The sequence below is a fragment of the Ursus maritimus genome, unplaced genomic scaffold (genome assembly GCF_017311325.1).
Source record: "Ursus maritimus isolate PB19 unplaced genomic scaffold, ASM1731132v1 scaffold_1, whole genome shotgun sequence".
NCBI lineage: Eukaryota > Metazoa > Chordata > Mammalia > Carnivora > Ursidae > Ursus > Ursus maritimus.
Window position 1 is genome coordinate 38,078,940 of NW_024423343.1, and position 72,089 is coordinate 38,151,028.

At 37.9% G+C, this 72,089-nt stretch overlaps 1 protein-coding gene and 1 long non-coding RNA gene across 4 annotated transcripts; one reads left to right on the forward strand and one right to left on the reverse strand.

Moving 5' to 3' along the window:
• Positions 1-13,388: 13,388 nt before the first annotated feature.
• On the reverse strand, positions 13,389-14,581 carry LOC103659694. The gene is made up of 3 exons (XR_567589.2): positions 14,567-14,581; positions 13,991-14,145; positions 13,389-13,690 (listed from the first exon to the last, which is right to left on the reverse strand). It is a non-coding gene; the product is annotated as an uncharacterized LOC103659694 (long non-coding RNA).
• On the forward strand, positions 14,153-46,564 carry STK17B (serine/threonine kinase 17b). 3 transcript variants are annotated; one of them, XM_040642593.1, is made up of 9 exons: positions 14,706-14,844; positions 15,643-16,025; positions 23,938-24,103; positions 29,936-30,148; positions 35,949-36,093; positions 37,981-38,107; positions 39,774-39,822; positions 40,993-41,172; positions 43,154-46,564. In XM_040642593.1, exons 3-9 carry the CDS (start codon positions 23,982-23,984, stop codon positions 43,434-43,436), a joined length of 1,119 nt encoding a protein of 372 aa, XP_040498527.1. In that variant the 5' UTR covers positions 14,706-14,844; positions 15,643-16,025; positions 23,938-23,981; the 3' UTR covers positions 43,437-46,564. The 3 variants fall into 3 exon arrangements, with proteins under 3 accessions (XP_040498520.1, XP_040498527.1, XP_008685509.1); XM_008687287.2 differs by lacking the exon at positions 15,643-16,025; XM_040642586.1 differs by lacking the exons at positions 15,643-16,025; positions 23,938-24,103 and having other exon boundaries at positions 14,153-14,844.
• Positions 46,565-72,089: the final 25,525 nt, after the last annotated feature.

The following is a 72,089-nucleotide window of genomic DNA, read 5'->3' on the forward strand; positions in this document are numbered from 1 at the left end:
TAATGCCTTTCTCATGCAGTGCTTTTATGTTAAATGAGATAATGTGAATCTAACACACTGCTTTGCATTTGGTAAGTTCTCAGTATATTTATTTCCTTTCCCCTTCTGTTCTGGTAGACTGGCCTCACCATTCCTGTGTATTGCCTTTAGGAAGCCACCAAATCTCAGGCCTATTTTAGGGAAAGGTGATTGACCTACCCTAACCCAAAAAGTAACCCAGCCTCTCCTAGGTCAGATTATCAAATCACCTATTTCCTTCAGATTCCTTTGGGAACTCTTCTGGGAAAGATTGACTCATCTGTCCATCCATCCATCCATCCATCCATCCAATCAACACTTATTGAGTTGCTACTTTGTGCTAGGCACCATGACAGGTGCTGGGGAAATACTGATGAAAAAGCAGACACAGTTCCTGTCCTTGGAAATTTACAATCTCGTGGGGAAGACAAGCAGTAAACAAATAAATCCATCATTATTAATTATGATAAAAAGGGCTATAAAGAGCAGGGCAGCAGTGGACAGGGAAAGCCTTTCAGATGATGTAACATCTAAAGTGAGAACCGAAGGTAGAAAAGCAGCCAGTCATTGGAAGATCAGAGGGAAAACTCCTGCACTATCCTATCATTGAAGTCTTGTAACATCCAAAATAATTACATAGTATACATAAAAGACATACTCAACGCCAATGAGAATCTCCTCACATGTGAACGCCTGCTGTGAACGCCTGCTTCTCAGAAGAGTTTTTTTTGCATCCTTCCTGTTTCTTAAAAGTTAGACTACCAGATAAGTAGCTTTCCACTACAGCAATACAAACTCATTTGTATAGTGAGTTATGGAGCTAGGACATTTGGGAAATAAGAAATGAGAACAAGTAACCTACTACTTAGGGTGTAGGGCAGTACACTGAAAAGACCATGGGATTTGTCGTCTGAGCTCAAATTCTGTCTCCACTTCTAACTGTATGACCTCAAGCAAGTCACTTAAGTTCTCTGAATCTGAGTTTCCTCACCTGAGAAACAGGAATAATAAAGACTATCTCAAGGTAATGTTTCAAGAATTAAACAAAATGACATATACATAGCATCTTGCATGACAAAGTATGATCATGCTTTATTTAAAACATTCCTGTCATTTCACTACGAAAACTTTAATCCTTTCTGCTTATGTAATCTCACTACAGAAATGTCAGCTTTTAAAAACAGGTACACTCCTTTCTTTTAAATATCTTCTGTGAACCTTGGCTATTGATTTAGAATTCTTAGTTCTTTGTTAAATCTTCTTACTTTGGGAGGTAAGTCATTCTTGATTTTCCTAATTCCCCGCCCCAAACTGCCCAGGCAATCCAGAGCCGCAGTGGGGAGCGAGCATGGGTCAGCCAGGTGGCAACACAGGAACACGAAGTTTTGGGGTGATACCAGTGCTGTATGTGGATGCAGACAAGACAGCCACGGGGCTCAGCCCGGCTTGCCATCTGGACTTTGGGCCCTCCTGACAAATTACAGCCTCCTTTCCTTTCTTGTCCAAGGTTGCTCTATGGTAGGGCCTCATATAATGTCTCAGAGAAAGGGTGGGGGTGGCAGAGGAGAGAAAGCAGGTCAGATCATTTTGCTCGTTGGGATTTCCTCTCTCTTAGGGGTAGCCCCGGAGGGTTGACAGTCTTCACGTCTAGACAAGAGCCCAGACCTCAGTTGGAAAAGTCACTCTCAGAATCTTTTTTTCTCATTTGTAAAGTGGGATGACGCAAGCCTTCTCACAGTAACCTCAGCGAAAGCTCCACGTTAACTAAAATGCTATCCAGACTTCAGGTGCTATTAATACTAGTAAATTCTGTGCCACATTCAGCATACATGACTGACCTAGAAGCCTTTTCGACCTGCTTGGGACTGAGCTACTAGACGGGGATTTTTCTAGGTCAATGAGTAATGGACAGTGTCTCAAAGGTATTGCCTATTTTTACTTTGAAAGAGCAACCTTCTCAGAGATAAGCTTCATAGTGAGAAGAACTTAAGGCCCGTAAGATTAAAAGATAATTAAAAACTATACAAAACTAGCCTATTCTGATAAATTGTATAACTTATTTGGGCAAATCTAAATGTGCCATTGACCTAGGTTAAACTGAGCAAGACTCACTGAAGAAATGGGAACTGATTAAATCTTTATTTCGGCAATTTCCTGTTCTTAGCAAGTAGAGAGAAAGACGAATACCCTGGGTGAGAGACAGGAAGACACAAAGACAAATGATTTTATGCCCAGGCAGCTTCTCTCAAGTACACCAAGATAATCATCTGCAAAGTGTTTAAAAAACCCCTCATTTTAAAAGATGCACCCCCAATTTAGGCTTGTGAAAAACAGGTTATCATTGGTTATCACATGTGCCTGCTTTTTTATTTCTCAACCTGTTTCCAAGGTGAGGTGTGCTGATTTATGCTCTTCTGTTGACTTCTCCTATAAACAGAACTTTCCTCTGAGAAGTTAACTGCGGAGATATCACAATCCAGATCCAAGAACCCTAACCAAACTGAAACCTGGACACAGAGCATGAAAGCGGAAAAAAGGACAGGCTGCTTTCCTTGTATGTTTTTCCTGGATTATTTCGAGGCACTACTTCAAAGGATCCTTAATTGGAGGTAGTATTTCAATTGTAGGAGAAGATACTTTGTCTAGTCGAAATTAATTTAAGTCCCTTATAATCTGAGTTATCGTGAAATGAGAAGATCTGAAGGGCCGAACTGGCCCACATACTTTTCACCTTTGAAGTCTAGCAAGAAAATGACCAGAATAAAATATTTTAAAATTTGCTTGCAAAACTGTAGACGGCAGAACCATTCCAGGCCCTAGGAGCTCAAATAGAAAAGCATTATATTTTATATTTCACATAAAATAATAATGAAAAGTAACCTCACAGGAACCAGTCCCCAAATCCTTTCTGGATAATTTGGTACGTTTGAAAGCTTGTGTGCCTTTTTAAAGCACTCTGTAAAACAAGATACTCTCCAATGTGTTAGAACATTTCTGTTTTGATTGGCTCAGAAGTGCTGGAGGTTCTTGCAATGATTTATAATGAACTAAGCACATGGCATGGCGTCATCACTCATTCTCTCAGAGCCTCTTGCCCGTTTTATAGAAATTGCATAACTGGGAAGTAACACAATGAAAATCTTACACTCTGCTGGTTAAAAGTTGGATCACAATTCCAAAATCTAGGTACAAGTTTGCAGCCAGAGTAGAAGGCCAATGCTTTTTTTTCATCTTTCGAAATGCCAAGCATTTAATTCATTTATGTAGTTACTTGTTTTCTATAGCAGAAAAGGAAAAGGTAAGTTTATTTCACTTTTTCTTTCCTTTAGTTAACCGTGGTTTGTTTGTGGAATTCCAGAAAGGCTGATGTTAAAATAAGTCAAGATCTATAACTACAGAAGTTAACTCAGAAGCCAGTTTTTGGTATGATCCGTCAGAGTTATTAACTGCAAGCAACTAAGCATCCCTGGATAATTGAAGCTACAAAGGAACGTATTTAAAGGATATCATGTAGCTCATGGAAGAGAGATCTGGGCTGGAGAACCAGGGTCAGGCAAGATAACCAGGAACAATACCCCAAATCGTGACAGTGGATTTTTCAGGTGAAGACACCACTCCTGCTGCCAGATGGGATTCTAGGCCTCAGTTTGTGCTGAGACACCACCAACAGTGGATAAAGGAGAGGCCACGAGAAGTACCGCTTCCGGGACCTGATTTCCCTGACACTTCTTCTCTCACAGAGTTGCTCCTGGCTCTAGCCTCACTTGCTCCAGATCGAGGCTCAGGTGTATACAGGTGGTTGATAGAACCTGGGGTAACTGCTCCTGCCCGAGCTGCAGGTGAGGCTGGGAGCATGAGTATTTGGCACTTTCACTTCCGCAGACTCAAAAGGTGAGAAATTCTCATAACCCTGGAGGGAACAAGATGTGATGTGTCCATGGAATGACATATGTCCCAAAGCTCAAAGAGCAAACTGGTCCCTGTGATTAGACCAATAGTTCTCAATCTTTCTAGTTTTCAAAATTATGAAGAAACTTAAGGAATTTTTTTTTAAAGATTTTATTTATTCATTCGACAGAGATAGAGACAGCCAGAGAGAGAGGGAACACAAGCATGGGGAGTGGGAGAGGAAGAAGCAGGTTCATAGCAGAGGAGCCTGATGTGGGGCTCGATCCCATAACGCCGGGATCACACCCTGAGCCGAAGGCAGACGCTCAATCGCTGTGCCACCCAGGCGCCCCGAAACTTAAGGAATTTTTATTTATGTGGGTTGTATCTGTCCATTTTCACCATATTAGAAATGAAAGGAGAAATTTTAAAAGTATTTATTAATTCATTTAAGATAACAATTATACGTTAACATAAATGACATGGTTTATGAAAAATCGCTGTATTAAACAAAAGAAAATGATGATACAGGTGGCGTTGTTTTACATTTTTGCAATATGTTAAAGAAGTCGGATATGGGCAGATATGAGAACATATCTGCTTCCACTTTAATTAATTTGTTGTTATATCACACATTCTGTAGTCTCGGGAAACCGGAATCATACACTTGTGAGAGAATGAAAGTGAAAAGGGTAAATATCATCTTAGTATTGTTATGAAAATAATTTTGACTTTGGGGACTCCCTAAAAAGGTGTAGGGTCTCCCTACCACAGTTTGAGATCTGCTAGATGAAAGATTCACTTTGTGATGGAAATTAGATGGTATATATTATATTGACACACACAATTCTTTGGATCCCTTTATTTTTTTTTTTAAGATTTTATTTATTTGAGAGAGAGAGAGAGATAGCATGAGCAGGGTGAGGGGCAGAGGGAGAAGAAGACTCCCAGCTGAGCAGGGAGCCTGACACGAGGCTCAATTCCAAGACTCTGGGCTCATGACCTGAGCCGAAGGCAGACACTTAACTGACTGAGCCACTCAGGCGCCCCTCTTTAGATCCCTTTCTGCATTCCTGTCACATATGTTTTTATCAAAGATTTGGAAATTTTGCTCAGAGGTTGACAGGATTGGGCCTGCAACAAATTGCTAATATGACAGTATGCTGCATAAACCTGCAAAAACAATGGCAGGACTGTATTTGGATTTTTTTAAAGATTTTATTTATTTGAGAGAGAGAGGGGGGCAGAGGGAGAGAAAGAGAGAGATAAAATCTCAAGCAGACTGCCTGATAAGCGCAGAGCCCAACACCAGCCTAGATCTCAGGACCCTGAGATCATGACCTGAGCCGAAATCAAGAGTGGGACGCTGAACCGACTGAGCCACCCAGACACAACTGTATTTTGGTAACTTTATGGGTTTACCCTCTCCTTGGATCTCAAAGATGATTTCTGGCTTTAATTTCTGATTCTATAACTCTAAATATGGATATGTTAAGCAATGACAGAGTCATTCATTCTTTTAAACAACCGTTTTATTTTAGAACAGTTTAGATTTACAGAATTATCGCAAAGATAATTCAGAGACTACACCACAGCCAGTTTCCCCTAGCAGTATCTTACATTAGTAGGGCACATTTGTCATCATTAATGAACTGATATTAATTAGCTGATATTAATTCATATTGTTAACTAAAGTTCATACTTTATTCAGTTATTGTTCAATGTCACTTTTCTGTTCCAAGCTCTCATCCAGGATACCACTATTAGTCATCATGGTGCCTTAGATATCTCTCGACTTGACTGTTTCTCAGACTTCCTTTGCTTTTGATGACTTTGACAGTTTTAAGGAGACCAGGCCAGGTATTTGGTAGGATGTCCCTCGATTGGGATTTGTCTGATGTTTTTCTCATGGGTAAATGGGGGTTATGGGTTTTGAGGAGGAAGATGACAGAGGCCAAGTATCATTCTCTTTATATCATATTAAGGGTAGGTGTTGTTAAAGTGACTCGTGATTATTTGTCATCCTTGACGCCTGACTTGAAGTAGGTGATTGTCACCTGGCTGTCAGAAGTTTTTCACTGTAAAGTTACTTTTTACCCCACCTTTCCACACTGTCCTTTTTGGAAGACTGTCACTATGCATAGGCCACACCTCAGAAGCAGGGAGTTCACTCCACCAACCTGAAAAGTACCTATATAAATTACTCAGAATTCTTCTGTATGTAGGGAAGATTTATTTTTCTTTATTTATTCAATCATTTTTTATATTATTATGTACTCGTGCACATCTATGTTACTCTTTGGTTTATAATCCGATACTACTTTATTTATTTAACACAGTTGCTCAAATTGTCCCGGCTTTGGTTGTTGGGAGCTCTTTCAGTTGGCTCCTGGGTCCCTTTGATATACCCCCATCAGTGTATGGTGGTTTTGTTTGTTGGAATTTCCTTCTTTCTGGCATTACACAATGTTCCAGACCCATCTGTATGTTTCCTTCCCCATTCCCAGAAACATCAGTTTCTCCAAGGAGCCCTGGTTCCTTTTATTAGAGAACGGTATTGGAAAGCAAGGCCTGAGTGGTAGGTGTGCTTACTGTTACTGTCATTGCTTCTACATGCTCTGACACATATCTATACATATCTATAAATATTTCTATATGTAAACATTTGCTTCTATATTAAGTTCAGCATTGCTCATACCAATGTCTCTAACTTGAATCCATTGGCACGTGGATCATTCTAGCCCCTTCCTCTTGCATTTGTTATATATTTGTAAAGTTATTTTAAAATGAAAAAATTTTGGAATGGGAGTTGTGAGAGGAAACAAAAAGATGAGAAGATCAGGGACTCCAGGAGCTAAAGTGAATTAAACACCCAAGAACCCTCTACTCTATTGTTGATAGACACAGTTATTAGACACCCACAGTGAAAGGCCAGCTAGTAGAGGCTGAACTTGAACCCGGGCTCTCCTAGTTACTGCTACATTAGTGACTCAGATTATATAAATTCCCTGCCCCTTAGTTTTCTTTCTTTGAGGGAGGAAAACTTGGCACTTTGCTTATAGGAGTGTGAGGATTAAATGAGTAAACACAAATAGCACATTTAGAACAATGCCAGGCTCATTACTTATAAGCTATTGTTAGTCTTACCCTGTGGGGGTGTATTATCATTTCCATTTTACAGATGAAAAGAAACAGGCATGGAAATATTATAACCTGCTCAAGGTCTCACCTAGTAATATGTGCCTTTTAAAGGGTTTCTAAACAGCTCTATACTTACATCTCTTTTTGTGAAAATGAAGCTATGAAACGTGTTCTCTATATCTAGAGGTAAGGTTAACTATAGCAAAAACTCAAGGATGCTTTGAATATCCTCTGTGTTAGCGGTGTTGTGATAATCATTAATACTACCATTTCCCAAATTGCCAACACTTCTGTGCCATGAAAGTACTCAGCTAGTGGAGTAGATCGGCCTCTCAAGGCTCATGCTGTCACCTTAAGCCAGTTGAGGCAAGGACCATTCCCAACAAGGGAGCTGGTAGAGGTTAAAAGTCGGCTCTGCCTTATCTATACCTATTGCTGCCTGTTGTAAGAAAACTGACTCAGTGAAGTGTTCCTGGAAACTTTACTATTTCTTACTGCTGTGTGCTCTGGGGAATGGGACAGCAGGTCACGATTCATGGAATATACCATGGGTAGAGGAGGTTTCCTAGGAGAATAAAAAGAAAGGAGATTTTGCGGGGAGAACTAGTAGACATTTATCTACTCAAATCAAGTAAGTGACAATTTTACACCCTACATTTATTTCTTTGTTCAACTCAATAATCTACTTCCTTTTAAACACTAGTGACTCTAATTTCTCTATCGCACACAGCCCTGCACGTCAACATTTGTTGACCCTGCAGCTTCATTTTGAACCTGGGTGCCTCCACCAGGTGGATGCTGAGGGCGGAAGCAGCCACCTCCCTCTCCTCTTTCCTTAGCAGTGACGTAGCCATATTTTCCCCCCAACCATTTCTCTTAGCATCAATCCTAAGAGGTGAGGGAAACTGTAAGTATCTTAAAAAGTCATTAGGCATTCATTTAGGACCTACTACGTCTCAAGCATTTTTCTAGTCCCGGGTGCAGTAGTGAGCCAGATATACGTAGCCCTCCTCTTCGGAGAGCCTGCAGACCCCCAGAAAATAACTGCTCAGGAACTGAGGGCGTTCCCTTGTCCAGCAATGGGCTCCGTGTGCACTACCGTATTTAAATCTCACAGAAGTAGCTATTGTTATTATCCTCATTGTACAGATGAGGAAACTGAGGGTTGCCCTAAGTCACACAACTGGAACCGGGCAGAACTGAGACATGAATGCAGGTCTGCCTGATGCCACAAATTTAACCACACCTACATCCTCTCTCTCGCAGCTGCCAGGAGGCAGGGCCCCAGGGCTCTGTTCACGGCAGGACGGTAGCAGCTCTTCTCCAATTTTGCTGCAGTTTCTACTGAACACTTTGATTTGCAAATATACAGGATTCTCTGAAGCACAACGTTAACCAAATTGTGGTAGACAGCTGGCAGAGGACAGCTGCAGACCAGAAAATGTGGCCGGACGCTCTGGGGGAGGGCAAGACGGATGTGCAGTGAGGCAGCTCCAAGGGGCAACAGGCCGAGGTAAGAGGACGGACAGATTAAATCACCTAGACCCCAGACCGAGTGGAAGGAGCCCTTAGACATTCTAGAACACACTGTCTTTATCAGGTTAGCAAGTACGACTAGGATACAAGTACGCTTTTCTTTTCCCACATCATTCAAGTGATTATTCAAATAAATGTAAAAATCTGGGGTTTTTTCAACCCTTGAAGTATGGCTGAGGTAATGACATTGAAAGACCTCAGGGCTAAGGATCAGGAGACCTAAACTCTTGTCCAGATACGCTCCAACTAGTTCACTTGTGTGCTCTTCTGTCAGCACCTTAACTTCTCTCATTCTGGGTTTCTCTCCCGTCTAGAACAAGGGAATTGGGCTACTGAGCCTTACAGATTTTTGACGTTTCCGGCGCCCTTGATGCTATGATCAATTGAGCAGCTCCCTGTGCCTGGTACTGCATTCAATAATTTGAGGTTTAGGGGCGCCTGGGTGGCACAGTGGTTAAGCGTCTGCCTTCGGCTCAGGGTGTGATCCCGGCGTTATGGGATCGAGTCCCACATCAGGCTCCTCCGCTGGGAGCCTGCTTCTTCCTCTCCCACTCCCCCTGCCTGTGTTCCCTCTCTCGCTGGCTGTCTCTATCTCTGTCGAATAAGTAAATAAAATCTTTAAAAAAATAATAATAATTTGAGGTTTAGAAGCGATTGGAAGGCCCATGTCTAGCCCCTGGCCCTGAGCTGTCCGACACAGTAGCACCGAGCACGTGCGGTTTTGGAACACTTGGAATGTGGCTGCTGTGACTGCATCACAATTTTCTTCCATTTTGATTAAATTTGAATTACGAAACTGATACGGCATTCAGTCACTGAAAACTGTTGTGTTTGAAACCACATAGGGATGTGATTTTTCTTTTTTCAACAGTACATTTTGTGCAATCTACATACAGTGTTTCCAGTGAAAATTCAGTATCAGAATTGGAATGTGTGGTGTAAAATACACCAGATTTAAGACAATATAAAAAAAGATTGTAAAATATCTCATTAATAATTTCATATTGAGGAGCATCTGGGTGGCTCAGTCGGCTAAGCATCTGCCTTCAGCTCAGGTCATGATCTCAGGGTCCTGGCATGCAGCCCCACATCGGTCTCTCTGCTCAGTGGGGAGCCTACTTCTCTCTCTCCCTCTGCCTCTCCCCCTGCTTGTGTGCTCTCTCTCTCTCTCTGTCAAATAAATAAATAAAATCTTTTTAAAAAATAATTTCATATTGATTACATGTTGACATGACAATATTTTGGACATACTGGGTTAAGTGAAATATATTATTAAAATTAATTTCACCTGTTTTTCTTTCTTTTTAGGTGTAACTACTAGAACATTTAAAACAACATTTCTTTTTGATGGGTTTCAAAGTTTATACTTTATCAGCTGTGGTGTGGTGGCTGGTTTGATTGGCAACCTAGATCATCAGCCATGGGTGCTTTGGAGAAAAGACTACTATCTCCCTTTGAGGAAAAGAATAGTATCACCCTGTACCAGTCTGACTCATTATTCTCATCAGGAAAGACTTGCCCCCAATTACCTTTGCTAACAGGGTTTGTCTTAGGAGAGCCAGGAGACGTGAGGACTCTGTGGTCCCCAGTGCTTCCCAAACTGGGATGGGCTGTAGGCACCATGGATAAAGTACTGTGACTTATCCATCTGAGTACACCTGGCACTCCTCCCTCTGTGTGGATGGGCCTGAGTCCATGCAGCCTGAGTACCCCTGTTGGGTGGAAGTTTGAGCCAAGCCCCTTCAGGGTCTGTTGCCCCCCACTTGCATCTGGCTGCGTTTAGCCTGGACACGACTTTCTGGTTTATTCAGTTGGAGACAGGTAGCTGTGTCTGTTTGGTTCTTGCCACATGGATTAAACTGTAGGATCTTGACACAAAAATAACTGGTAAGGCTTTCTTCAGAAGGAGCATATGTCAATGGCAGGAGTTTGGAATTTGGGCCTTCTTCACTGTGTAAACTAACACCCTTCTCTGCATCTGTAGGGAATAAATGTGCTACCAGGGAGGATATGTCCAGATATCCCTGATCAGTGTATGTTCAGCTTGTGGTGACAGACCTGGTGTGATTGGGGAGGGTCACTTTCCCTGGGCACAGTGTGGTGAATATTGTGGCATGCATAGAAAGAATGCCCACCCCTGGTTACAGACGGTGATTCATTTTCAGCGACTGGGAAGGACCACTGCATTAGTCTGGTAGAGCTGCCGTAACAAATACCTCAGAATGGATGGCCTAAACAACAGAAGTTTATTTTCTCACAGTTCTGCAGGCTAGAAGTCCAAGATTAAGGTGTCAGCAGGTTTAGCTTCTTCTGAGGTCTCTCTCCTTGGTTTGTAGATGACTGCTTTCTCCCTACGTCCTCACATGGTCATCCCTCAGGCTGTGTTGTAATCTCTTTTTAAAATTATTTTTTAAATTGAGACATAATTGACAGGTAATACGATATTAGTTTCAGGTATACAACATAATGATTTGATATTTTATACATTGCAAAAGGTCACCACAGTAAGTCTAGTTAACATCCGTCACCTTATATAGTACAAATACACTTTCTTCCTAGTGATGAGAACTTGTAAGATCTATTTCCTTAGCACCTTTCAAATATGCAATACAGTATTATTAACTATAGTCATCATGCTGTGCATTATGTCTCCATGACTTAATTATTTTATAACTGGAAGCTTCTACTTTTTGACCCCCTTCACCCATTTCTTCCGCCTCTCTCACCCCTCATCTCTGGAAACCACCAATCTGTTATCTATGAGCTTGGTTTTTTGTTTTGTTTTGCTTTTAATTCCACATATAAGTGAGGTCCTACAGAACTTGTTTTTCTCTGTCTTTTATTCCACCTTGAGCTCCAGCTACATTGTTACAAATGGCACACTTTCGTTCCTTGTTATGGCTGAATAGTATTACGTTGTGTATGTATCACAATTTCTTTATCCATTCAGCCATTGATGGACACTTAGGTTGTTTCCATATCTTGGCTACCGTAAATAATGCTGCAATGAACATGGGAGTGAAGATATCTTTCTGAATTGATGTTTTTGTTTTCTTTGGATAAATACTCAGAAGTGGAATTACTGGATCATATAGTAGTTATATTTTAATCTTTTGAGGAACTTCCATACTTTTCTGTAGTGGCTGTGCCAATTTACATAGTGCACACAGGTTCCCCTGTCCCCAAAGCCTCACCAACACTTGTTATTTTTTTGTCTTTTTGATAATCACCATTCTGACAGGTATGAGGTAACATCTCATTGTGGTTTCAATTTATATTTCCCTGATTTGTGATGTTGAGTATCTTTTCATATACCTGTTGGCCACCTGTATGACTTCTTTGGGAAAATGTCTATTCAGATCTACTGCCCATTTTAAAACCAGATTGTTTGTTTTTTGGCTATGAGGTTGTGTGGGCTCTTTATATATTTTGAATGTTAATACTTTGCCAGATACATGATTTGCAAATATTTCCTCCCCTTTCAGTAGGTTGCCTTTTCATTTTGTTGATGGTGTAATCTCTTCATCCTGGATTACCACTCACCTATATAATCTCATTTTACCTTAATTATCTTTTTAAGGGCCTGATCTCCAAATACAGTCACATTCTGAGGTACCAGCGGGCAGGACTTCAACGGATGAATTTGGCAGGTACACAGCCCATAGTAACCAGCATCCTTGGTCAAATGTGGGATAGGAGGAGCAACTTAATGAACTGCGTGGTCAGATGCAATGCCCACAAAATGACCATTAGGTCACATGAAGATTGCCTACTCAAGGGAATGAGAACAAGATATGTGCCTTTGACAAGGCTATGAATAACTTTTGGTAAATGTGATTGGATGGAGAGACATAACTGACCCCTGAATTTTATTGCAAGGCCACAGATGGTACAGCCTGCTTCTCAGCACCAGGTATTCCTCGTTACTTGAACCACAGTGCCTGAGGCCAAGCAAGTGTAGTTGAGTGTCCTTGGGATAATGTGTTAAATCCTGGCTGGCAAACCTGACATCAGGCACAAGGGTTAAGAATCTATTTAAGGGCATAAGCGAAACACATGGAACAAGTCTAATGCGAGCCCTACACTGAGCAATGTAAGGCAGAGAGGTGATCAGGCTGAGTGTGGAAAGGAGAAATCAGCAAAATTTCTGATTTCTGGAGAGGGTAGCCTTCTAATAGTTGGAAATTGGTGAACAGGTGCTGATGAGGAGGATGGTGAAATTCTGGAGCCAAGGCAGGGGCAGAAAATGCAAGATATGAAAAGATCCTCTAGAAGCTGATGGTTTGAGCCCAGGGCTTGTGAGCAAGGAGGGTCGGTTTAAAGTAGTAATGGAGAAAGGTCTGCCTCTAGGTGTGAAGTGATATGGGACTGGGTTAATGACAGAGGAGAAGGCAGACTGAGTGTGTGGAGATTTTGAGCTGGCAGTTGATCAAATGTTGTAACTGAGGAGGTCTAGCATTACACATACACACACACACACACACACGCACTCACTGTGATGATATCTGCGATTCCCAGAGATTACTGGTTCCAGTGCTTGTACAGAGACCTCTAGGATGCCACCTCAGTGTTCATTAAAAAAAGACGGGAACAGTCTTATTGGTTTGTGAACTCTTAGATGATGATAGTTGAAAAGTCCATTTCAGCATGTGGCTTTTGTTTGTTTGTTTCTATGCTAACCATAGACTTCTCTCATCAGTTCAAGTGTTAGCAACAAGAAACTAGATAGATGTAAGCAGTATTCTCCAAGTGACACATTAAACTGGGATGAGTCAGTTAAGTAACTACAAGCAGACTTCATTAAATGATTATAAGGCATTTTATGCATTTATCTTAAGAAAAATACAGTATGTAAGAGTCAACAGATGGCTTCACGGGAATTTGCTTGGCTTACTGGGATAGAACAAGAAAACCTCTTTAAATGTTGACCAAGGCTCCTGGGCGGCTCAGTTGATTAAGCGGCTGACTCTTGATTCCGGCTCAGGTCATGATCTCAAGGTCCTTGGATGAGTCCCATGTCAGGTTCAGTGCTCAGCGGGGAATCTGCTTGAGAATTCTCTTTCCCTCTCCAGCTCTGCCGCTTCTCACGTTCACACGCTTTCTCTCTCTAGAATAAATAAGTCTTAAATAAGTAAATTTTGGCTGAATGTTACAGCCTTTTGAAAGAGAACTATTTCTCTCCCAATATATTTTCCTAGTCATCTTCTACAATTACTGTAAATATACTCTGCAACCAATCCTAGGTTATATATATTCTTAAAAATTCAATTGTGTCTTGCACAGAACTTTCAACTTTTTCATTGTCTTCAAGGGATGACAGATCCCGAGGAGCTGCTGTGGGCTTTCATCTCTTCCCTTAGCACCTATATGCAAAATCAGCAATTCACCCTATTCGGACTTTCCTTACACTGCCTTCAGCCAGGCCTCAGGACTCAGTTTCCTCAAGCGAACTTCAGTAGTGGGGCTCAGGCTCCATAAATTCCCCAGTGATGTTGATGCTTGCCACGTTGAAGCAAACTGGGTCTCTGCTTGCAGGGTGGTTTCGAGTCATAGGGAAGATGACTAGGAAGTTAGAAAGCAAGTCTTTGGTAGGCACAGAAGTTTGGGAATGAGTGAGCATCTGGGACTAAATTTATTTCTTCCTCTTTCCAGTTTGCACATATTCACGCCTCGCGGACTGACCACTCTGAAGGCAGGGAATGGTGCACTCAGTCGAATTTTCAGCCCTGCGCTCAGTCCTGGCAGGCAGCGCGTCTCACCCCTCACTCGCCGCAATTACCCCAGAGCCCCCACCTGCTCCGCCGCTCCGCCCAGACTCCGGCCGCACGGGCCACACCCTCTCAGGGCTCCGGCCGCCCCCCGCCAGCTCCGCCCTTCAGCATGCGCCACGGCCGGCGCCCCGCCCCGCCCGTCACGTGACTGCCCCGCCCTCAATGCGCTCTCGGATTGGCTCTCCCGGCCGAGGGGGTGGGTTCTCGCTTACAGCCCTGCCCCGCAACGCGGCTGCAGTTTTCAAACCTCAACTGTAAGCTCGGGTCACCGTCTTCGCTGCCGTCGCCGGGAGCCACCTCACAGGGGAACAGGTCACAACTGTTGGCCGTTGTCCAGAAGAGTAAAAGTGGGTCCTACCACGCTCGGAGCTACCTCGCGCATCACTGGGCTAGAGCTGGAGAACAAGTCGTGTGGTGGCCACCGGCGTGGGGCAGGACGGGAGCCCCCTTGGAGGGGGCAGCCCCGAGAGAACCTGCTGCGGCCAGAGCGGTCAGTGTCTTTCGCTTCGCGCGACCGCGGTCCTGCCGCGACTGGTGGGTGGGCTCCGGGCTGCGACTCTGAACCCCTGAACCCGCCCCCTTTATTCTGGGTATGGAGACTCCCCCTCCTAACGTGGGAGGGAGGGGTCACGAGGAGGGATGCAGACAGTGTGGGCAGATTCGGGTCTCTTCAGAACGCGGACCCCCGGCCTGGTGGAGGTGGACTAGGACTTTGCCACCCCTGAGGTGGCCCGACTGCCCCGGGCCTCTCTCCGCTCTCGGGCTGGAGTCTTGCCTCGCTGGTTCCCTCACATTCGGGACTGGGGCGTCCGGTGGTCCTCCCAACCCCCTCCTCAGTCGGGGCGCCTGTGTGTGCGTGTGCGCGCCGTCCCCTGGCCTGCCCGGGCTCTCCCCGGGTCGCGTCCCGCGGGGGCTCCCTTCCCGACTTCCTCGCTCGCGCCCCTTTCCACGTCGCGTCGATGTGGTCCTTCCTGTCCCTTCCGCGTTCACAGCTGTGGTGTGGGCACAGGACGTGTTCACATCTGGTGGACGCGTCCTGCTCACAGCTGCCTTTCGTCTCGAGAAAGTTTGTGCTCATCCCGTGCGGCGTTTTCAGTTACTGCTTGTGAACAGTTTTGTAAAGCCATTGAAGAGAAAAGACGAATTCAGTTGTTTCGGTGATTTCCAGCGATCTGATTTTATTTTGGCGCCGCGTAAATCACTTAAGCGTACACGAGCCATCCTGAAACTATACAACTATGTGATGACTACGCTACTGAAATTTATGCAGCTCTCTGTTTTATTGTAGGGAAAAGCGCTTCGTTTGAATTCCCTTGGAGGGATAAGTAGAGACAAAGTTGGAGGAGACTTTGTGGCAGCTGGTAGCTGGTAGTAGTTCTTCCTCCTTCTGTGATGGGACAAGAGACACTCGGACATAAACTTGCAAATTAAAATTAAGAAGGAAAAATACACTTTAAAAATCCAACCACATGCTGGTCAGATTTCAGTAATATTAGGTCTGTGTATCACAGTCACTGTTTTGCCAACGTAATGTTTACCTCGGCTACCAGTGAAATGCTGAACCTTGCAGAGATGTTTGATATGGCGCGGCCCCTTTAAGTTCCCATCTTTGAGAACGCGTGCGCTGAGACAGCATGGTCTACGGAGATGACTGGGCAAGCGGTGGCGAATGTATGTAACCTGGCAATATGAGCCCACGAGCACGATTTTATTAAAAAAAAAAGATAATAAACTTATTTTCTCATTGATACACTGTTTTATTGTTTTATAGTGAACTGTCTAGAATTAGTTTTTAACTACTTCTAAGTGTTTGTTTTATAAGTATTAAACCACATAACCATAGAACTTTGTATTTTTGAAAAAGTTGGTCCATAGAAACAGTGCCCTAATTTAAGACTTCTCTTCTTCCCCATTCATCCTTCTGTGAGATGTTTCATTTTTTTTTTTAATTTTCTAATATTTTAATAAGTGGAGTTACTAATAGCTGCTTTATTTTTGAGATACATAACATGCATTTTAGATCATTTTCTAAATTATGGATCTAAAATTGAAGTGAAATATATTTACATGGCAATATATTTAAGTTTTAAAAGTTAAACTTGTGTAATTTAAAGTATTTGTGTGCGTGTGTGGACAGAATGGTTGTAGTTGCCTTTGGACTCTATTGAATTACGGTTTGGTTAAGATAGGATCAGTTTTTAGGAAAGTCAAACCTGACTAATTGATCACTGTGTCAGCACATTAATAACAAATCTGAAGAAGATAGAGGCATTTTATGGCATGTTTCTAATCAAACAATTTTATTTTTAAGCTTGCATTGGCAGTGCTTTACTGGTATTAAGTAAATATTTTAATGTATTTTTAAAACTTTGTTTTGAAGCTGTTATGAGAGAATATCCTTATCAAAAATTTCTTGTTGTACTCGAGACCTAATTTAAAACCCATGAATCAAGGAAATCCAATTGCTAACTTTCACTAAATCCTAAAGTTGTCTCAAAATTGCATGTATATTATATTGTAGTGCATATTTCCTGTATATAAAATTGGCAGCTAAGAACAGTACTCCTAGATTTACTGCTTTAAAAGATTTTGATTGATTCTTGTTTTGTTTTGTTTTGTTTTAAGAATTCTTTTGCATTCTGTGGGTATTGGTTGTGTCCGAAACATTAACAGTCATTTATGTACTTCCTTTCCCTTTGGGAAAACTTTAAATATTTTAGTTGCTTTAGTTTTCCACCATATTGATGACAGAATTCTATAATTTAATTTTTAAGTAGTTTATTTTAAGTAATTTATATTTTACAATAGGTTATTTTCAAAGGATATTTCTTTGAATATTTCAATTAACAAATTTACTTATAGATTAAGTTACAATTATTTTTATATAAATATGTTGTGGTGTTGCTATTTTCAAGACATATTTAAATTTTTTAAAATTTCTTTTATTTATCCTTTTTTCCAGTAACGTTTAACCTTGAACCTCAATGCCACTTTAAACATCTAAATTAATCAGTTTCTTTTAATATTTATGTGTATATTTTGGTGCAACCCTGACCCTTTGCAAATTCTTCACCAAAAGAGGGCTTGGTTATGCATTAAGCATTTAAAAATTTTGATATTAACAGTGACATGGTAGTTTCATCTTTAAATCCTTAAAGGATTGTATCCCATTTTACATTGTAATGGTTACTGGACAAACAGTACTTCAGCAGCGCAGTCAGTGAACAGTACTTTATTTTACAACAGAAACTTAATTTTCCATCTGATGAACGAAAGTACTGTGTGTTTGTTGATCCACTATATTTCTGTTTTTCAACATCTTCCTATCCTGGTTCACAATTACAGGGTTTAATTTTCCTTCTGAAGGAAGGCATAGAATCAGGCCTGGGGTTGTTACCTAGAACTTCAGCCCTTGGGTTGTATATACTAGATTGGTTGGACTAGAGTTAGCGGGCTTCCTTTTGTGATTTTAAAAGGAAAATTTTATATTTTAAATTCTTGACTTATACTTCCTATTCAATATTTAGAAACAAACAACAAACAAAACCTGTTATTAGAGTACAGTTAGTAGAAGGAATATAGTCTCTTTCTTGAAATTGAAAATCATCTTCATCCTTATCCCTACACCAATACCTTTATTTCTAATCAATGACTAAAAATGGGTTCTTCTGCTACACTAGCAGAAAGTGCTTTCTTCATTTTGATGGATACCAGGTAAATAAATCTCCAGTTCCTCTGTTTCCTAGGAAAAACTTTATAGCTATAAAATGCTGATATAGAAAGAAGGAGTTGTTTCCCTGTAATCTCGTGCCTTTCTTTGTTTGCCATTGCTTTTTGAATTTACTTCATGATGATGTAGATTTGTCAGTCCTTACCAGGACAAATATCTGAATTTCCTGAATGAGGTAGCTTTTAAAATATAGATATTCTTAGCTGAAGTAGGTATTCACATAAAAACAGGTGGTCATCTAGTCTGGAAAGACAGGTAAATAAAAAACAAATGGTCTGTTGGTATTACATTACAATATATGATAAAATAATTTTATCCATGTTTCTAGGCTTTATGGCTATCCTTTTTAGAACTGAAATTCTCTAATAGTTTAGAATATTTATTTTATTTAGCCAAATATTAAGCAGAGACTAAGCTGCTTGAAGCTCCAATATTATAATTTCAAGATGGACCTCAAGTTTTGCTAAACCCTTGAAGATATGAGATTCACCTAAAAATTCTTGTTGCTGTATTTGATAATTCTTATAATTCAGTTTATGAAACATTAGAAAAAATTCCAATTGGGTGCCTGACATCATGGCAGGAGTTTAGACACAAAAGCAAATGTTGTTGCACTTTAGACACTAAAGATAATTGTAGTCTAATATGTTACATGTTGAGGTAAAGAGGTATGTCAAGGGTCCTCCTGTTCCTCCTGTTTGAAAGGTAAATGAGAGGCATTTAAACCAATCTGTGGGTTTTAGGCAAACCTTCCTGGGTTAGGTGACCTTCTATGTTGAGATGTGAAGGGTGTATGAGAAGACTTATTATCCTTTTAAGGAAAAGTAGAAAGAACATTTCAGGCAGAAAAGTAGAACAGAGATGTAGAGGCAAAAAAAAGTGTGGCAGGAAGTGAAACTGGTGTGTACCTGGCCCTCAAAGGCTTTTGTGTGTCATGCAGTAGGGCTTTAGCTTATAGGTACTGGGTGGCTAATGAAGGGATCAAAGCAGACAATTTAATTCTCCAGATGTTTTCATATGTTGTATGTGATATGTCCTATTTCTGTAAGACATTTTTATTGATAACTTTGAAATGAATATTGTGATGAATATTTTTTAAATAGAGCTATTTAACGGTTTTATAGGGACTCTTACTTGTCTTACTTTTGATCACATCACATTGCTGTCTCCCTTCAAGTAAGTTAAGGCCCACATCAAACCTGACATTTCCTCTGGTACTTCCTTCACTGATCCATATCAGAATTCTTATTGTAATTATTGTGATGGGAGTTAACAAGAGAAAAATCTTCGAGAATAAGTTTGAGGTACTGTATACTTGGAAGCTTAATTTTATCTTGCCTTCTATTACCCTCTGTTTCTAGTGCCTGATTGTGTCTTTAATTGTATACCTCTGTACACACACACATACACATTTACCTGCTAAGTCCCTTAGGATTTTTTTTTATTAGTATAGCCTAATAAAGTGTTATGAAATGAATTTCAAATAGATCTAGACATATTGGCAATTTAGAATCAATTATGTGAGTTGTGGTAGAAAACAAAGAAATGGTATGGAATTGTTGGAGTTAAAGAAAAATTGTTGGGAAATTTAGGAAGATACACAGAGACACAGAGGGTTGACTGATAACTTTCATGTACCCAAGGATTAAATCTTATGTGACAGGCAACCAGATGTTTGTGAAGGGTTTTGACAACGGGTAACATTTATGCTCCACTATAAGTAAAATTGGCCAAAAGAGAAGAAATGGAAAAATATCTAGGCTGTGGCAGCTGGTTCAAGTGCAGTAAATAGAAGGAAAATACACTTACAGGATGCTATATGGACGCCTTAAGCAGTCTGTAATATAGGTATTTTAACAATAAGTAGGTAAGTGTAAGGTTCTGTTTTCAGAAATGTGCTTGCTCTTTTTTCTGAGACATAGCTTGTATTCCAGCATATTCAGAGCTAGAGTAAAATGTATCACGATTCAAAAAATGATTTTTGTATTAACATGTATTTAAAAGAACTGCTGATTGCCCAGTGCTGTTTTCAGCTACATTTAGAGTCTTAAAAATGCCTGTGGGTACATTCAGCATTATGATGATGAACAGTACATGTGAGGGGGGGAAAATTTGCTAGGGTAAAAAATTAAACACAAGGCAATGTCCAGTATTAGGAAATACTGTCAAGTAGCTTGATTTAATAAGGCCCTATTTATTTTGTTATTATCTTATCAATCCTTTAAAGGTCAGCTCTTTTGCCTTCTAACATAACTGAATAATAGATATTACAAAACAATATTTACATGTATATTTGGATATCACATTTTAGATTTTGGGAGGGAAGGGGGTCCCAGGAAAAGTCTAGATTTTCACAAGTGATATTCATAGTAAAGGTGTGTATTTTAAAGTTACAAATTGTTATTCATTATATAGAATTGTAACTATAACATTAATTCAGAATTTGTTAAATTGTCTTTTCTATCCAGTATTAAACAAGGCATTAATTCTTGTTTAGTATTTACCCTGAATGCTTATATGGTCTCTGCATAAGAATTGACATATTATTTGGATGGTGGATGCCATCTGCTCTATATAAATGCAGAGAAAACTGAGGCCTTAAAAAAATTGAACAAGAATGGCTCTTGAACTATAGCCAAGTAAACCCTTAATGTGTAAAGAGATATATTTTGCTGTTGCAAGTGGGTAAGTTCCTGCATTTAGAGTCTAGTCATATATATTCACAGCCATCTTTTTTCCCAAAGGCATTTGCTCATTATTTGCCTATTATTAAAGTAGTACCTGCTTAGTGTAGATACTTTAAATACCAAGAAAGTAAAAATACTGCCATAATCCCACCACCCAAAGATAACCACTGTTAACATTTTGCCCTAGTTTTCCAGTCTTTTCTTCTATTTGTTTTATATTTTTGTCACAAAATTATCATAGTGTATATACTTTTTGTGTCTTCCTTTTTTCACTTAATATTATAGGAGTTAAAAATATTCTTTGAAAGCACGATTTTTGAGTATATAGTATCCTATTATTTAGGTATATTTAAACACTTTTTGAACTTTGGGGTTCATTCATTCAACAAGTTTCTTTTTTCCATTATTATTAATCCTGTTTCACTGAGCATAAATCTTTTACTACATCTAAGATCCATATTGACTCTTTGGAAACTTGAGAGCAGAAAATATTCATAAGATTAGTTCTGCTGGAGTTCTTAGAGCACTTTGTAGCTGATATACAGCATGAGATAAAGATCTTAGATTCTAGAATCTAGATGAGGTGAACATCTCAGAATCAAGAGCCTATACTCTGTCTCTATGATTGAATTTGACACGTAGTTCTTATATTTCCCAAGGCCTGATCGAAGGACAGTGTTAGGCATGTAGCCCAATTTGTATCCATGATACAGGTACATCCCTTCTTTCTGTATATATGTATGTATAATGCAAATGCTATTGTAAGCAGTCATAGACTCTTACGTTTAGAAAAAAATTGTCAAAACCCAAAGATGACCTGAAAAAAAATAGATTGAGCATAGAAATTGGTAACCATTTTGATTTTTCTGAAAAGAATATATGACCATTGTAATCGCATGCCATCGGATCTAAGAAAGTACACAAATAGTTTACCAAAACACAGTTTAAAAAAAAAAAAAGGCAGAATTTTAAGAGTTGATTTTAAGCTAACCTGGGGTGAGAGTTTTGTATATGGAAACAGTACAAATTCTCAACAACAGCCGGGGCTGGTGTAGAGAGTATCTTTGGGTAGAATAGTAACAATATTTACTTACTGAACAATCATGATGTACTCTAATGATTAGCACTGTACCAGTGTCATTCTATATGGGTACATCATATTTTAATTTTAATCCATAGATTAAAAATAGATTCTATTATAATCCATACTTTAGAGGAAGCAGAATTGAAGCTTTCCTCACTAGTAATTAGAGAAATGTAAAGTAAATCACAAAATTTCATTTCCCTTCATCACACTAGAATAGCCAAAATTAAAGGCCTGAGTGGGACAAATGTTGGCAAGGAAATAATAAGCTCTCCCACCTAGTGCTAGTGGGACTATAAATTGGGGATGGAAAGAAGAAACCAACTTCAGCTGTGTCTATGATGTCTTATTTTTAATTTAAACAAAATATGACAAAGCAATAAGATTGAAAAAGCAAGTGTTTATTAGGATATTTGTATCCCTTCCTATACATTTAAAATCTTTCTTTCTTGTTTTTTAAAGTAGCTATATTTGTTTCCCACATAGCCATAATAAAGTACTGCAGATTAGGTGACTTAAACAGCAGAAATTTATTTTCCCGTAATTCTGGAGAGTAGCGATTTGAGATCACTGTGTTGGCAGGATTGGTTTCTTCTAAGGCCTTTCTCTGTGGCTTGCAAATGTCCTCCTTTTCCCTGTGTCTTCACAGGGTTTTCCTTTTGTGTGTTTCTGTGGCCTAATCCCTTTTTATAAGGATATGAGTCCTGTTGGATTTGGGCTCACCCTAATGACCTAATTTTTAACTTAATCACTGCTTTAAAGGCCCTAACTCCAGATACCTTCTGAGGTAATGGGGGCTAGGACTTCAGCATGTGAATTTTGAGGGGAGGGACACAATTGGTCCATAACAGTAGTGAAGTTAAATAATTTAGTTAGGATCTCATAGCTGCTATGATGGATAAATGGGATTCAGACCCAGATGTGATTCAGTCCAAATGTTATTTTCAGAATGCTACACTGCAGCCCTTAAACTACTAGAAATGTACACCAAAACTAGTTAGGTCTTTGTTTCTCCAAAGATAAATGGATTTAGAGGAAAAAAAAAATTTGTTGACTTAAGAATAAAACCAAGAAAATATAGAAACTGAAAACACTAAACTCTTACCACATTGCTTATTAAATTGAATATAGTTGGCATTTGAATTTAGGAAGATAAAGAACAGTACATGTCAAGTAGAAAATAAGTAGAAGAAAAATGTGTCAGAGAAAGACTAAAAGCCCTAGGGAGTTACTGAAAGGGGGTGCTAGAAGAATAACACTGGATCTTTTGTTAGATACACGTATCAGGAAGTCCTATTATAAAATATACACTCTACAGTTACCATATGAATTCAATTAATATGAAATGGTAGTTTTGTTGTTAAAAACTGAATACATGTATATATCACAAAGTTGCAGGTAAATATGAGTTCAAGATATAGAGCTGTAGAATAAGGCTTTGTATATGGTCAGTAACTTATCCAATAAAATTATAGAGCTTGGTTCTTCCAAAAAGAAAAAAACTCTTAAGACCTATGAAAGTTTGAATTTAATATTGAAATGTAGGTAGTCTGTTAAACAAGTTTTATTTCTTGTAGCCATTCAGAAGTCAATAACATGACTCACAAAATGTGAATTCACTACTAAATTTGGCCATGTAAAATTAAATTTAAAATGAATAATCATTACCTTGCTATTTTAAAATCTTATGCGAAGATATAAGTTTAAAGAATGAGAGTTTAAAAATGAAATTGAATGATTGCTTATATTAAACTTATAACTATTTATTAAGAATTTGGGAGGTCTTGAGGATCTTTACAGTAGTTTTATTCTGAAATAAAGTCAGTAAGTTAGTTTAAGTACCATAGAGGTAATAGAATTTATGTGTGTGCTTTGTTTTTAAATTCCTTCTGGGTAGAATGTGCTGTTTAAATCTTATCTTCTTTCTTTCTTTCTTTCTTTTTTTTTTTTTTTTTGGTTGTATCTTACAGCTATATTTGGAGCTGTATAATGTAATGTACATCCTGTCTGTCTGAGAGAACATCTTTTTTTTTCCTTAATTGCATTTAAGCTATATCCTGTATCTTCTCTTTTTTAAAATAGATAAAAATAAGTGACTAAAGAAGCATATCTGGGAGTCATCTAACATGTCGAGGAGGAGATTTGATTGCCGAAGTATTTCAGGCTTGCTAACTACAACTCCTCAAACTCCAATGAAAATGGAAAACTTTAATAATTTTTATACACTTACATCTAAAGAGCTGGGAAGGTAAGGAAATTTTATAATGTGTTTGCTGTTTAAATACATATTTTGGATTTCTGGGTCTATAGTTCTATAAAATTCACTTGATCGTTTAAAAAATTATTAGAAAGTCATCATATCTGCTATTATTATAAGGGTCTAGTCTTAACTGACTTGGAAATCAAATCTGTGGAGAGTTCACGAGCTTATATGATATGTCCCACCTAGATTCAGAGCCCCAATAGGAGGTCAGGGTTCTTATTTGAGGCTGTGCATGGCAACAGGGGGCTTAGCATAGCAGACTGCCAAGTCCAAATTGGGGCTCTCCCGTTTCCAAACTTTGTGACCTCAGTTAAATTTCTGTAACTCTTAGTACTGTAATTTCCTCATCTGAGAAGTGGGGATGAAGATAATTGTATCTACCTTCTATAGTTGTTATGAGAATTAAATTAGTTAATATTTGTGAAGTATTTAGTAGAATGCTATCAAATTTTGTTAAAATTTTTTAAATTCCTAGAATATTGTGCTGGGCTAAAAAAATAAATCAGTCTCCTCCTCTTTTTTCCTAAATTAAACAAAAAGAATTAACTCATATTTGGTAATATAATTCTGTATGATGAAGAATGCATGTTCTGTAAGTAAAACCCTGTACTTACACTAATACTGATCTGTTTTGGCCTAACCAGAGTGTTAAGGCCAAGGGGTGACCTGAGATTATGAGACCATTTAGCACTACCATTTAAATATATATGAAAGTTTTAAAAAATACTAAGTTATTTGTTATAGGTTCAGCATCTTTGAACTTTAACGACCTTTAACAAAGAGTTGAAAGATGGTGATCCATTTCTATCTTCAGTTTGATTTTAGTTCTGGAGGCAGATGTTTGCTTATCTTAAAATGGTTTGCTAAGTCCATGTTTGTATTGATAGATATATAGTAAGATAGTATGATTGATTTTTATATTTGAAAATCTCAATGTGAAAATAAAAGTTGACTGAACCATGAAAAGTAATTCTGTTCTTGGTGATCCGGTACATGAAGGGTAACAACAAGTCCTAGACTTGTTAGATGGTGGATTCAGTCTTTCTTTTGCAAATAAGGATGATAATATTTACTTCATTAGACCAAGAACTAAATGTGAAAGCGTTTTTCATAATTTCTGGCATATTATTTAATTTTATGTGCAAAATATCTGGTGTTTTAATGGTGTATTGAAATATACAGTTTTTCAAACCTTCCAGAATGTTTCTAAGAAATTGTTTAATTCTAAATCTGTCATTATTTCTCTTTGCATTATAATAGGAAGAGTCAGTTTCTTTTAGTTGCTTATATCTCACATGGAATAGTTATAGAATCTTTGCACTGGAAGGATTTCGTTGGTCAGTGGTCTTCTAATATAATTCTTTATGCAGCAGTCTTTCCTATAATTTTCCTGACAAGCTGTTTATCCAGCTTCAATTTGAATGCTAGAGTGATGGGGAACTCATTACCTCAGAATGTGTCTGTTCCATTTTGTGGGTGCCTCTTAGGCACAGAAGTTCTCTTTTCTGCTTTGCTAACATCTACCCAATAGACGTAGTTCTTCTTTTGTAGTTGCATGTAATGTCCATGTGAAAATCCTTCAGAGGTTTGAATATGGTTAAACACTGCCAGTTTCCTTAAATGCTCATCTTATGACCTAATTTCTAGACAGCCATCTTTGATCTAGTTATCTTCTTCTGGACCACTTTGTATTTTTCATGGTCAGTCTTAAAATAAGAAGGCCTAGAGTAGACACAGTATTGTCAATATCTTAACATCTAAACTACCGTAGAGCTTTATTGAGGTATCTTAGGAATCTCTTAGGAGTTTTCTTTCCTTTTTTTTTTTTTTTTTAACAGCTATGTCGAATATACATATATAGTATTTTAGTAAAAAACAGATTAAACTGGAAGCCAGTTGACCTGTCTTTACTCTGGATCTAAAGTTGTATGATATACTTAGTTATGTGATTTCCTTTTCATTAAGATGAGAGGGTGGACTAGATGTCTCCAAGTTTTCTTCTATTGCAAAAATGTTTGGAAACTGCTTTGAACAGGTAATTGAATATGAAAAGCCTTGAACAGTATACACAATAAAGGGTATTCTTTTCCATATTTCTGAGTTACTATTTTGATGGGTTAATGTACATACATTTATTAAATTAGGATATCACGTGGCTTGAAAGTCTATAAATATTTTTTTTTTCCTTTTGGAGGTTTGGAGAACTTAAACTTTGAGGAGGACAATATTAATAATTCTAAATGGTTTTATAAGTGAGGTACTATCATAAATAACAAGCACAAACTTGAATCAGGTATATTTTTTTAACATTTTAGAGCAAAAACTTATGATAGAATCTGATTAAAACAATTCAGTTTGCTAATATTCCATCTTCTAATATCTTTAGGAAAGCGACCTAACATTATTCTTTAAATTGATAAGGGCTAATGAGTCACATGGTAAATACTGATATTTCTAATTAGTAAACCTTGCTCAATTGGAAATCATGATCTTTCATGACCAATAACTTCAAGTTCTTCCAATATTGTTACCAATTTTAATATCCAATAATAATGCAAAATGGCAATTAGGACCATAATATTGTTTCTCCTGAGGCTTTACGTCTTCAAGTATGTAAACAAAATTCTAGCATGTGGTGAACTGCAAAGTTCTTTGTAAATCAAGTTGATCTTTCTAAATCACCTTTTTTTAAAAAATTAATTTTTAGTGTTAGTGTTTAAGAATTTATTTTCAGGGCGCCTGGGTGGCTCAGTCGTTAAGCGTCTGCCTTTGGCTCAGGGCGTGATCCCAGAGTCCTGGGATCAAGCCCCACATCAGGCTTCTCTGCTGGGAGCCTGTTCTTCCTCTCCCACTCCCCCTGCTTTTGTTCCCTCTCTCGCTGGCTGTCTCTCTCTGTCAAATAAATTTTTAAAAAAATCTTAAAAAAAAAAAATTTATTTTCCTTCAGCAAAGTAAAAGAAAATATGTCAAAGTTAACAGTTCATTTTAGACTGTTCTCAAAAAACTTCGCATTGTTCCTGTTTTTTAACATGTTGGGTGTTTTTTCCACCCCTCCCCCAACCGAGGCAAGGTTCCTTAGTACTTCTTGTGGTTAGAAGGGTGAGGCAGATGCGGAAATAAATGTCAGCTTCCTTTGTAGCTTACCCTCCCCCCACCTTTCACATTTTATTGTGTATTCTAGAATGCAGAAGGGTAACTACTAGACCTTTTCACTGCTAGGAAATCTAGTCAGCTTTGCCTTCTTAGGGTATGAATTAAGTATTATTGTTAAGGGTTTTAAATTTTCTTAAATGTTTCTGTTAAATTTGACATAGGAACCTAATGTATAAAAGATTATTTTTTATACTTCTAAACACAATTAACATTTTAGAATGGGAAACTAGTACTTTTTTCTTCCTAAGTCATCTGATAATTATGGTAATTAACAGTATATAAATGAGTATATATGTAAAATGTTTTTTAAAAAAGCTTTAAAAAATATAAATGCTTTAAGCACAGGATGCAAAATAGCACAGTATATGGTATTGTAGTAGGTGCATAACTCTTGCATTCATTCAACAGGTATTTCAGTTCCTGTTATGTGTTAGCAAAGTGTAGATTTTATAATAACTGTAGTAATTAGGACAGACAGGGTCTCTGCCTTCATGGGGCTTTTATTAAGTCATAAACACTGACAGATAAATAATGACCGATATCATTTGGTCACCTTTGTACTGGATTAATGAGTTGTGTACTTGTTTAAGAAAGCCTCGTAAGACTACATAAAAAGAATTTAGATAAAGTGCTGCTACTCATTTTTGCTCCTCATTCCTGAGAAAATTCTGGCTTGCAGATATAATTGGAAAATTACAGCAGAATTTAATTTTCACAATTGGTAGTATAAACTGTTTTTTTTTTCAGATGGACAATTTTCTTGGCTAACTAGTTTCTGTTTACTGAGTTTTACGAGGTGAATCTTCATAAAACTCAAAATTTCCTTTCTGTTTTAGACACATTTTCACTTCTAAATCTAAGTGAGAATTGGCAGAAGCAAGTTGTACTTCTTTAAAAAGCTATCTTAAAGGGAGGAATTGTTTTATAGTGGTTAGAAGAGAACGCTAGCAATTCACATTCCATAGTATAATTCTTGGCACTCCAATTCCATATATGACCTTTCAGGAGTCATTTAATCTTTGTCTGATTCAATTTATCCAGTATAAAATCTATAAACATGGGTGGTTTGAATATATAGTAGAGATTGATGACCTTTTTGTGTGCTCATTGAAATGCATTGATCAGCATTGCTTTTGCATACAGTGAAAAAGTACCTTATAGTGTAAATTAGACATTCCAAATCTTAAAGGAAAGCTTCTAAGAATCGGGTTTGTGCATGCAAATTTATTGAGTTGATGTAGAAGAGTCAAATTATAGCCTGGTCACTTTTTTTTTTTTTTCTGGTATTAGTAGCTATACATTTTCAGCTTGGTTTCCAGTGCTTTTCACTGGCACCAATATTGAAGAAATTTGGAAAATAAAGAGTAGGAATCTTTGTCATCCCAACCCTTGAGAAAAGCAAGTAAAATACAATCAAGCAATGTATTTTGTCCCCCCTCCCCACTCCAAACACCAGGTTTTCCTTGCCAAGTACCTGATATGCTGTGTTAGAAGTCAAATTGGGGAAAGAAGAGTTGTGGAACAAAAGTTCTTCTCCAAAGACCCTTTATTTATACCTCATTTGTTAGTATCTAGAAAGTAATTTGAGCCTTAGGATACAGGTTCTTAATTTTCGATCCCTTGGACTCAGGTTTAGAAGGTTTATAGATGGGCTTTGAAATCTGAAAACCCTCTGGAATTGTATGTAAAGCTTTCTATCTAAGGCCATGTGTACATTTTTCTGGGTAGGCAGTCAATAGTCTTTATGAGTTTCTTAAAATAGTCTTACTCAAAATAGCTCTAGGTCTTCTGGGAAACTAGATTTTGGGCAAATATAGGCTTAGAATACACATTTGCCAGTGTCTTTTTAAATTTTGGCTGAGATGCTAAGCACTTCTATTGGAAAGAGCTAAACACATACTTATTCCTAAAATGATAACTGTTAATTTTCGTAGTTGATCGTGAAGTATCTCTGGGTCCTCTCCATAGGACACATATATACCTGTGATACCTGTTACAGGCTTCAATATTAAGAGATTGTTACAGGTAATCTTGTTACATGCAATATTAAGAGATTTACTGGTAAAACAACTGCTAAGTTTATGATAGAAAACGTTAAAGATTGTTAAAAGTGGTGTTGAAAGGCAAAGTGATTACACTAATAAAATTAAATGTCAAATACTCATTTTTGCATTCATTTTAATTTTTTGTTTTTGAAGGAAGCTATTTTGATTAGAGAGTTAGTGTGGTACTCTATTAAGGGTACAGTCTTTGGAAATAGACCAAGATACATATATTCTCTGGGATCTGCAAAATGGTATATCACTTACTATATAGGATTGTTATGATATTTAAACACAAAAATTTATATCAAGAGTATAGCATGGAGTTGGTATGCAGATAAGATCTCCCCCTACAATGATAATGTATTAATAGTGATGAACAAATATAATTCTGTCTTATCCTGTTATTATATTTGCCATTTTCATTTTTATGTGATAGTGCTATAAATTTGATAAAAGTACATGTAGTATTTGATTCAGTTAAGAGAACATAGATAAATTCCTAATGGCATAGATTCTTGAAAGGATTAACTCTTAAGTTGGAGTTATAACTGTGTCTGTATTATACTAATATTGTTCATTATGCAAACATTAAAATTGATTGTCCTCATTTTTCCCCCAGAGGAAAATTTGCTGTGGTGAGACAATGTATATCAAAATCTACTGGCCAAGAATATGCTGCAAAATTTCTAAAAAAGAGAAGAAGAGGGCAGGATTGTCGAGCAGAGATTCTACATGAAATTGCCATACTTGAGTTGGCAAAGTCTTGTCCTCATGTAATTAATCTTCATGAAGTCTATGAAAATGCCAGTGAAATCATTTTGATACTGGAATAGTAAGTATACATTTAATAAATTTAAATAAATGTATTGTACTTATCTTAATTGGTGAAATAAGGTGACTTGAAATGTTAAGAACCGGAGTGATAAAAGTATGTCAAGAACTTGTAAAGATTTCTGTTGATAAAATATTAGAAAGACATATATTTGAATATTTTCATACATACACAAAAACTAATTAAACCGCACACACAAAAAAAACGAATGACAACACAACATTTGGGGGATGTGGCAAAATAAGTAAACTTTCATTGCTTTATAGCACAGAAAGTTGATGAGTTTTTGTGCAAAACTTTCTGATGGATAAATAGAATTGAAATTTACATATTTTGTCCATCTCTTTGAAAAACACATCCAAGGAAATGACTCATGGAGAGTAGAAGGGTGAATTTCCATGAAGGTGAAGTTATGCCTACCACATTGTTTGTTGAAGAAACACATTTATTAATATTGTGTAATATGTGAAAAACTGTTAGGAATTATAGCAATAGGAAATAAAATATATCTCTTCCCACAAGTCAGTGAAAAGCTAAAAACACCCAAATATTCAACATTTCATCAGGTTAACCATGAGGAAGGGGTAGAGTTTAGTTAAACCAACTGGCTGTTAATCAGTATATTCACATGTGACTCTAAATAGTACTTTTATTAAGTGACAGTCTGACACATTTATTGTGTCACATTTATTGTAAAATGTGTTTGAACATCTGCAACAGTTGGAAGAGATTAGCTAAATTTATGTTTAATAGGCTTTAGGCTCTGATAGTTTTTTATAAAAGAAATCTATTTCATAATAAACTAAAGAAATTAAGTATTCATTTTAGAAAAAATGCATTATAAATATAAGAATCCTTTTTAGCGGTTAACCTGCATCATCATTTTTCAGAATTTAGAAGTATATTAACCATTAATATTAGTATTCAGTTATTTTAAGGATGAAGAATTTTATTTATATATTTGTAAAAAATCAATATATATTTATACCAGGAAATTTGCTTAGAATCAACTTGTAAATAGGAAAATGCTTATTTTGCAAAATGTTAAACTGATGAATAGTTCATTTAAGAATGAATACTATGTACATTTCCCAGAACACCAGCATACAAATTAAGGTATATTATAGCACCTTCAAAATAAATTAGAACTGTAGAAATACCCACAGTACTACCAATATGATTTCATTTTTCATACATTTTGTGATTAGTCAGATTCTTCCCCTAACCTTTAAAAAATTAACTACTTGTATGACACTGTATGTTTGAAGTATATGAAAATTAGCTAACATTTTTCTTTTTTTTTTTTTTAAAGATTTTATTAAAGATTTTATTTATTTATTCGACAGAGATTGAGACAGCCAGCGAGAGAGGGAACACAAGCAGGGGGAGTGGGAGAGGAAGAAGCAGGCTCATAGCAGAAGAGCCTGATGTGGGGCTCGATCCCATAACGCAGGGATCACGCCCTGAGCCGAAGGCAGACGCTTAACCGCTGTGCCACCCAGGCGCCCCTAGCTAACATTTTTCAAACACTGTATTGGAATACTAGTTTTGGCGAGTGAAAAAATAGGAGCGTTGACGGCTTTCATAAAATTTTCTTTGGGGGTTTATCTAAATAGCAACGACAAGATACATCAAAAAATTTTGGCACATTTTATGGTTGGACTTTATTCATACTCCAAAAATTGATTCAGGTACCGTACTCAGTAAACTGAATTCTGTAAGGGCAGAACTGTACCTCATGGCTGAAGTGTAGCAAGCACTCAGTAAATGTGTTAGATGGATTAAAATAATTTCTTACTAGAGCAACTAAGACCTACTAAAATTTTTTACTAGAACTTTGGTTTAATTGCCGTTCCTATCACTTTTGGGGTGGCATTGTCACATCAGATAATCTCAAAGGTAAAAATTTGGTCAGACAGGCTTAGTTGTTTTAATAAGGTGGCATAATTTTTTATATGGTGAAAATAAAACAATGGGATCTTTTATTCTAATAACAATTACCAATCTGATCCCCTCCTTAAACCATCCTACATACTTTTCTTCCTTGACTTTTTTATTACAAAATTTCAAATCTACAGAGAAGTTGAAAGAGCAGTACAATTAACACTCATACTCTTTAGTTTGATTTACCAATTGGTTGACGTTTTACGACATTTACTGAATCATTTGAAAGATGGTATATAACACATAGGTTTGCATGACAGTGTAATTATACTAAAGTACTATTATCACACACACACAGTGTATATACAAATACATAAGCAAATGCATGCAAACACTCCAAGTTTTTAAATTTGTTGGTTGATGTCCCATCGGGGCAAATTCTTCTAACAGAGAAAGAAGGAATATACCTGAATATACCTTCCAAGGCAGTGATAATGATACAGGTGTCTTTTCTGACTATAGAGGTGTCTTTTTCTTCTCAGTAGTCACTGCTCTTGGGTGGCTTGTTTTAACAAAGCATCTGCTTGTCTACTACTCACTGCTTCCTTTTATGCTTCTAGTTTCTGCTAACTTCTGCAATCTGCTTCTTGTGTTATCTCTTCTTTCCCTCCTCTTAGCTCCTCCTAATTTTCTGTTTCTCATAGCTCTACCTACATCCCTCTTTTATGGGAAAAATGGCAGTCCTACAAAAGACATTGGTCAGCTTGCCAAACTGAAAAGAAGAAGCAATCTGGTTGGCTGGCAATCATATTTGTTTGATTTTGTTATTGAAACAAAAAACCCTTAGGATACTTTTTCTGGTTACAAAAGTAATAGCTATGTATTGTGTTAAATAAATTTACCTTTTAAATTGTGTTAAATAAAATTACTTTTATGGCATATTCCTATATTTTAAAATTACTCTTATTTTTTAGTGTGTGCCTGTGTACCTTTAGAAACAAAATTGTTAGTTTGGGAATATTCATTGTAACACTCTTTTTTTCACTTAAGAATATATTGTGTGTATTTTTATATGTACAGTATGTTTCTAAAAATGAATTTTAATTTAGCAAAGACTTTTTAAATTGCCTTTAGGGGCGCCTGGGTGGCACAGCGGTTAAGCGTCTGCCTTCGGCTCAGGGCGTGATCCCGGCGTTGTGGGATCGAGCCCCACATCAGGCTCCTCTGCTGTGAGCCTGCTTCTTCCTCTCCCACTCCCCCTGCTTGTGTTCCCTCTCTCGCTGGCTGTCTCTATCTCTGTCAAATAAATAAATAAAATCTTTAAAAAAAAAAAAATAAAAAAAATAAATTGCCTTTAAAAATCAGAGTTCAGTAAGAAGCCCCCCAATTCAGAAAGGTTACGTGTTTGCTAGGCTTGGAATTAAAATTTGTTTACTTATTATAAGAATACTTATATTTACTGAATGTGTTACCATGTGTCAGGCACTGTCATAAATATTTATAGATCTGCTTTGATCTCTAAAACATCTGTTGTGTCCAATAGTTTACATGGCTTATCTAATTTAATTCTTAGAGCAATCCAATGAAGCAGGAGCTATCGTTATTCATCATGTATCATTGTGTTACAGTAAAGGAAACAGAGGCAATATTTTGTCCCAATTTATGCAGCTAGTTAGCAGCAGAGCCAGAATGGAACCCAGGCAGTCTTGAATTTCAGTAGGTACCCCTATAAGCAACCTACTGTCTTATCTCATATGTCCTAGCCACCAGGGAGTGCTTTACATTTTTTTTCTTAGTTTGTTTTCTTGTATTTTTGGAATTTTTGAATTAGTGGAGGGTTCTGGCTATTGGATTAATGTTAGTGAATGTGTGCTACATGGACTGAATTTTGTATTGGCAGAGAGGAGAAGACCACATGTACAAGCAGCTCAAATTAAGCACTGGGTTCTTAAAGATCATCATTCCTCCATGTTCTAATCCTTCTAATCCATCATTCTCCCCCATCTCACTCTTATACCTTGGGTTTTCATATCTTAATAGTGGATGTAAATCCATATTTTATACAGTTTTCTTATAATTCAAATTATTTGGTCTGGTTTCTCATCAAATAATTCTTATTGAGCAAAGAACTCATTCTAAGAATCTAAAGCATCATCTCTTTATTTTCTTATTTGCTTATGATTGCATTAGTAATATTATCTGCAGTATCTTTGCAGGAATATTTAGGCCACTTTCTGTTTTAAGAGGGTTTGTTTCATTAAAACTAAATAATGTGACCGGAAAGGGAAGTAGTGAGGGTGTCACTGGCAGCCTGGCCTGGGGAGTCCCTCTTACCTCAGGAGACTTTGAGCAGGGCTGTGACAAACATCTGACCTGCAGACCAAGGGACCACCAAGGGTAGTCTATATATAACTATTCATAAAGATTAATTTATTTTTTTGTAGGTGAACACGAATTTCTAATATTGTCTTCCTATACCTTATTTTTGAGTTTAGTTCTATAACTATAAATTTTATAGCAAACTAACTTTTTAATACTCAGATTGTCCTTACCGTGATATCTTGAGACAGGTGTGTTGTTTTTTATGAATTTTCTCGGAGTTTCAGGTGTTGGGGGAAGTTGAAGTGTAAGTATAATTGGAGTTATTACAAGTATTCCTTACCAGCTGTCCCACACAGTTATCTCTGGAATATGATAAAGTGCAAAGCAGCAAATCTCTGCAGCCTCTAACTGGCACAGATTGGTAGAGATGGCTTAGTTACAAGTTACATCTGCAATGGGAAGGGTCAGTCCTGTGTATTTCAGTGTAGGACTCCAATTGACCACCATTATTTTTTCTTCTTATAGGCCCTAATGCACATGACATGCTTCTTCCTCTTGACAGTCAATGAGACTTCCGAGTTTCAGTTTCAGCTTCTCTAAGAATGACTGCCTATTCCTTCCTTCCTTCCTTCCTTCCTTCCTTCCTTCCTTCCTTCCTTCCTTCCTTCCTTCAACAAACACTTTTACTGAACACCTTCTACATGCCAGACACTGTCCTATTTTACCACATAGAATATGCTTTGCTTGAGATATTCTTAAACATACCTTATAAATTTGTTGAATAACCACCTAGATTTTTTTTGCATTTTTTAGATTTAGTCCTCAAAAAAAAAATCTATTGAATTCAGTGATTTCGATTCAGTTTTACAGATGGGGAAAGGCAAATAAGTGACTGATCCTAAGTTATATTGCTCGTAAATAGCAGATTTGGGATATATATTTATATTGTTTGATTCCAAACGTAGGGACTTTTTTTTCTATGCCTTTGTCAACATTCTTTAGATTTTCAATTCTTTTAAAATAATAATAAAAGATTTGCAAAGTTGCAGTACAGGGTATTGGTTAAGAATGCAGATTTTCACCCATATCATACAGCTTCAAATTCTGGTTCCCCATTTACCATGTGACCTTGTACAAGTAGCTAAACCTCTTTGTACTTGTTTCTTCATTAGTAAAATGGAAATAATAACTACCTACTCCACATGGTTGTCATGAGAATCAAAAAGTGATGATATTTATATCTATATATAAGTGAATAAAATGAAGAGCAGAGATGAGTTCAGAGTGTTAGCTATTAATTTTTTTGTGTCATTAAAGCAGATTATAATGTTATTGAATTAAAGCAATTCAGTTTTATTTATTAATTATACAAGTATTGGTACTCAAAATTTGAAATATTCTTGTCATTTACTTTCTTCCTTAAAGATCTCTCCCACCCTCCCTGCCCCCAATTTCTTAAGTGTTTGTGTCTATATAAAGAGACTAAAGTTTAGATACTAGCTTTGTCTTTTACTTAACAGTTGTACAGTTTTTAAAAGTTGTCACTTTTAGGTCAATGATTTTTCAAGTTTCTATTATTTAACTTTCATTTCAGTGCTGCAGGTGGAGAAATTTTCAACTTGTGTTTACCTGAGCTGGCTGAAATGGTTTCTGAAAATGACATTATCAGACTCATTAAACAAATACTTGAAGGAGTTTGTTATCTACATCAGAATAACATTGTACACCTTGATTTGAAGGTAATGTAACATATGATTTTAACTGATACAACATCTTTGTTCCTTCTGCTCTTGGGATGCATAATTGCAAGCTGGTATTGGTAGTAAGCAACAGTCAGATCATGCCCCTCTGTACAGCAGTGGTGCACTCCTTGTTTACTCGTGTGCTACATGGACTGAATTTTATATTGGCAGAGAGGAGACTGCATGTGTGAGCAGCTCAAATTAATCACTGGGTTCTTAAAAACCATCATTCCTCCATGTTCTAATCCTTCTCACTCTTATACCCTGGATTTTACCACTTCTCACTCTTTACCCTGTTCTAATCTACATCTCACTCTTATACCCTGGATTTTCTCGTCTTGTAATATGGTCCTACCTCTAAATACTCTAGTCTGATCTCCATCTCTGAAGCTAACCTCCAGTTAGTCCTCATTTAGTTGCTCCCATTATATTCGTTCATCTTTACCTTGAAACTTTTAGTCTTTTGGCTCTTCTTTTTTTTGCCCCCCGCCCAGACCATTCAGGCCACTTACTCCTCAAGCGCTGAAATACCACTTCAACCTCTTATGTTATTATCCTTTCTCCGTATCCTTCCCCCACAGCCATCCAAAATTTCAGTCAGTCTCTTATTTTTTTGAACATTGGACTCTTTGTATACAACTCTCCTTGTTGCATGATCCTTTGTCCTTTACTATCACTTTCACAATAATGATGATTTCCAGCTCTCTTACCTATAGCCCAGGCTTCTCTCCTAAACTCCAAATTATTTTCTCCGACTGCAGATTAGATACCATTGGGATGTCTTGCAGAAACTTTAAAATGTACACGTCTCAAACTAGACTTACTTTTTCTCTTTATCTTACCCCATTTTCAAAAGAAAAAGAAAATCTGTTCATCTGTGTTGGGTTCCTCCATGGAAGAGGGGTAGTATTTACTATATCTAACAGCCCTGCCATGTCCCTTACCAATAAGATATTGGAAAAATAACAGTGTCGTAAAAATCAGGATAATCGTGCCCCCACAAACTTCCTGTTGGGTTTTTTTCCTGCTAAGGACAGACCAGTCGCGTGTATTACCTAACCACCACACAGCCCTTGTAGTCAGGGATGGCAAACAAACTTGGCTTTATATATCCTAAAGCCTGTGATTGATAACAATAGATCCAATTACCCTTGTCTCTTCTCCTTTAATGTCTCTCTGGTTTAATAATAAACAAGCATGGGGTTCTCCCAAAGTTAGACTTATGATTCTTCTCACAGACTTTGAGAGCAGCACCTTGGCAGCTATATGGGTTATGACAGTGGCAGGGAATTTTGTAATAGATCTCAGGCCTTTGCTTTGTAAAGCAAAGTTGCACAGTTCTAGGAAGCAATGACTGAAACCTTCCATACATCCATATCTCTTATTGTCTGAGCTAAAAACCTGGCAACAATCAAACCCAGAACCATCATACTATACTGGACCATTTTCTGTTTCTGGAAGTGTATTCGTTTTTTATTATTCCTTCCTTTCTTCTTTCATGCTGTTCCTTAGAGTGCGTTTCTAACTGACATACTCCTATTTATCCTGTAAGGTTCAGCTTAAATATTATCTCTACAGTAAAATCTTCTTAGACTTTATAATATGCAGAATTAAGTAGTCTTGTGTTTATTACTGAGTATATCTCATAGTCAATTAATCCAAATATTCATCTAACTTCTTTTTTGTCCAAACTAAGAATCCTCTGAGTATATTTTTAATTTTATTTATCCTTGAGTGTAAAGCTTTTCCTAAATAAGTAGTTCAGTAGATGTTTGATGAATGACTCAATGAAATGTGTAATAGCTAAACAATTTACCTCCAATCTGAGAATATTATTCTTTTATTATTGTATATTACTTATCATTTTTATTATGCTTTATTTAGCCACAGAATATATTATTGAGCAGCATATACCCTCTTGGAGATATAAAAATTGTAGATTTTGGAATGTCTCGAAAAATAGGGAATGCATGTGAACTTCGGGAAATCATGGGAACACCAGAATACTTAGGTAAGAATTTCTTTTTCTTTTCTACACCATATTGAAATGTATCAACTAAATGATACCTCTATGAAACTGTATTTTAGAGCATGTAATTCCAGGATATATTTAGTTCAGGTATTTTAATGGATTGAAATTTGGTTATGACACATTTAAATGAACTTTAGTGTACATAGGATTATTGAGACTTTCACAACAATTCATAGGACATAGGACATATAAGTTTAAAAGTTAATGTTTGTGTGTAAAGGCTTGGTACATAAAGAAGAGTGGGTGAAGGGGAAGTTAGGGAACAGAAGAAAAAGGAAAAAGAGGAAAACAGAGAGTCACTTTGTCCATTATTGCCTTTGAAGCCTAGGTATTGGGTAGATGTCATTTCTACCTCTGTCCTTGTCCCAACTCTGAAGCTGTTTACAATATGCATTATCTTTAGTTTTGCAAGAATTGTTAGCAGGACTGCTTGCTATTTGTTGCTGGTGTGTTAAAAATGTGAGGTTTTGCCTAGGATTGTAAAAGGAGGATTTTGAGGAAAAAAGATGCCAAAAAAGTCCTATGATTAGATAATCTAGGGATATTGTACTATATCAACGAATTAGATCACGCAGATGAAAAAATATTAAGTTCTATAAAGCAGAACATAAATTTAAAGTATTTTAAGTTATAGTAATAATCTTTTTATGCTTTTTTGTTGTTGCTCATATTGATATTCCTATGTGAGCATTGAAAAGGTACAACTAAACAGAACAGGTGCTTCTCAGCAATGCACCTGACTCCCGAAATGAAAACAAAGCAAATTACTAACTTTTGAGTGTTAATAAGGGCTATAGTGTCCTAGAATAAATGATTGTAATTATAGATAACACAGCTCACAGAAATATGTTGTCAGGTTGTAGATTGTGTGATAGACAGAGACTGACAAATATATACGACTCAAAGTCTTTATTAATAAAAACATTAGGGTTTAGGAAACAAGTTCTCTTTGGAGAAATTATGAAACTATACTGTGAAACAAAGTTATTATTTAAGCATAAATTCTAGTTTGGACTCTACTAATTCAAAATTTGTGATAATGTTTACAAAATATGAAAAATTTATTTTGCACTTAAAAAAATTGGTGGGGAAGGAAAAGGGAAATTAACTGCATAGGAATTTAGGTTTTTGATGGTTTAAGGGGGATATTTAATCTACTCAAAAATTTAAAGCTCATCTAGGAAGCATAATTTGCTCATTATGTTATTGTAAATACATATGATTCTCTTTACCCTGAAAAGAAAAAGTTAAATTAGTGTAATAAAATAACACAAACTAACTCTTAACATAGAGTAATAAAACTAAAACTAAAATTTTTAAAAAGATTCTAGTGTCTAAAATTTTACTTCTTCATAATTGTTTTTTCTAAGATTGATCTTAGTGATTAAAAACAAACAAACCAACCTACATAGCTACTGGTTATTCCAAGAATATTATTGGTATTTTTGAACCATTTGGTTATATAATTTGCTCAACTTTTGATATGTTTAAATGTCTAATCACAAGATAATTAATACTATGCTAAATTTCTATTAATTTGATATTACTAGTTCTTTAAAATTAAAACCAGTTTTAATTTATTATAAAATAATGTTCCTGTTTTTAAATTTGTCATACTAAACTTGAATTTTATTTTTGCTTTCAGCTCCAGAAATCCTGAACTATGATCCTATTACCACAGCAACAGATATGTGGTAAGATTTTGCTAGTTACCTAAATCTTTTATTACATGTTGGGTAGTGTATGTTGTTCTAGGGTTCTTTGATTCCAAATGTAAATAATAAGGCTTTCTATAAAAGATTTTTCTCAAGTATCATTACTATGCCACAAGAAGACATTTACCTGTCCATTCTTTTTAAGTGATACTTTGGCTGTGATCCAAAGATACAGAAGTAAATAGGAAAATCCCTTTCCTAGAGGAATAAAAAAACAAAGTAGTTGCAGTAATGTGCAGCATTTTCTGTAGTAAGGTAAAATACTTAATGAGCATGGAGGAAGCAGCAGATAAGCACCAGATGGCAGATATCTGATCTAGGTCTGGAAGAACTAGGAAGGCATTTGCTAGGCAGAAAAATGTGGTCAGGTTCTGCAAAAGTTTAGTTTTATGAGATGATATCTCTAGGGTATTGTAAGTTTTTGTGGCAAGCAAAATGATATTTTGAATATCAGATATCATAGAAAGTAAAACTGGAATTCCTACTGGAACTTTAGTTGGGACCACAGTGGGGGCTGACTCCACAGGCCAAGTGGAAGAGTTTAGACTTATTCCCTGTGTTCCATGTAACTGTAATCAGCTTGCCAAGGAAAAACCGTCCTTGGCTAACTAAGTGGGAAACATGTACTGTATGTATTGTCTTTTTCTGGCTCCTGAGCACCAGACTTGTCATTAGTATGTTTAAGGCTCTGAAAAGTTTTGCAATGAAAAAAAGTCTGCCTGCCCAACTTGTGCTTTGCCAAACTTGTTGACTCTATTTGCACTGAACTCCTGTTCGTGTCTTACAGGTCATTACTGTGTCATTGACACCATTTAGGAAATGCTGCCCTTTGAGCAGCTTTGTGTACTCAGGAACAGGTGTCTGAGTGAAGGGCAGACTATAGATATCATGATATATCTTCAATTCATTATATTTATAATTATGTAACACACGTGTATTCCTTTCATGTTCCTTTTCTCTGAGACAGACTTTGAAATAACATAGTTATTTTGGTTTTAATAATACAGGAAGTTTGAAAAGCAATTTAAGTCTATAGATTAACTGTACAAGTTTTGAGGACAAGAATATGTTGAGGATCAATTTTATATATAAATGTTTCAGATTAACACGTGTTTTAAGTTCTCCTCTTGTCCCTTATTTGTTTTTCAGGAATATTGGCATAATAGCATATATGTTGTTAACTCATACATCTCCATTTGTGGGAGAAGATAATCAAGAAACATACCTCAATATTTCTCAAGTTAATGTAGATTATTCAGAAGAAACTTTTTCATCAGTTTCACAGCTGGCCACAGATTTTATCCAGAGGCTTTTAGTAAAAAATCCAGAGTAAGTTATAACATTAATTTAAGTACTGTTACAAAATGAATATTATATGTCTACTGAGAAAGATACATTCTAAAACAGTATACAGTTATTAGAAGTATGCTCTCAAGTTTCAGATAAAATAGGAAGAAAGGTGGTGTAGAGATCATTACATGACAAACCGGTAACTTCAAACAAAAAAAATATACAATAGGAAATGTTGGTGTTAAGAGAAGATTTGGGTTATTTCTCTCTCATCCTGCTACTAAACCCTGAAATTCCCTAAAATAATTAGAAATAGGTTTACAATACACATGGCTGGCTATGATAGACTTTGTAGTGAATAATTTGTAGACAAGTAATTATAGTTATGTGGCAAATATAAATTACTGATTGTCAAATCCTTAAGGGTCAGATGCTCTTTGACCACCTGCAAAAAAAGGGACTTGAAATTATGGTTTAGGACTCTTACCTCACCCACTGGCAACTTCAAAGCAGGAAAAGAAAAAACTGACCTCCCTTTTCTTTACTCAGATCATCCCCATTTACTGTATAATGACCTGGCTATACTTTATGCAGAAGCTGTGGTATATAGTGCCTTGGGCTAGGATCCTGGTTTTGTTACTTGTCAGGTCTTTTATCTCTGACAATTACTTAATCTCCTGGAGGACTCAGTTTCTTATCTGTTCAAGGAAAAAGAACTCACAGGTTTGTTAATTATTTTATTGCCTTAAGGCAAGTCCAAACAGGGGCGCCTGGGTGGCTCAGTCTTAAGCATCTGCCTTCTGCTCAGGTCGTGATCCTGGAGTCCTGGGATTGAGCCCCATATCAGGCTCCTCTGCTGGGAGCCTGCTTCTTCCTCTCCCACTCCCCCTGCTTGTGTTCCCTCTCTCGCTGGCTGTCTCTGTCAAATAAATAAATAAAATCTTAAAAAAAAAAAAAAGCAAGTCCAAACAAATTCTCACTGCCTGTATTTTGGACATGAATTTAGTAGTAGTAGTAGTAGTAGTAAAAATACTGTTTGCTTCTAGTTATAAGCAGTTTTCATTTTCATTTTTACTTAACATTCTAAAATTTCTAAAATGAGCATTCATTCTCTTATAATCAAAAAAATGAACATAATTTCTAAAAGAATGAGCACATTAATTTTTTTGTAATCAGAAAACAATGAAATTAAAATTATCATAAAAAATGAAGTTAAGGGATGCCTGGGTGGCTCAGTTGGTTAAGCATCTGCCTTTGGCTCAGGTCATGATCCCAGGGTTCTTGGGTTGAGTCCCATATTGGGCTCCTTGTTTGGCGGGGATCCTGCTTCTCCCTCTGTCTGGTTCTCCCTCTGCCTGCTTCTCCTTCTGCCTTCTTCTCCCTCTGCCTGCCACTCTCCCTGCTTGTGTGCTCTCTCTCTCTGACAAATAAATAAAATCTTAAAAAAAAAAAAATGAAGTTAAAGCCTAAGGAAGCATATGTTCTAATGAAAATGGTGGTTTTGTTAAGGTTGGAGTTCTGACTATAGATAGGTATTTTCCTAACTTTTGACATACTGTGGTATTTGACCATATAATTTTCAAAAGAGAAAACAAAAATGTAAAAATTCCAAATATTGGATAAACATCATTCAAGAATAGCCTTTATTTTCAAGATTTAACAGTATTGCTTTTAAGAACACAAAATAATAATAAAGACCATAAATTATATGTTTTCTTTCAGAGTTTGTATACCCAAGAGATTTTATAATTTTACCAATTTTTATTTGTGAGGCTAACATATATTTTCAAGCTTTTTGACTAGTCTCATCTGTAAGGCCCATGATAAAATGAATTTTCAGCACCTGTCAATATTAAAGAAACTCTACATACTCCAGTCTTTGTATTGTTACTCCCTTCTGTACTATGAGTATGTTATCTTCATAATAAATTTTAAAAAATAAGTCTATAGTATATCAAACTGCAGGCATTTCCAACTTGATTTTTAGTTCTCAATTTTCACTTGATGCTTTCTTTCAAAGGAAAAGACCAACAGCGGAAATCTGCCTGTCTCATTCTTGGCTACAGCAGTGGGACTTTGGAAATTTATTTCACCCTGAAGAAACTTCCAGTTCCTCTCAAAGTCAAGATCATTCTTTAAGGTCCTCTGAAGACAAAACTTCTAAATCCTCTTGTAATGGAACCTGTAGTGATCGAGAAGACAAGGAGAATATTCCAGAGGATAGCAGCATGGTTTCCAAAAGATTTCGCTTTGATAACTCATTGCCCAATCCCCATGAACTTGTTTCAGATTTGCTGTGTTAGCACTTTTCTCTTTGACTTATTTGGACTGAATTTGGAATTTGAAATCTACTCCAATGTGAGATTGTAGTTTGTACCTTCATTTATGGCATGTTTATGTTGTAAATGCACTTTTGCATAGAAGAGTTTAAGGAAGTGTTTTGATGCTAAATTACTAGTAACCAGCATAATTTCATTTCCTCTTCTGAAATATTAACTCTGCAGAGAAGAAATATTCAAATATGACAAAAAGTTGTGCATGTGAGTTTACATGTTAAAGAATTCAAGTTCAAATGAGTTTATCAAAATGTTTTACAGATGAGGAAAGCAGTGATTTGGGTTATATTATGGTGGAAATAAACTGAACAAAATGAAAACATGAATTTAATAGGTTCTCTAAGGTAAGTCCTATACCATGCCTCTATTGACAAAATTTTGTTAAAATAGTAGTGTCAAGTTTAAGAAGAATATGTACTATTTTATAGAAGCTCAAGGGTATTTTAAATTTGAAAATATTTCTATCATAAATATTTTGAAACTGCTTAAGGTTTCCAGGATATATGGCCTGCTATATGAGACAGGTCTTTTAACCAGAGCAAAAGAGGGAGCTAGAAACCTGATTAGGAATACTCTATACAAGTTGGAGCAGAAAAAAGAGCAGCATGGCATCATTTTTTAACTCAAATGTCTTTTGCCCTCTCTCAACATATTTCAGATTTAATAATATCTGAAAGATGGAGAATTAGATGGTACACAAGGATAGAGGATTTTCATCTTCCAGAAATTCCAGAGTAGAAGGTACTTTGGAGTAGAGGATATTTAAGTATCTTCTGCTCCCAGAAATGTGCTCTATTTTGGGTGGGCAAACATATTTATTAATTGAGTATAGAAAAAAATGCTGCCTGATTTGGGCAACTTACAGAATTTTAGATGTTTTCTGAGTCTTAGGGTATAAGCGAGTCATTCAGCATTCTAAAAGTACGTGTAAAAAAAATATCACAGCCCCGTAAGACATTAACTCAGGGCCAGAGTCCATGACAGCAAGGTGGATGTGATCATAAAACCTGATGACATCATGCTCTTCTCAAGAGCTTATGTAGAATTCCAGTGAGTGATGAGGCTCAGCAGAAGGCAGTCTGCCAGGTGGCCTTTAATAGTCTCTTGCTGGGACCAATGCAAGTAAAAGTCTAAGGTCAGCAGAGTGGCCGGTGACTGTTGTGCTCAGTAGAAGGAAATTTACTCCTTTTTTGATTATCTTTGATGACTTTGCACCTGGTTACTATTCAAGATTCTGTTATATTATCACATTTGGATAATTGTAACCTCATGACTATGTTGCTACATTAAAAGAAATTCTATTTTGACAAAAAAATTATTGAGTTCCCCACCGCCTTGAATTAAATATTACTCTAAACCTTTAACTTTCTGAAATTTGGTTAAGATTCCAAATAACTTAAAACTGTTTTTAATAGCTGTCAGTTCACTTTATTTGGCTAAATGGTGAATTCCTTTGAAAACTTCAGCATTTCTTAAAGGAAAAGTTATTTCTACTTGTGTGTGCATATGTGTATATGTACAGGCTATGTATTTATGTATAGATAGATAAAATATAGTCTTTAGACAACTTTCTCTTAGAGAGTCTTTGCTCTACTATATTGTGTTCAACTCAGGTGCCAAAGGAGCTCTCTTCTTATGGACATGTAAATATACATTTAAATTCTTTAAGAAGTAGTTTGTTGGTTCAATAAACTAGCCATTGGAGAAGCTAAATTGGGCTTTTGTATGTCTAAAACTAAGTTTTGTTCTAAATTGATTGTCCATTTATTTGCCTTCCGTATTAAACTAATGCAGGTAGTAAAGCTTGGTAAGCCATTGGTGAAAGTGGATTTTTACAAAAGATCATATTTTATTTTTAAATTTCTAGAGGAATTATGCCATAGTAAAAAATTAAAAATAAAGAAGTGTTTGAATTTTAATTATGAGCTCATTCTTAAAAAATATTTTATACCAGCTTTCTTTTAATCTGAGGAATCTTGAAATAGTTCGTATGCTGTCCCTTAGTTAACAGAATACACAAAGTTGTAAATTTCCATACCTTTTTCTATTTTTGTCGTAAAAAAATAACAAGTAGTTGCACAAACAGTATAAAAATTCAATTTCTTCATGAAAGTGAATTTAAATATTTTCAGTTTGAAATGTAAAAATTAAATCTGTATTTAGAGAGAACTTGTTAACAAATGACTCGATTCTTTTTCTCCCAAAATTGAAAACGAGTATCTATCAAATTAGATGATATATCTCATTAAAGTAGGAATGTTAACCTCTCCGAGGTGAACAGATGTCTTAACACTTAAACACATCTGAAAATTAATGTTAAATTGTGATGAGTTTATAAAGTTTAATACCTTTGCTTTTGGATAGATAGGATTAAAAAATAAAGTATAGATGACAGTTACAATTGTCATTTTAATGTTTTTCCCCACAGTGAAGTTAACTCTGAGCGGTAAAATTATAGTGGCACTTTAAAGACAGTAAGCAGTATGTGTTCTGCAGTCTGTCATGAGATAAGGCACCTGTGCCAGAATGTATATCAATACATTGCTTCCTTTAAAGAAAGTCTTGTTATAAAAGAAAGTCAGCTGATTAATGATATAATTAATTTTCATTCTGGCACAAGTTCTTTCTTTGTTTGGAATGGGTTACTAATAGCTCATGGACCATACTTTGAATAGCCTTGCTCTAAGCAACATTTATAAGTTGCTATTTTTTATAACTGTTTACATTTCTTCTGTTTATTTTTGAATTTCCATTTTTATATCTGTTTTGGAAACTTATCTTTATTCATTGTTGTGTAAACAATTGTACTTTAATTTCAAATTGTATTAAAATTAAGTTATCTGACTTCCAATTTGGAGAAATATTATCAATTTATAATTTTATAAGAGTTTAAAGAATTTTAAGTTCTAATTGTAAATTTCACACAAATCACACCTGCCCCCATCTTTCATTAAATAATCATGTTGCTTAAGCATATTGACTGACATTATTACGAATACCCCAGTAAAAAGCAAACAAACAAACAAACAAAAAAAAAAACAAAAAAAACCCCTGATATCAACTTAATGATCCTTTTGGTTAAAAATTAAAAAGCACTTTTTTATATGATTGTCTTTTGCTTTAAAATATTTCTAAGTTTGTTTTTCTTAAAAACAAACCTCCTTGCCTGAAGGTACTAACCTTGACACATGTCATCTTTGAACTCCCTTTTCAGTACGTATCTGTTTATTAGAGCCTGTCTGTTAAAAATCCACATAAATTTGAAAACAAGTCTATTCCGTGGTAATGGTAGATAGTTTCAAAAAATGTCAGTGAATGGCAGTGTACTACATGTTTCATATGGATGAATAAGGGATTTTTATTTACCCAGAAATGGGTGAATTGTTTGTTGGGGTTTTTTTGTTTTTTTTGGTTTTTGTTTTTAGTTTAAATAAATTGAATTTTTAAAAAAGATGAATAAGGGATTCTTTAAGAAATTTATAATCTGATTATGGACTAATCAGTTCACATGACGTACTGTAGTTATGTTCTGTAAAGTTCCCGCAAACAGTGAATACTCAAAGATCGCTAGAGGAAATATAAGGTTAAGTTCCTACAAGGTTCTGTTTATAACATTTTTGCCAACTAATCAAACTACAAACCTTGTTTTATGTAGTTTCTGTTTAAAGGGTTCTTATTTAATATATATTGTTGATTCATTAACATTGACTTCACACCAACAGCACCATAACTCATGCTTGAATGAAGCTTATCTAATAACACATCTTTTCTCCATAAGGCACATTACAGCCCAGTGCATAGAAACATAACTACGCAGCAATTCAAAATTATGATTTGGGGCCATTTTAAACACAGAAATCATTAACAAAAAGCACAAAAATGCAGAAAACATGACACTAAATAGACCACAAAATGGACATTTGTCTTACAGTATGAGAGCTAAAACAAGACAGAGCATCCCTTCGCTCAACCTAAGATGGGAACGTGTGTCCGGCATCTCAAATTTTTTACTGCTGTGATCATGTCTGCAAATGATTGTGAAAGCACTATGCATGTTAATTTTGGGGTTACAAATAAACTTTAGCAAGTGTGTAAGTTCACAAATATGGAATTAATGAAGTGGGAGAAATATATACATTCTTTCACCTAGATCTAGATTCTTTAGATCATCTAGAAAGAGGTCTGCCAACCTTTTCTATAAAAGACCAATTATTAAATACTGTAGGTTTTGCAGGCCAGTGTTTTGTCACAACTACTCAATTTTGCTTTTAGAGCATGAAAGCAGTCATAATATGCAAACAAATGGGTGTGCCAATCGAACTTTATAACAACAGACAATGAGATACATTTAGTTTGTTGACCCCAATCTAGATTATCACATTAATTCTCTTAGCTCTAGCAATGATTAAAATGGGAGGAGAGCCAGAAAGACACAGGGAAGTGAGCCTCATCTGCATTCACTTTGTCTAACAAGCAGACATCCAAGAGGAAGAGGACTGAGTACTCATTGGTTATATGATTTTACTAGAATGGTGAGTTTGCAACTAGTTGAGAAAATAGAAAGTAGAGGCCACAGGTATATATCGGTCTTCGAAGAAATCTAGGGGGAAAGGAGGAGAATTACAGTTTGAAGAGTGTTTTTAAAAATGTTTTAAAATGGGGAAGACTTGAAAATGCTAATAGGCAAAGGAAAGAAGTCCACGTTGAGTTAACAGATGAAATGCATAAGAGCACAAGATGATTAATGACAGAAAATCCCAGAGAAAGTAATGAGATCACAAGCCCAAAGGCAGGGGTCAACGTTGACTAGAATAAAGAAAAATAATGTCTCCCAACATAAAAAAATGAAGAAGAAAGTGGGTGACAACAGAGGTGTGAAGTGAGGGGACGATCTGTTTCTCCTAAGAATACTGCAGCTAGTGGTCTGCTGAGAGTAAAGGAAGTAGAGGTGGGTGTGGTGCGAAGAGCAAAAATTTGGCACAAGGTGAGGACAGAGGTGGTCAACAATGTTGGTCAAATGAGTGGAGTTCATAACCTATCAGGAGAGACAGATTAAATACCAAAGATCTTAATTTGTGATTAGTTTATTGTGTAGAGTGTGGCCAAACAATTCTTATAATACTAATTTATCATTTCTGCCTATATCTTTTCTTTTATCGGGAGACTGTGCTTCTTTGCATCAGGGGCGTATATAGTAAAGCCCTCAAAAGAAAAACAAAAAACCCTATTCCATTGGGGCTTGTATTTATAAATACTTAAATATGTTGAGAAAAATAGGGTTTGAAAAGAGGGGATAGTCTCAGAAGGCAACAAGAAGAAAGATTATAGGTCTGGGAGCAATACGAAACTTGCCCAGTTCCCTGTGCACATTGAGCATTGTGGGACCTTGTAGAGAATGGTCCAACAGCAGCAATGTGGCCTCTAGAGTAGAACGAAAAAGGCTGTGTGGGGTAAACATTGTCTCTGGAATGAGCATGGCAGGGAGGGAGAAGATAGCATTGAGCCTGAGAAGAGGTTCTCATGTGGGTCTCATTAGAGTATATTCTTTTACTTTGGACGACACCCTCATGAATAGAATGTACTTATTAGAAAAACAACAGTAGGTTTCATGTAATTGGTTCTAACAGCATCCCTTGGTGGAAGCTGAAAGCATGCAACTTGAGTGCAAGTCTCTAAAAGCAATTCTACCATTGTTGAAGGAACCGTAGGTTGGCTAACCCACCAACCATAGCCCGTTTCTTTCTCTGTTGCCTGCCTCCATCACAGAAGCTATCCAGCTCACTTGGAGCAAGGGATGAAGTGAAAGTCTGCTGGGTGGCTTCTGAAATGCTTTGATTTCTGGATGAAAACAAGAAATGCTAGCAGCCTGAAACTCTCCACCATCTTGGATGAGAACCATTTTGTAATTATGAATGAAGGGACAAGGGACTCCTGGAGATCCTGGCCCTAACATTATTGTTCCACTGAAGCTACTGACGTAACAGTAGCACTCACTTCCTTCTCAACTTTTTGGTGTGTGCTTTTTATAAATGTCTTATTTGGTTAAGCCACTCTCTTTTGGATTCTCTGTTATTTGCAGCTGAAAGCATTTTAATTGACAAGGTGCGCGGCAGAGAAAGAAGTCACGTATACCCAACTGAGTTTTAGAAACACCATGTTCAACAGTGTTAAACGTGCATTTTTACTGCAAGATTCCTTGGAGGCTTTAATTTATGCTAGGAACCTCCAGGTGAGGAACCTAGTGTGTAGCGTGTGCCATACTTACTTTGTTCATGCTAACATCTCTCTGGATGGTATCCGTGGACACTTACACTGTACTAGATGCTAAATCAACGTAGTCCAAGTAGTTCTAAAGATCTGGCTTATCCCTGAATAGAACTCAAGTTACTTTGTAAGAACGAGCTCTTGTATTGGAGAAGGAACTGAGAAGGACAGACTCCCAGTTTTTTATTTCAGTGAGAACATTTTCAGTATCCCCCTTTGTAGTGCTATAAGCTTCACACCCCTATTAACAATCACCTTTAGGTTCTGATACAACACTCTGATTTTCAGGAGCTCGCAATATTTTGATGGTGTTTCCTTGATAGAAAGTCAATGGCATGGCTTTTTGCTGGGGACTCAGCTTGGCCATGCCCTGGCTTCCAGCATGAGCAGACTGCACTCTCCCTGCTCCTTCATCTCTATCAGTTCGTTTGTATGTTTTCCACACCTAAAAGCAAAGGCCTTGTATTAGGTTTCTCCCCAGAAACAGAACCATTAGCATATACATGGATATGTAGACACATTTAAGAGGAGATTTATTACAGGAAATGGCTCCCATAACTATGGAGGCTGAGAAGTTTCATGCTCTGTCTGTAAGCTGGAGAACAGGAAAGCTGGGGGTGTAAATCCTAGCCCAAATTTGAAGGCCAGAAAATCAGAAGGGTTGTTGTTGAGGGCAGGAGAAGATGGATATCCCAGCTCAAGAAAAGAGAGAGAAAATGCTCCTTTCCTGTGCCTTTTTTTCTATTAATTCAGGATCTCAACTAATTGGATGATGCCCCCCTGCATTGGTAAGGGTGATCTTTACTCAGTCTATCAATTCAAATGCTAATCTCTTTCAGAAACACCATCCAGACACACACCCAGAAATAATGTTTTGCCAGCTCTCTGGGCTTCCCTTAGCCCTATCATGGTGATACATGAAATTAGGCATCATGGGCCTTTCCCTATCTTCTGGCTTCTTATTTATCAAAGCTTTCTTATAAGAATAGAGAAGTTCTAACATTTTCCCTTATACATAGTTTTCCTCACTACACACACACACACACATACACACACAATGTATCTTCTTACATGGAAAAGTAGAAGTTTTACTTATAGGAAACAAATCTTCCAGTTTACTGAAATTAAGTCCTTTTCTATAAAATATATTACTATGGAAACTGTTAAAGAATCTAACAGGCAGGGTGGGTGCAAGTGTGGTCAGAATCAAATGAATAATCTCTCACGTTTAGGTCCTATGCCAACCCTATACTGTGGTCAACCTTCAGAATAAGCAAAAAAAGGCATTATTTTATAATTAGTAGGAAGGATTCCACCCTCTGTGGCTCACCACTGGAATTTAAATTTAGTGATTGTAATACCCCTTTGAAAGGCCAACAGAAAGATATATGCTAATTATACCAATATTGCTAACCAGATCATAAAATGCAACTGGGTCACCAATTACAGACACAATTGTAAATGTGCAGGCTCTCTAGTTATACTGAAGAGTCAACAAGTGAGTACAAAATGTATGTAGAGAAAATTACAAGGTAGAATGATTGAACAAATAAAACATAACAGATTCTCCATGTCATGTAAGGCATATCAGAGCCCTTCCTTGCCCTAAAACTCAACATTCAGGAATAGATCTATGAGGCTTCATGATCTTTCCTGGTTATAATTGAATTAACTCCTAGATAATCATATGAAGCCAAATTTTATAGATGAAACATTGTGATTTATTTGTTTCTTCCTTTGAAAGTAGTTGTTAGCCCAATTTATTAAGAACGTGATTGGTTTTTTAATTGGAATTTGCACAAAAAGGCTTCTGAAATAAATGAATATTTAAGTAATCACAGACTAAAGACCATTGAAAACAAGTTAAAAAGGGAGAAAAGGAGCTGAGCCATTTATTTAAAGGCCTTTTTGGCCGTTTTAACCTATGTGAACATCAATTACTTCTTTCTTTTACAAAACAGCAGTAATCAGCTGTTTGCCTCTTTGATTAGTTCTGGTCTGAATTCATTTAATACTAATGATTAAGCATGGGATACTGCAAATAAACCTGTCTCTTTTCTTCCCAGAAATAGAATAATTACAATGGCCAATGCCTGGGGCCTTTTATATTACTAAATTTGTAAAAGACTTAATTACTTTGGCTTTGCTCCAGTGTCCCAAATAACACACAAATAGTCCCACAACATTGTATCTAAGTATCAATTTTGGAAGGTCTTTACAGTATGTGTTTATAAAATGGGTGTTTGTGTGTCTGTATAAAAAATACCACCTGCCGGTACGTCTGTATTCAGAAATACAGAGAATATAAAATAAATAAAATATAGAGGAAGAATAAAGTTTGCTAAGAGCCCAGTATTTATTCGTGCTGTTCCGTCTACTCCTCACAACAACCCTGAATATCGTCATATTGTAGGTGAAGAAACTGAGTCTCAGAGAGGTTAAGCAGCTTTTCAAAGTTAACTAATTACCACACTCGGGGATTGGAGCTCAATCCCACCTGGCTTCAAATGCCACCTGTGTCCTTTTGATCACACCAGATTTAAATTAAATTTTTCAGGATTAAATAAAAGAAAAACTAGGAGAAAGTGATCGGAATCTGTATCAGTGGAAAACATACTTGGGTCAAAATTTTAGTTTATACGTTTGATTAAAAATTTAAAATGTATCATAAAGGCAAAGTAATATTTGAAGCATTACAGAATGTAGTATTTGTTAAATAGAAAAGAGAAAGATGAATAATTCGCTGGTGCTTCCGAGTCAGCCATCTGTTCTGTACAAACAGGTACTGTACAGCTGGCCTGCATCCACACGTCCTTTGCTCCGTGAGGAGCAGATATTGGTACAGAATGATTCTTCCGTATTTCTTTATCTCTCATGTCCGAGAAACCTCTTGCAAAGCTAGCCTTCAGGTGAAGACCTTCTCCGGGCGGAACTGGCTCTGAGGCAGGAAATGCCTGGCTCACTGAAGGACCTGGAAGATCTCCAGACAGGGGAGGTAAGAGACTGGAAAGGTGGACAGGGACTATGTTAACCAGTTTGACTTACTTTAAGGTCACAGGGTGCCGTTAAAGAGTTTTCAAGCGAGCGTTGCCCATAATCATGTTTTGTGTGTTAGAAGGTTTGCTGTTTGGACAGTGTGTGGTGGATGTATTGAAAGGAGGTCAGTCTGAAGGCAGAGACCCACTTAGGAGGATTATTGCGGTCGTCCCGGCTCGAGATGGAGGGGGCTTGGAAGCCGAGAGAAACTGACAGATTCAAGTGAGACGAGAGTTAGGACTGATAGGGTTCCCTGATTACGTGGATGTACAGGATGAGGGAGCGTATAAGGGACGGTTCTCAAGGTTTTCTTTTGAGCAGTCATTCCGTGGTTGGCTGTTGAGTAAAACAAGGGAAACCTGGAGGAGGAAGCAGGTCTGAGGGGAAGATGAGCTCAGTTTTGGATGTGTTGACTACAATGACGGTTTTTTGGTTACAGAGATTCGGAGCTGTAAGGGATGGTCAGCGACGGAGATACAAATCGAGGTACTGTCATTGCATAGCTGATTGAACGAGGTTCCTAGCTTGGAGTAGGCCAGTGAAATTGAGCCCTGCGATGCCTTCCACAATTCAGGTCTCCCTCTTTCAGTCCTATTAACCTGCTTTGAAGCCATGTCTTTAGTAGGACATAGTTTGGGAGAAGGAGAGAGGTAAGATGGGATGGAGAGAATTGATTGGAGGAAGGATGGACAAAATTCAAATGTCTTTTTAATAAAATAGCCACCATTCCTATCAACAGAGAGGAACAATTACTTAGCGGGTAGGGCACTTAACGGGTTTCTGGGTAGCACTGTAGGATGGGGGGGTAGATAAAACCTGTTTCTACTTCTGTAAGCACCCCATTTCCTTCTTTTACCTATGCCCCCTTCCCTACTCCTTTAAGTCTGTATACTCGGGTTCTCTCCTTCTTATGAAAAATCTCTTCCCAGAAAGGATCTGAAATACATTCACCCAAAAGTGAAAATGACAACAAAGCTTTGAAAATTAAATAGGTGTCATTTGTGAGCTGTCAAAAATGCTTATGGGGGCACCTGGGTGGCTCAGTCGGTTGAGTGATTCTTTTTTTTTAAATTTAATTTCTTATTATGTTATATTAGTCACCATACAGTACATCCTTAGTTTTTGATGCAATGTTCCATGATTCATTATTTGTGTATAACACCCTGTGCTCCATGCAATATGTGCCCTCCTTACTACCCATCACTGGGCTATTCCAGTCCCCCACCCCCCTCCCCTCTGAAGCCCTCAGTTTGTTTCCCAGAGTCCATAGTCTCTCGCGGTTCATTCCCCCTCCTGTTAACTCCCCCTTCATTCTTCCCTTCCTTCTCCTACCGATCTCCCTGTTATTTCTTATGTTCCATAAATGAGTGAAACCATATGATAATTGTCTTTCTCTGCTTCACTTATTTCACTTAGCATAATCTCCTCCGGTTGAGTGATTCTTGATCTCAGCTCAGGTCTTGATCTCAGGGTCATCAGTTCAAGCCCCGTGTTGGACTCCATGCTGGGCATGGAGCCTACTTAAAAAAAAAAGAGGAAAAAATACTTGTGAAAAACAAATTCCAACCAAATCAAACTGGCCAGACTACATTTATTCTTAGAAAAATTAGCAAAATAATTTCTCTATGAGATTTATATGGAGTTTTTTTCAAAATGTTTGCAATGTCTGAGATTCAAATGTAAATAAATCTTATTCCAGACCCTGGATAAAGAAAGCTCCCATTCGCTTTGAACTTACAGTAAAGGCTTGTGAATTAGATTAATTTCCCTAAAAAATAATTTGTTTAGTTTCACTCAGGAAGCCTAAACTCTGTTCTTAAAAAGGCAGGCATTTATGAGTTAACCGTCTGAAACCTGACTAGAAATTTTGTAATTATCTCCTGTGGCTACAAGATCATCTCAAATACATATAAGGAAATTTGATACCACAGGGTGCTTTGCAGCCAGGAAAACTGTATTTCCAAAAATATGGTGGCTCCATTATTAGTACCTTTTAAGCGATGGAAATGAAGCCAATGTCTGAATATTTCCATAATGTGCTAAGATTTCTCTTTCTTAAATAACAACTCTATTGAAATAGAATTCACTTTTCTAAAGTGTACAATTAATAGTTTTTAATCTATTTACAGAATTGTGCAACCATTACCACTAATTCCAGAACATCTCCATCTCCCCACATGGATACGCTGTGCCCATTAGCAGATTCTCCCGATTTCCTCCCAACCATCTGAGACCTAGGCAAACAACAAACTACTTTCTGTTTCTGTGGCTTTGCGTAGTCTCTATATTTTTTATAAGGAAATCATAAAATAGGCAATCTTCTATGACTGGCTTCTTTCACGGGGCGTAATGTTTTCAGGGTTCATCCATGCGTATCAATACTGTATTCCTTCTCATTGCTGAATAATATTCTGCTGTATGGATCCATCACATTTCCTTTACCCATTCATTAGTTGATGGACATTTGGGTTGTTCCCACGTTTTGGTTATTAGGCTGCCGTGTATGAGTTTCGGGGTAGGTGTGTGTTTTCATTTCTCTTGGGTATGTACCTAGGAGTGGAATCCTAGGTCACATGATAACTGAATGTTTAGCCATTGAGAAACTGCTACACTGTTTTCAAAGTGGCTACACCATTTAAGTTACCAGTTTACACGAGTTCCAATTTCTTTACATCCTCTCCCACACTTGTTATTGTCTTTTTGCTTATTGTCCTCTTAGTGGGTATAAAGTAATATCTCTTTGTGGTTTCGATTTGCATTTCCCTGATTACTAATGATGTTGGGCTTCTTTTCATGTGCTTATGGGCTATTGGTATATCTTCTTCAGAGAAATCTCTTTTCAAGTCTTTTGCCCATTTTGAAATTGGGTTATCTTTTATTATTGATTTTTAGGAGTTCTTTATATAATCTACATACAAACAAGTCGTCTTCGTTTCTGAGAGATGACATCCAAACAATAATATTAAGTAAAAATATCTGGCACCCAAAATTGAGATATACACATATACATACAAAGAAGTGTAAGATACCATTTTTTCCATGTTTTAGCAAGGAAATCTCCTCATTACTTGCATTAACAAAACAAAAAGTGCACACACGTTCAAAAGGATGTGCAAAACATACAGTAACAGGACAAAGTCAAGCAAATTATGGCATATTTATGTGATGAAACATGCTGCTGCTTTTAAAATGATAATTTGGGAGTGTTCTCCATGACGTTGGAAACCTTGTATGAAACATCAAGTGAGCACACACACACAGAGTATAATCTTAGCTACGTTTTTTCAAAAATGTAGAAAACAGACAAGAAACAAAATACTGTGGTATGTTAGTCGTGGCCGCACCCGGGCAATGGTTTGATAGGTGATGGTTTCCTCACGCTTTGCAGTTACCTACAACAAGCATGCATTTCTTTTATAATCAGGCATTTGATGGGGAAGGAGGCAAAGCTGTCTCAGCGGTACCACAAAAAAATGTAAAACTCGGATAATATACTGTCTCTAACAAATTTTGATGATTTTGGAATAGGTGGTTTTTCATGGCCGTTCATTATATCTTTTGAGTAACGCCAGAAAGTTAGTCATCTTACCTACAAAATCCCACAACCATTTATGTTGGACTTTATCTCCCCACGTGTTTAAGATACTTGGTGGAAGGAGCTTGGCATCCGGAGACACATTGCCTCGTCCGGCAACAGTGCTTTCTGATATGAGTGCACCCCTCTGGTTTGAAAGATCTATGAAACCCTGATCAAGGACAATTTTTCTTGCTTGTTTTTTGTTCGTTTGCTTCGTGTATTATTGAGAGAGAGGCCCGTGAAGCTTTGAAAACCAGACTGTGTGCCACCATCGTTCTGCCCAGCTCCTTTCCTCAGGGGCCGGGGATATTCCCAGCCTGGAGGCAGGCGGCGGGTCTCCGGCCGCAGCTCTTGCAACTGCTATCATTTCAAGACAAACCACAACTGCTGAGGAATTCACTGGGAGCTAAAACGGGACTTTCCTTCACAGTGTGCCCCTCCAGATCGCTAGCAGATTTCTTTTGTTCTCAGGCCCTGAGTGGTCATTATCCGCGACAGCCCTCCTTCCCTACTCTCCATGTGAATGTATTCTGAGGCAAAACTACTTCTGAAAAACAAACTGTTCTGGTGGGTTTGGGTCCCCGGCGACGCAGTGATGTTGGCACAGGGCTGTGGACACATGTCCGGATCTGCTGTTGGTCAATGTGAGAGCAATTTTGCTAAAAATAAGGACTTTCTTTGCAATTTATGGAGGTATGGACAGAGAAGAAACTGGAGTTGTCCCTCATTTTTCAAATGCCCTTTCATTTCCTGCTGTGTGCTGATGTTGCCAAGCCTCCACATGAATTAAAGTTCCAGTGAGATTGGCCATAGCGGTTTCTTGGGAATGTCCATAATATTTTTTTGCTTTGGTTTTTGTTCTCAGCAGAAAGTGTTGCTTGTGATTATCCCTTTTTGAAATTACATCTCTTTTTAAGATCAGAAAAAACAAGCTTTGTGTTTTTCAGGAAGCAAACAATTTTTTTTTCTTTCCCCTGCTCAAGACAGAGGGGTTTTACTTTAGGAGCGTGGGGCTGAGGTTTGCAGTTACTGACTGTCCAAGAAGGCAACAGCGAACTCGCCAATGTCTTCCCTGGTTGAAGTAAACTTTTCTCACATTTTTCCTGTAGGCGATCATTGTTTTAGCAGGTTAATTATTTTACCACATAAAGTGGTCATTGTTCCCTGCGCTCAGCGCTCTGAATAAATCAGGCCCTTCCTTGTGTTAGGACACTCATCCCCGGGCTTCAGCCACATCAACCAATGTGCTCAGAGATTTTTATCCATCCAGGGACTTGAAAGTTTGGTAACATTTAAACAACTTTAAAGAAGAAGAAGGAGAAGGAGAAGGAGAAGGAGAAGGAGAAGAAGAAGAAGAAGAAGAAGAAGAAGAAGAAGAAGAAGAAGAAGAAGAAAGAATCCTGCAAATCAAAGAGGATCCCCCACAGTAGAGCCCGTGCGGGGCTCTAGGTCACAAAGTAGTGAATACATTACTCCCTGAGGCTTTGCGATATTAACTATGGTGGACAGTGCCTCTTTTCTTCTACTGCTTTTTTTTTTCTTTTTTTTAACAAAAGGATTCCATTAAGGGAAACACGCACACACACACATACACACACTAAGTAGGAATGCAAGGGCATTTCCAAGTTCAGTTTCTTTCCGTGGATTGCACTTTCTAGTCCCTGGGCGATGTTGAGGAACATTGGCAGCTGCTGACCGACCTTGTTCTTGACATCCCTCCTTAGGTTTGGCCACACAGGACTTGAGCAGAAGGCTTTAGATGTACCACGTGATAAACCTATTGTTGGGAATTAGAGCTAAAGTTATTGAGTGCTTATTTGCCATGTAGAATTTGAAATTCTACGTCGTTCCTTTTTCATTTAAATCTCATAACCTCTGGAAGAGGTCCATGTTACCATTGTCCTTGTTTTGCTGGGGTTAAGGGAGTTGGCCAAGGTTCCACAGCCAGTGAAGGGCAGAGGCAGGAATCGAGTGCAGGCCACCCCATACCAGTGAATGTTGGCTTTTTACCCCTATTATTTTGGACTCAACTACAAAAGTACCTACATCTGTCAGCTCTTCCTATTATTTCCACGTGCTTTCCATGGACAGGAGTGCAAGTTTGCAAATCCCGGCTGTCCACTGAAACAGTGCACAGCCACCCCATGTGTATACAAAATGTCTAGCAGGGACACTCGAATCCTATGTGTTTACTGTGTCTTTGACCGATAGTACACTCTATCCTATTTGGAATTAAGTTGATCAGAGCTAGTAAAATATACATTTTAATAAAGTGACTCTCAAAAGGACTATAGGTGAATGCTAATATCTGTTTGCTTTAATAGCATTTAGAAGTTTATACAAGTCTAAGAAGCATTGTATTACATTTTATCCATTTTTTTCTTATTGAAACTATTACCATATATTTTATAATTTTTATTAAAGTGGTAAATGCATTTACCACAAAAAATACGGAAAAATTAAAAATGAAAAAAAATTAAGAGGTCAGTTCAGGTCCATCTATTTAGGGATAATGACTGCTAGCATGACAAGGCCTCTTTTAGTTAATATATCATAAGCATATTCCTGACATAAAATATTATGCCGTAACATTGTATTTGAGGATTATATACTATATATGAGGATTATATATTGTATGAGTATAGCATCTTTTATTTAACCAAACCCCTATTTTTGGACATTTAACGCTTTTAACTATTCATTATTGAAAACAATGCAGCACTTATCCTTGAAGACAACTCTTTGTGTACATTCATAATTATTTCCTTAAGATAGTTTCTTAAAAGTAGAACTTTTACAAAGTAGAACTTTTTACAAAGGATACATAAAACATTAGGATTTTTTTCTTTCTGGAAAAATTTTACCAATACCTTATGGCCCAAAAGCTAAGTGAGAGTGCCTGTTACTCTACCCCCATCACTGGATATGATCAATGTTCAAGTAATTACCAATTCCATAGGAGAAAAAGAATATTTTGCTTTATTTTCCATGTTTCAAAACCACGAGGAGGCTGGACATCTTTTCATAGTCTATTAGCCATTTGTACTTCTCCTTTATTACATTTTGAGAAGCAAAATTTTGAACGACTTTTGGTTCTGTCTAAGCAATACCAAATATCTTGATGATAGGTTAACAAAAGAGTTTTATTTATTTATTATTTAGGAGTTCTCCTTTGTTTAGATGCCAGCCCATAGAATTTTGGGGTTGAAGGGTACCTTAATGTTTGACACCTTCCCGTGTGGCTTTGGTAACATGGCGGGCTTTCCTGTTCTGAGTGGACACGCTCATGATGGGCACTAAATTAACGTTTGGAGAAATGTGGAAGTAAATGACTAATAAGACCCTTTTCTGACCTCACTCTGAACTAAAATGCTGAGTCACCAGGTTATTTGTGGCTACAAACTTATTACTGGCAAATAGTCTGTGACTATCAAATTCAGTCCCATCTGTAATTGAATTAGAGGCCACACCCTTTTTTCCAAGGAGATTGGTGTACCAAATCCTGCCTTTGACAGTGCTTAGCATTAAACAGGGTTCCAGCCCATGAACAAAGTTCCTATTTATGGAAAATGTCAAGGGTGATCAGTATGAAAGAGAAGTAATATCATTATTTTCTATCTAACTTACTTAATAATTGGACATGAACGGTGAGAACATTTCTGCCAAACAAATACCAATGTTCTGTCCTAAGAAGCTGAGTTAAAGGTTCATGGAATCCTAAAGGTTCCAAAACAAATGCAAAACAAACATTTCAGATGAGGGCAATTATGGGTAAAAAGTCCCATGGAAACGTGCGTATGTTTCATGTCAAAAAGACAAGAACCCGTTCTTGAACAGCTCATATTCCACTCTGTGGGGCTGGTGTATTTTTGAGAATCTGCATATCATCATTTGCAGGAGGAATGTTCTCTTCTGTTCTCGCTGGTCCCTTCCACCCCTGTGCACTCACACGGATGTGTGCGCACCTATCCCAGGACTGCATTTCCTGCCCCCTGAATTCCTCAACATAGCAGAGTTCACAGGTCCCACCTCCAGGCCACGTGCTCACCAAATGTGGAGCATGGAATGAAACAACCACCTGCCAAAGCACACCAGAACACAGCGTGTGGGGGGCAGGTGGGCATTCTCACCTGCACTGTCAGGTGAGAGGACTGAAGGACGGTGAGAGTTGAGACTTATTTAAGACTGTGCAGTTGGTGACAGAGCCAAGACCCCAACTCAGATCTCCTGTTCCTAGAGTTAGGTTCTCTCAACAGCAAAGAAAACCAGCTGATGCGTCTTTAAGCCTCTATTCCATGTTATACAAGTGGTGAATGTATTAGTATCAGCAAGGTTATTTTCTGTTCTATATTGTATACCTTGGCTCATTTCCCAAATAATTCAAAGCAATTCAAGGCATCCTATGAATGTATAATGAGAGAGAAAGAGGGAGAAGGAATAAACGTCACACACTGGGAAAACATAGTGAGTGCTGTGTGCCAGACATTGTTCTAAGTGCTTTACATAGGTTAACTCATTTAATCCACACATGACTCTGTGAGGTGGGTACTCCTATTATCCCAATTTTACAATCCTAGGAAATGAAGGACAGAGAATTCCAGTAACTTTCTCAGGTCACAAAGCTAGTATGTGGCAAAGCCTGCGTGTTAACCTAAGTAGTCATGGGCCTGGAACCTATGCGCCATACTATTCTATCTTCTAAATACATCCTTGGCATCTGTACTCCTCCAACTTCTGTCTCCAGGCCGGGACCTGAGAAACTATGCCCCTGAATCTACTCTCACACTTGGTTCTAGGAACTGAACTCTGGGCCCTTTTTTCAGACTGATTATGCTTCCACTGTGGTGAATAAGTATATAGTAAGGTCATCATTTGAGTGGTGCCTGGGTGGCTCAGTTGGTTAAGCCTCTGACTCCTGGGTTTGGCTCAGGTCATGATCTCAGGGTCCTGGGATCAAGCCCTGCCCTGAGCACCACACTCAGCGGGGAGTCTGAGGATTCTCTCTCTCTGTCTCTCTCTGCCTCTCCCCCACTCTTGTGCACGCATGTGCTCTCTCTCTCTCTCTCTCTCTATAAAATAAATAAATCAATCTTAAAAAGATCGGCATTTGATAAGATTTTTTTAGTTGTTCTCAGGAGGAGAATTTAATCCATATTAAATCTAGGCTCCAAATTTGAGCTCCCTTATTTCCTAGTTGTGTGATCTTGGGCAAAGCACCTATCTTCTTTGTGTCTCAGTTTCCCCATTTGTCAAATTTGGACAATAATAAGTAACTATCACATGTTTAGTGTGAACAAACCTCTGACCATGGATGAAAAGCTCTTAACATAGTACCTGGCACAGAGTAATAATCAATGTCAGCTATTATCATTATTTGGAGAAAATAGAGCACTTGGGAAGATAAGGCCCAATTTCTGGATCTGACTGTTAAGACTGGTATCCTGAAAATTTTAGAAATTTGGAAGTCAATGTTAAACATTGGAAAATTATACAAATGATTCGTTGCTCACCTGGAACTGAAGATATAGATTCAAATACTTTCCAGGCCCAGTACTGGACGCATAGTAATAATCAGTGTCATCTATTGTTATTGCTATGAGAAAATACAGTACTTTTAGATCTTTACACTTAGGCCCCAGAACACTCACATTCTCAAAGAATCAGAATCATCAGAACTAAGAAAATAAAACCAGGCCAAGATAATACAACCACTAACTGTTTGTACCTTCATGTTAATTAAGTTCTAGCTTTGGGTTCAACTGCCTGACCTACTTTTGGTCATTCTAGCTCATCCAGACTCAGGTATAATATGTCTTTTGAATTTTTATACCTACAGGCTTTCTAGATCAGTTTGTTGTTTTTAAAATTTTAAAGTATAATGCTAATCATAGAAATGAGAAATTGTAGAAATGCATGAAGAGAAAAATGTCAGTCATAATCTCGTCTTCTCACAACGGTGAGAATTAAATAAGTCATAACTCTTGGTCATTGGCTCATGCATGGCCGTCTTTAATTTGTTCATCATCATATAACAAAGCGACTAGCAGAAGACCCATTGTCCTGCCCAAGAAGTGGGCTGTTACGGTAACTGACCTCTGCTTATTTGTTTTCCCCTATTCTTCTGGATCCTGTGCCTTCCTGCTAGACATAACTATTGTCCCAAATTTTGTGTTCATTACCACTTCTTTTCTTAGTCTCACCATGCACACACATAGACACATGCAAACACACATGCACGTGTGTGTGAATGTATGCCTCGATCGCATAAGATTTAGCTAGCTTGTTTGGGTATATTACTTATTAAGATATATTATTAAGATTCATGGCGCACCTGGGTGGCTCAGTCAGTTAAGCATCTGACTTTTCATTTCAGCTCAGGTCATGAGCTCAGGGTCATGAGATCAAGCCCCACATCAGGCTCCATGCTTAGTGGGGAGTCTGCTTAAGATTTACTCTCTTCCCCTGCCCCCCACCCCACTTGTGTATGCTCTCTCTCTCCTCAAATAAATAAATAAATCTAAAAAAGAAATATTACTAAGATTCATCTCTGTCGGCTTATACGGCTGAAGTCATGCATTTAAAAATGTTTAAATATTTTGTCATGTGCTTACACCATACCTTATTTATCCTTTCTCTTGTTAATGGGCATTTGGAGATGTATTTCTTTGAAAAACATATGTATTTTTTAATGTTGTTAAGATCAAATGCCAAATGCAATTTTGCTTCTGCCTTCTGCCTGTTTCTGCACTTATCATTATATTTAAGAATTTTTTCATTTTATTATAAATTTTAGAAATAATAGCATCTCATTCTGTGGATATATCATGATTCACTTAACCATCTTGTTGTTATTAAGCATTTAGGTTGTGTCTCATCTCAGCGAGCACAATTACCATATAAACTACATAAATATGGTTTTTGAATTTTATGTTATTTCCTGAAAGTGACTTCCAGAAGCAGAAGCACTCAGTCAATACCCAGACATTGTAGGGCTCCTGTATATGCTGCCAAATTAGTTTGCAGTGCATTAGACTAATTCACATTTTACCGACAATGATTCAGAGTGCCACAGAAATGTCAATTTTAAAGTCTGGCCAACTCTGGATACTCATTCAAATCACTCTCTTGTACACCCGACACTAAAACGATATTATATGTTAACTATACTTCAGTTAAAAATAAAATGTAAACAAAAATGGATATTCAGAGGAGATAGCCTAGCCCGACACGCTCGGCAACAGTCAACTGGTTATAGGAAAACTGAATGCAAAAGAGAAATACATTTACAATCACTAGCAAACTGTTTTAATTAACTCCTTTTTGTAAATAGCTGACAATAAAAACTTTGGCTAGCAAATACTAAAAAAAGAAAAGCTGGTTCTTTACTACTTTACCTCTACCATATCAAATATAGGATTATTTGGAATCATTCAGATAAATGGGCAACATTTTCAGTTTTTCTTTCTGGACATCTGATTGGCTTACGTAGAGCCCGAAAGAAGCCAACACACTGCCTCAGGCGAATTGTTTTGTTTTGTGAATTCATGTGTTTTATGCTTTGCATTGACCGTGAATTAGCCTCCTCTTCCCTTTCTGGATTTCAGGTTGGTGTGTACTTGAAGGCGCTCTTTGTTTTACTGGGTGTCATGAAATCTACAATGTCCCATCTGTCAAGAACTGTCTAACTTCGCTGAAACCCTTGTGGGCTCTAATAGGATTCAGGTGAGGGGATTTCTGCTTTCCTTGGTAAATTCCAACAGTTCTGTAGGTTATTCAAAAAGCATCTCAATCTCCATTGCAGTGCCGACCCACAAACATAATGGTGTCAGTGTTTGTGGGCCTCATTTTCTCTCCTGGAGGGAATCATAATACATTTAATATGAAGCTTATTACTGCCTCTGTCTGTATGCAAGAACTGATAAAATCATTTTGTTTCATTATATCTAAACCCAATAACAATAAAGTGGATAAAAAGTGATTACAGGAGCACAAGAGCCAAAGATAATATAGGCCTATTAGGTCCAGAATGGTGGTAGCACGATACCCCATACATATTTTAGAAGAAGATGTTAGTTCAGAGAAAGGTCAAAGTAATTCTACAAACATATAAGAAACATTAAAAATACTGGTCTCCAGCTTTGAAAAACCAAATGATCTTGATTCCAAATCAACCTCAAGTTTTTTCTCTTGCTCGTGAGTGTTAGACCACAATTTATAAAGTTTTTCTTTTTCTATTAATGTCTTTCCCATAGACACACACGTTTTGTTTTTATCCATCCCTCAGTTTCGGTTTGAATGATGCTTGTCTTTAACTTTACAGGAAAAAAACTCTCCAGCTTTGAAAAACCAAATGATCTTGATTCCAAATCAACCTCAAGTTTTTTCTCTTGCTCGTGAGTGTTAGACCACAATTTATAAAGTTTTTCTTTTTCTATTAGTGTCTTTCCCATAGACATACACGTTTTGTTTTTATCCATCCCTCAGTTTCGGTTTGAATGATGCTTGTCTTTAACTTTACAGGAAAAATTTTTTTTTGAAATATCAGTATAAAATTATCCTATAGTTTATGTCATGTATCAGGACATTTTTACTAAATTGTTTTTACTTCCTTTTATTTTATTTTATTAAGAGAGAGAGTGCGCAAGAGAGAGTGGGGGGGTGCAGAGGGAGAGAAAGAGAATCACAAGCAGACTCCATGCCCAGTGCAGACCCTACCAAGGGCTGGATCTCACAACCCTGAAAACACTACCTGAGCTGAAATCAAGAGTCAGATGTTTAACTGTTGTTTTTAGTGCCTTTTAAAATATCATGAGAGCTACTCCTTGCCATTGCTTAACCTTTTCCAAGGAGGAATATATGGATTATCAATGGCTTTCCTTTCTGTGCCTCAATTTCTTCATCTATAAAATGGGGATTAAAAACAGTACCACTTCAGGGGCACCTGGCTGGCTCAGTTGGTAGAACATGTGGCCCTTGGTCTCAGGGTCATGAGTTCAAGCTCCATGTTTAACTGTCCCCCCTCCAGCCAATAAAACCAACCAACCAACCAAGCAACCAACCAAAATCCGGTACCACTTCATATAGCTAAGATTAAATGAGTTATGTAAAGTCCTTAGTATAAAAACAGGCCAGAGAAAATGTTGTATAAGAGTTAGTATGTTTGGGGTGCCTGGGTGGCTCAGTCGTTAAGCGTCTGCCTTCACTCAGGGCTTGATCCCGGTGTTATGGGATCGAGCCCCACATCAGGCTCCTCTGCTGGAAGCCTGCTTCTTCCTCTCCCACTCCCCCTGCTTGTGTTCCCTCTCTCGCTGGCTCTCTCTCTCTCTGTCAAATAAATAAATAAAATCTTTAAAAAAAAAAAGTTAGTATGTTTATTTTTATTCAATCTAATACAAAATTTATGCTAATAAAACCTCCAGTAGACTCTAAATACCTGTTCAACTGTTGAGATTCAAATAAGAAAGTAATACCACTGGAGGCACAAAATAACCATTATTGACCCTTGGTTCCATAAACATTAATTTGGGGGCTACATTGAGCAAAGAAAAATATTAAATAATGCACTTCCAGGTCAGAAGATTTTGAGCAAAAAGAGTGCAAGTTACAGATGTTTGCACATTTTGCTGAAAGGACAGCCCTCCTCAATTTTGGAAAATTATTGCGTCGGACGTAGTTGTTTGCTCAGAAGGATCCTGGGTGGGGGAATGTAGGAGGTATGTGTTTGCTACACACCATCTACCGTTCCTCTTCTTCCTTACTAATGCAACCTGGAAGCAGGCTGCCAAGTCCTTCAGGAGGGACTGGCTCTTCTGTTGCCCCAGGAGGTGAATCTTGAGTCCATCCCCTTACTAGTGACTGGTTTAGAAATAGGGAATCATTCCATTCTTGCTAATACCACACAGTAATGAGGGCAGAGGGGTGCAAGACCACCTCACTCTGGGGGTCCCGAATAAACCACATTTCAGCCACTCACTGCTGACAAGAATCCAAAGGTAGAGAAACAAGTGGCGGTGAATGAAAGAGGGCCCTATTTCAGTAGGGCCAACACTGAGAAGACAGTGGACTAGTGTTTCAAAGATGTCTCCAAAGTACTGAAAATAACTTCTAGGTTTATATAAGGATAATGTGGGACAAAGGTTGGTGGGTGCATGCAGGTGGATGGTAAAGGTCAAGGTTGATCCCTGTCTTTGGGGTCAATCGTATGGGGTCTTGCTGACATCAGGGCAGTCCTTATTACTTGAGGGTTCCCATCACAGGGTGTTTGGCTTGTGGGGTCTTTCGCCTGAGTTAAGAGATAAGCTGGACAGAAGAACTTAATCAGTAAGTACAGGCTGAGGTCAAAATGGGGGTAGTGGAAGTCCTCTGTTAACATGAGGCAAGGTCTACTTGGGGACTTCTGGTACTTAGAGAGGGTTTCATGAAAGAAGTGATTTTATCTTTTAGTCTTTGGATAGTAATGTGTAAGGATGTAGTGACTAGAACCACAACAACCATTTTGACCACGAGTGGACAAATCTGAAGAGAGAAATCTTCATGCTGAGAATGGCAGAACAGGAATTTGGAAAAAACATGGATCCCTGATGATGTCATTCAGCTGCTGAATTACCTAACCTATAACACCTTGACACCATTTCTCTGTTTTAATATGTGAGATCCCAGATCCCTTAACTGTTTAAGTCATTTTCAGTTGAGATTTCTGTTACTTGCAGCAAAAACATCCAAACTAACACCGAAGGACATACGTGTGAGACATAGGGGACGTGTCTTACTGGTTAGCCAGAAATGCTAGTTTCTTATTGCTAGTATAACATGTTGCCACAAACTTTGGCTTAAAACAACACAAATTTACCCTCTTACAGTTCTGGAGGTCAGAAGTCCAAAGTCAAGCTGTTGGCAGGGCTGAGTTCCTTCTGGAGGTTTAGGAGAGAAGCAGTTTCCTTGTCCTTCTCAGTTTCTAGGATGCCCTGTATTCCTTGGCTGTGGCCCCCTCTTCCCATCACTGTTGTCTCTTGCTTCCAACAGCACATCTCCTACTACTGACTTGGATCTCCTTCTGCCCTCGTATAGGGACATTGGAGCTCTCTGGATAGTCCGGGATAATCTCCCTGTCTCCAGACCCCTATCTTAACCACATCTGCAAAGTTCATTTTCATGTAAGGAAGGAGAGTCACGGGTTCTGGGGATTACAACACTGACGTCTCTGGGGAGGGAGGCATCCTTCAGCCTACCACATCGGGTCAACTGAGCCAACCCCGGAGAGCTGCTGTCATGGCCAGATCACCTAATACTCTTGCGGAGGGAACAGCATGATGAAGATATTGCTAAGCTGCAGTTACTGTATCCTTTATATTACCAGGCTCAGCCATAATCTTGCCCTTTGCAAGTAATTGTATCTTCATCCCTAATCCGTAGCCCTTATTTAGCCCAGAATGATCAATCCTTCTTGCTTCATCTCTATACTAATAATATTTGACATTTAAATCGAGTCTTTATTCTATGAACTATTTTCAGAGCTTTATCTGTACTAAAGAAATTAATCAGCATAAACCTCTGACGTTAATACTGCTATACCCATTTTACAGATGAGCAAATTTGACTGCATTTGTGTCAATTCACATAGCTTACTAGCAGTGCTTATTTTTTCCTCTTATGTAGGAGCTGATAGCCTGTGACTTGGTTTCTCTTCCAGAAATACAGAGTAAATTCAAGTTTTTACCACTGAGGATTCTTTTAGTTGCAATTTTCACCATACCCAGTGGGGTTAAATGATAAGGAGTTGATTCTCTTCCCAAACAAGAAGCCCAGATTAAGGGTTGCAGGTTGGGTTAATCCAGCCGCTCGGTCAGGTCAAGTTTCCTTTCATTAGGGAGGAAAGCCTTTTTCCAAAGCCCTGAAGCCGTGTTTCTTTTTTGGTTTGATCCCTACACTAGTCACTGGCCAAGAAGAATGGCCAGTCATGACTCATCCCTGGGCCTGAGCCTGACTGCTGTGAGCCCAGTGCTGCCTGACCCCTGAATGAGACCAGGGGTCTGTTAGCAAAGACAGAAGAGAAGGAACCAAGGGGGCGTGCACACCACGGGGTATAGAACGGAAGCTAAAACTCATTGGAAAAGACAACTCTGTAACTGGTCTTAAGGTATCTCCTGGCACTTGGAATTAATAGGCCCTGGGACCATTCATCGCTTTGTTCCAGAACAGGCTTCACAGCTGCTCCTCTGAGGGGACGAGGATAGCAGTGCACGAGGCCGGGGGCCGTGCTGTCCCCCAACTGAGCAGAGTATCATTGGAAGCGTGTTTGACTCCCTCCTTATCTATGAAACTCGAAGGGTCCATGTAGTAAACAGTTCTAGATAACTCTGGAGATAGTATTATTTTCATAAGGAAGGAAAAAGTTCTCATCACGGGCCAAATATGTACTTTTTCAGATAGGGACCTTTCGTATTCATGGAACTATTTTTTTGAAGTCACTCTCTACATTCTCCCCCAGATAACCTCTTTTACCAACAGTAAAGCACGTGACCCCTGATCGATCTTCTAGCAGAGCGGAGCTGAGTCACTAACACAGGGCCTCCAACGCTCACGGCCAGGCAGGCTCCGGAGGCCAAGCCAGAGCCTGTGCTCAGCTCGCTCAGGCCTCCTGCTCCCGCAGTCCTGGCTCCTGTCAGAATCGAAGTCCAGGCATTTAGCTCATATGTCATAGTTATTGAACAAACCATTCCTGTATCAGTGGTCCTGTTGCCATTGGACCATATCCACATTCATTTCTTCAGAAACGTAGGCCTGTGTAGCCTGGAGTTTCAATCAAATAGACGTGCGTATCGGAGCCAAGTCCTGTCTGGCTGGCTGGACATCCACACAAAGCTGAGAGCAGTCGCTTCGCCATTCCCCGTCAGCGGGTCAAGAGCGGGCTCCCGAAGAGAACTTCTCTCGCCGCTGCGGCCTACCCCAGTGTCTGGCACACCGAGGGACACGTGGGCTAGCACGGGTTGGCGCGTTCGAAACAGTAAAGGAGGCAAGTGTCAGGACACGTCTTGCTTTGCCTTCAACATGCATCACTGTGTCTCTTCGCTCCATTTCTGCTTTTCCCGTGTGGATCAGAGTCGCAGGAGCAATTACCCCTCAGTAAGCTCGACGTGCCCTCTGTACAGTGTCCCTGGCACGTGAGCCTCAGGGTGTTTAACGCGAGCATGCAACATTACACGGACTCCAACCGTTTCCCGGTAACTCCTAATACATGGCTCGTGGGTCAGCAGAGTCGGATGAGGTGAGATGGGAGTGTTGGTTTGGGGCTTTTTGGCCCATTCAGTTGCGAAGATACCCCCACAGTCACTGCCTGGAGCCCGGAGCAGTGACAGCGCCTTGTGCCGCATACCTCAGCCCACCTGCCTTCTCTCCAGCACGACTTGGCCAAAACACTCGTGCTGGAGCATCTGAGAAAGGCCTTTGCATCCTGGTCGTCCAGATAGAAAGCTAAGGCAGGTACTGGGAATGGTCTCTTTTCTCTCCCTTTCAGACCCCAACTTCCCCCTGCGAGTATTGCTTTGCAGTTGTCCTCACTGCCTTTGTCAATCACCCAGAGCTCTGCTGGCAGATCGAAAATAATTTCTCTAATTGGAGGTGAGAGGTTATCTGATTTGCTTAGTTTAACATGAGTCACTCATATGCTTGAGAAATGGAGTCCCGGCCTCTGCTACTGATACTGGGAACTTCACAGAAGGAATGAGTCTGGACTTTAGAACACACAGCACGAATCTCACACCAGTCATGCTCTGGCTGTTCAGAGGGATGGAACGAGAACGAGTTCCTAAGGTGGAGGTTTTCGTGAAAATCTCAGATTTTATTAGAGAGGTCTTTTGAGTCCATAACGTATTGAACTTTAACATTATGGACTTGAAGGAAAAATATTTCCTTTGTAGTAGGAAGCCTCTGTTGTGTTTTGGAAGAATTTTCCAGTAAATCATCTAACAGCTGCTTTACTGTACAGGCCTTGAAATTTTATCCTTTCATTGGTTGCATACGCTTTTGCTTTTGGAAACTTCACATGCTTCTCTTTACCAGTAATATTTTGTTCCCAAAATATCAGCTCCCGGGGAGGATTTAATAAAAGCTGACCCAACAAGAATTGTTTTTGAGCAAACCTTTTGTATATTTTTGGCTGGGTAGCATAGTCTATGTAAGATTATGACTCAAAATCCTAAAAGCCAACCTATAGAGATCCTGATTTTGTGACAAAAGAAAATGCTCACCATCTCTTAACATAAAAGCATTTTGCATCTGTGGTGTGGAAACAGCGATTATAGTGGGTACTGGTATAAGCCTGCAATTCTCAAAGTTTGTTCCACATGAGGGTCCCCTGAAAGGTACATGCTCCAGAACAGAGTCATGATGTGCTGATTTCTAGAAGGGGCTCCTGGCTAATGAGGATTGAAAAACAGGAAAAAAATGAGGCTGGAAACTCACCAAGCATGACTTCAGTGTGCGAAGCAGTTTGTTACTGAAATCCTTTAAGGCAGGAAGATTCCCCATAGACGGTGCCCGAAGAAAGTGGAGCAGGAGGGGTAAGAGCAACGTTGCTTTGCTCTAAGAGGCCCACCTGACACTGGTCACAGAGTCTTACTGGGCAGAAAGAGGGGTGGGCAGGTGGCTTACAGTAAAGTTGGTCAATGAAAGAGTTTTCAAGGAAATTTTTCAGTGACAGTTTAGAGAGAATAAAAGCAGGAGAGGAGCCGTTTATGAAAACGTTTGCAGTAGGCGAAACGTTTGCAAGTCATTGGGGAAACTGGGTTCAATTTTGGCTCATCTGTTGATTTTGATTCAGAATAACCCCTCATTTCGGAAATTCTATGCATTGGCATATTAAGAGGTTATTAAATAAAATTAAGTTCCTATCGAGACAGAAAGATCACAGGAGATAAAAATATCAGCTTGACTACTGAAAGCAATTACATTGGAGGGTACGAACTCATTTCGGAAATTCTATGCATTGGCATATTAAGAGGTTAATAAATAAAATTAAGTTCCCATCGAGACAGAAAGATCAAAGGAGATAAAAAATATCAGCTTGACTACTGAAAGCAATTACATTGGAGGTACGAATAAGTGGGTAAATGGGCTGGCTAACACTGCACCCTCCCTCTTGGCCTTGATTCAGCCCAACTGAGGGAAATTTGCGTTTGCAAAACACGCTCTTAGCCGTGATCCTTGGGTCCTATTAGTTCAGGCATGGAGGGAAGAAAAGAGCAAATTCCTAGTAGTTACAGGTTTAAAAAAAAATTTTTTTTAAGGATTTTATATATTTATTTGACGGAGAGAGACAACAGCCAGCGAGAGAGGGAACACAAGCAGGGGGAGTGGGAGAAGAAGAAGCAGGCTCCCAGCAGAGCAGGGAGCCCGATGAGGGGCTCAATACCAGCACCCTGGGATCAGGCCCTGGCCAAAGGCAGACGCTTAACGACTGAGCCACCCAGACACCCCTACAGGTTTAAAATTTTTTTAACAGAGAAGCTGTACTCAAATGAAACCAATGGATTTCATCCACCAATGAGTACGGGGCAGAAGAGTAGGATAAGAGTTATCCGTTTGAATGAAGCTCACCTATTAAAAAAAATCTGTACTTCTTGACATGACAGCGCATGTAGAAAATTATACTGTCCATACATGACAGCAGAAAAAAATATATGAGTCTGTTTGAAATTGGAGAATCAGCGAGCTTAAGGGCTCTGGCCTTCATAAGCCTTCGCAGT

Coding starts and splice junctions, on each gene's coding strand:
- STK17B (XM_040642586.1), top strand. CDS start 14,192: ATGAGTGAGCATCTGGGACTAAATTTATTTCTTCCTCTTTCCAGTTTG. Junction 30,149..35,948: donor ATCATTTTGATACTGGAATA/GTAAGTATACAT, acceptor CTTTCATTTCAG/TGCTGCAGGTGGAGAAATTT. Junction 41,173..43,153: donor CTTTTAGTAAAAAATCCAGA/GTAAGTTATAAC, acceptor TTTCTTTCAAAG/GAAAAGACCAACAGCGGAAA.